General features: G+C 48.0%; 3 protein-coding genes across 3 annotated transcripts; 2 read left to right on the top strand and 1 right to left on the bottom strand.

The window, feature by feature from the left end:
* Window positions 1-25,360: 25,360 nt before the first annotated feature.
* LOC125516664 (uncharacterized protein K02A2.6-like) lies at window positions 25,361-42,889 on the top strand. Its single transcript, XM_048682018.1, has 2 exons — window positions 25,361-26,128; window positions 42,878-42,889. Exons 1-2 carry the CDS (start codon window positions 25,361-25,363, stop codon window positions 42,887-42,889), a joined length of 780 nt encoding a protein of 259 aa, XP_048537975.1.
* Window positions 42,890-43,753: 864 nt separating this feature from the next.
* LOC125517382 lies at window positions 43,754-53,271 on the top strand. Its single transcript, XM_048682576.1, has 5 exons — window positions 43,754-43,946; window positions 51,653-51,906; window positions 51,998-52,209; window positions 52,297-52,558; window positions 52,680-53,271. Exons 1-5 carry the CDS (start codon window positions 43,856-43,858, stop codon window positions 52,974-52,976), a joined length of 1,116 nt encoding a protein of 371 aa, XP_048538533.1. The 5' UTR covers window positions 43,754-43,855; the 3' UTR covers window positions 52,977-53,271.
* A 2,558-nt stretch (window positions 53,272-55,829) lies between these two features.
* On the bottom strand, window positions 55,830-62,984 carry LOC125517381. The gene is made up of 14 exons (XM_048682575.1): window positions 62,506-62,984; window positions 61,362-61,443; window positions 61,143-61,246; window positions 60,767-60,893; window positions 60,589-60,683; window positions 60,245-60,368; window positions 59,314-59,394; window positions 57,863-57,961; window positions 57,431-57,595; window positions 57,244-57,331; window positions 57,084-57,154; window positions 56,942-57,010; window positions 56,495-56,626; window positions 55,830-56,317 (listed from the first exon to the last, which is right to left on the bottom strand). Exons 1-14 carry the CDS (start codon window positions 62,544-62,546, stop codon window positions 56,093-56,095), a joined length of 1,503 nt encoding a protein of 500 aa, XP_048538532.1. The 5' UTR covers window positions 62,547-62,984; the 3' UTR covers window positions 55,830-56,092.
* Between the last annotated feature and the right edge of the window lie 8,515 nt (window positions 62,985-71,499).

The raw sequence follows: 71,499 nt of genomic DNA, 5'->3' as shown, positions 1-71,499 counted from the left end.
GTAATTTATCTATTAATCATCTGCAAAAAGAATTAACTAAATATCACTCTCAAAATAAAATTTGCAGCAGTTCTCGTGAGCGCTAAATTTTCTGTTTTTTACAGCAAGATTAACAAGACTTTCCCCAAGTCTTCCCAATGGTTCTACTTGGCACAAACACTAATCGAAACATAAAAAACTCAATCATAACAGAGGCTGGATAAATTATTTATTACTAAACAGGAGCAAAAAGCAAGGAACAAAAATAAAATTGGGTTGCCCCCCAACAAGCGCTATCGTTTAACGCCCCTAGCTAGGCATGATGATTTCAGTGATGCTCACATAAAAGATAAGAATTGTAACATAAAGAGAGCATCTTAAAGAATATGACTGGCACATTTAATTCTAACCCTCTTCCTGTGCATAGGGATTTTGTGAGCAAACAACTTATGAGAACAATAATCAACTTTCATAGGAAGGTAAAACAAGCATAACTTCAAAACTTTAAGCACATAGAGAAGAAACTTAATATTATTGCAATTCCTACAAGCATATGTTCCTCCCTCATAATAATTTTCAGTAGCATCATGAATAAATTCAACAATATAACCATCACATAAAGAATTCTTTTCATGATCTACAAGCATGGAAAATTTACTACTCTCCACATAAGCAAAATTCTTCTCGTGAATAATAGTGGGAGCAAACTCAACAAAATAACTATCATGTGATTGAAAATTAAGATCAAGATGACAAGTTTCATGGATATCATTATTCTTTAAAGTATATGTGTCATCACAATAATCATCATAGATAGGAGGCATGCTTTCATCATAATAAATTTGCTCATCAAAACTTGGGGGACAAAAAATATCATCTTCATCAAACATAGCTTCCCCAAGCTTGTGGCTTTGCATATCATTAGCATCATGGATATTCATGGAATTCATACTAACAACATTGCAATCATGCTCATCATTCAAATATTTAGTTCCAAACATTTTAGGGTTTCCTTTTCTTCGAAACCCTAAAACAAGGTAAAAACAGAAACTGGCACTGGGCTCTGGGTTAATAGGTTAGTCCCAAAAATGATATAAAATGTATAATAAAGCCCATAAACATCCAAAACAGTAGATAATATAGCATGGAGCAATCAAAAATTATAGATACGTTGGAGACGTATCACTCCTCCTCCTTGGCGGCAAGGTGCTCCATGAGCTCCCAGTGCTTGCCCAGGAGATGATTGTAGGCGGCGACCCGGAAGGCGTCGAGATGTTGAAGAAAGCAGAAGTCAGAACAAGGCCAACACTCTAAATATTCGACCCAACTACTACGTAGTTGGCCCGAACCTCGGGGGCTACACCCAGTGGGTGCGCTGGCGCGCCCCCACAAAGAAGAAATTACAAGAAGACTTACCAGAACAGCGCACTCCAGGTCGCGTGTCCGCTCCACCTCAGCCTGGGCGAAGGCCTCGAGCAGTTCCGTCCAACCTCGCAGGCGGCGACTGACTGCGTCCAGCGCAGCCTCCTCCTGGGTCTGAAGCCCGAAGACAACGGCGCTCCCGCTCCGCGCCGGCTGCGGCACGGCAGCTCGGCGCCCTCCCTGCCGGGGCACCAAGGCGTACTCCCCGCTAGCCGCTCGCGACGCGGCCAGCACCTCCTCCGACGCCCCTCCCAGCACCGACGACGATCCGCACGCCGGGACGCCCTGCGTCGCCGTCTCTGGCCCAGCTGCCGGGGTGGCCTCCGGCACCGCCGCCCGCGGTGCCTCCTCAAAAACCGGCGGCGCCTCCAACACCGCCGCCCGTGGTGTCTCTTCCGAAACAACAACGCCTCCACCACCATCAGTCTCCGCTCACTCGACCACGTCGGCCCGCGGCGGGGTGTCATTCGCCACCTCCACGACCTCCCGGTCGGGGATCACCACCTCAGCCCGGCCTCCACGGCCGCGCTCCCTCACCAACGACGGCTCAAAGACCGTCTGTAGGATCAAAAGTATGTCTAGAGGGGGGGTGATTAGACTACTTGACCAAATAAAAACTTAACCTTTTCCCAATTTTAGTTCTTGGCAGATTTTAGCTATTTTAGGACAAGTCAAGCAATCATCACACAATTCAAGCAAGCATGCAAAGAGTTTATGGGCAGCGGAAAGTAAAGCATGCAACTTGCAAGAATATAAAGGGAAGGGTTTGGAGAATTCAAACGCTATTGGAGACACGGATGTTTTTCCCGTGGTTCGGATAGGTGGTGCTATCCTACATCCACGTTGATGGAGACTTCAACCCACGAAGGGTAACGGTTGCGCGAGTCCACACAGGGCTCCACCCAAGGGCAACGGTTGCGCGAGTCCACGAAGGGCTCCACCCACGAAGGGTCCATGAAGAAGCAACCACCCACAAAGGGTCCACGAGGAAGCAACCTTGTCTATCCCACCATGGCCATCGCCCACGAAGGACTTGCCTCACTAGTGGTAGATCTTCACGAAGTAGGCGATCTCCTTGCCCTTACAAACTCCTTGGTTCAACTCCACAATCTTGTCGGAGGCTCCCAAGTGACACCTAGCCAATCTAGGAGACACCACTCTCCAAGAAGTAACAAATGGTGTGTAGGTAATGAACTCCTTGCTCTTGTGCTTCAAATGATAGTCTCCCCAACACTCAACTCTCTCTCATAGGATTTGGATTTGGTGGAAAGAAGATTTGAGTGGAAAGCAACTTGGGAAGGCTAGAGATCAAGATTCATATGGTAGGAATGGAATGTCTTGATCTCAACACATGAGTAGGTGGTTCTCTCTCAGAACAAATGAGTTGGAATGATGTGTGTGTTCTGATGGCTCTCTCACTCAATGAGAAAGAGGTGGAGGGGTATATATAGCCTCCACACAAAATCCAACCGTTACACAAACTCGGTGGGACCGAATTAATAAACTCGGTCAGACCAAAAATGTAAACCTAGTGACCGTTAGTGATTTTGGTGGGACCGACATGCAACTCGGTAGGACCGATTCGGTTAGGGTTTGGGCATAACGTAATCTCGGTGAGACCGATTACACAAACTCGGTGAGACCGAATTTGGTAATTAGCTAACCAGAGAGTTGGTCAGGCAAACTCGGTGGGACCGATTTGCTCTTTCGGTGAGACCGAGTGGAACTCGGTGAGACCGAAAAGTTACAAAGGGGAAACACTGAGTTTACATTGCAATCTCGGTGGGACCGATTCGCTCTTTCGGTGGGACCGAAAAGTTACAAAAGGGAAACAGAGAGTTTGCAACCCCATCTCGGTGGGACCGAGATCCTTATCGGTAGAACCGAATTGCTAGGGTTTGGCAGTGGCTAATGACAAGTGAAACTCGGTGGCGCCGGATAGGAAGAATCGGTAGGACCGAGTTTGGCTTAGAGTTTAGGTCATATGTGGATATGGGAAAGTAGTTGAGGGTTTTGGAGCATATCACTAAGCACATGAAGCAAGAGGCTCATTAAGCAACACCTCATCCCTCCTTGATAGTATTGGCTTTTCCTATGGACTCAATGTGATCTTGGATCACTAAAATGTAAAAGTGAAGGGTCTTGAGCTTGAAGCTTTAGCCAATCTCTTGTCCTTAGCATCTTGAAGGTTCCACTTTCACATCCATGCCATGCCAATCATTGAGCTTTCCTGAAATAATTATCTTGGAATAGTATTAGCTCAATGAGCTATATGTTGTTATGAATTACCAAAACCACCTAGGGATAGTTGCACTTTCAATCTCCCCCTTTTTGGTAATTGATGACAACATATAGATCAAAGCTTCGACAAAAGATAATAAGCATGAAATATATCGTCGCTTTGAGAAGTATGTGATAAGTAAGAGCTCCCCCTAAATTTGTGCATATTTAAAATTTGCTTTGGACTGCAAATGCACAAAGAGTTAGAGTCATGGGTTACTCTTTCATGTCACATACATCTTGGTGGAGCGCTCAAAATGATAAGATTGAAATACATGCACTCATCACCAAGAATAGTGAATGATCACAAACAATAGATAGAATGATAATATTTAAGCAAGCATTAAGCAAACATTAAGTGTAGCTTATGATCAAACACATGATCATCGATGTCTCACAGGCATAAGGACCTAGTATCTCACACACAAGCAAACAAGGTTCGAAAAACCACCAAATAAAGCAAGAGAGAAAAGCAACACTCTCTCTCTTGAAGCCTATGATCTATACATCTTCTCCCCCTTTGGCAACAAGTTACCAAAAAGTTCCTAGAAAATGCATAGTGCTAAGTCGTCGCTCAGGCTTGATCTTCAGGTGGTGGTGGAGTCCGGAGCACTCCAAGGACAAAGCCTTCGGTAGACGTGGTCGGAGTCGAGGCTGAAGTGGATGTTGGAGCTGGTGGAACGGAGGCTGTGGCTGGTGCAGACGTTGTAGCTCTGGTGTCAGCAACTGGCAGTGCAGACGACCTCGGACCTCGTGGCACCCTCGCAAACGCATGAGTCGTGGTCCTGCCTCTCCTCTCATTCATGTCCTCCTGGAGCTGCTCCACTGCAGACTGAACTTCTGTTACCTTGATGTCCAAGTCATAGAACCTCTGTTCCATGATCCTCTCTAAACTCGCCTAGTTCTGAGTCAGGGTGGCTATACTCTGCTCAATCCGCAGGGTGGACGCAATCAAGTAACTGAGCTGCTCTTGTTTGGTCTTCAAGAAATAATCAGATGCCTCCGCTTGAGTAGGCATCATGGCAGCTTTCTCCTTCTTCACCTTCTCCTTCTGAGCTTGTGCATGGGCAGATGATGGTTCATTCTCAGTCATAACAACTTCATTGTTCTCAAAAGCTGGACGGATGGGCAGGTGTTCCTTATCCAACAAATATACGCCCGTGTCCATCTTGGAGTTGATGAGCTCCTGAATCTGAGGGGCATATCCACAGCTCCTCTTCTGATCTGCCGCAGTCCTTTTGATCGTTTCCACTATAAGGCTCATGACTTTGAATTTCTGAGGCACGTCAAAGACATGAAGCAAGTTGATCGCATGACCTCTGATCATCTTGTGATCTCCAGACTTGGGCAGAAGGGTGTGCCTAAGGATCCAGTTGATCGTAGGCAATCCTGAGAGCAGATAATGCACTGAGCCAAAATTGAACGTGTCAAGTGCTTCATTCGGAATCTCCTTGTACATGTTGGACATGGAGTTGTGGTCCATCTTTTTCTTGGCATAAATGTCCAAGTCATCTGCTTGCTCCTATGGGGCATTGATCAGCTTCGCCCATTCCTCAACAGTAGAGTGGTACCTCGTACCCTCAGACATCCATGTAATCCTCCCATCTGGATAAAAGTGAGCTATGGAGTAGAACTGCATGATGAGTTCCTCGTTCCACTTTGTGAGCTTTTGCCCAACAAAGTCCTCTACTCCACACGCCTTAAAGCTGTCCTGAACTCCTGGGTAGTACTCTTCATTGTCCTTGATATAGGTCCAGTCGACCCATCTCATGTCACATACGATTGGCTTCTTGTCAAGTAGCACTGTCTCATAGAAATCTTGCTGCTCCTTGGTATGAAATCTGTAGTCCACTGTAGTCCTTCTCCTAGAAGCATATGGATCTGCTTCTCTCCACTTCCTGAGCCCTGAGTCTCTCCTTAGCTTCATATCCTCAGCCACAGGATGAGCATCGTTGTGGTCTGGGATCTTGGGCTTGAGCTTCCGAAGGACACTCTCTTCCTCTTCCTCTGCAACAGTCTCAGGCACTGGGGCCTTGTTCTTCTCAGTGGCTGGGATGCTTCTTGTGTTTCTCTTTGGTGCACTCTTAGGCTTAGATGCAGCCTTAGGTGCTTCCTTGGGCTTGGATGTAGCTCCCCCTGACCTTATGGCATCTCCCATAAGTTTGGTTGCCTTGGGCGCTGGTGCAGCTACCTCTTCTTCCTCCTCCTCTTCTACCATGATGGAGGCCTTCCCAAGCACTCTAGCCACAGTCTTCTTTACTCTCTCTTTCCTTTTCTTGCCCTCAGCTGCAACGGGCTCAATGGGAGCAGGCTTCTCAGTTGAGGCTCTAGCCTTTGACATGGGTTGCCTGCCTGCTGGCCTCTTGATTTTCAGGCCTGGCTTTGAGCCTTGAGCTAGCTCAACTCTCTTGGAGGTGGCCTCTTCCTCTGCCACATAGTCCACATCTTCAGAATCTGAGGTTTTCTTTTTCCTTTGTCTCGTGGCAGCTTTAGGAAGGTTGTTGGGTGTGCTCCTGCTGCCATCATCTGAGGAACTTGAGGGGCTAGTGCCCTCGCTCAACTGCACTTGCTGCTCTGACAAGTTTTGGCTGTCACTCTGGTCTGACATGTTGCAAACTGACTGTTGACCCTGTGAATAGATTATAGAGGAGATAGAGTGGATGAGCATCACAAAATGCAGAGATTTTTGCAAAAAGAATGATCCAAAAACTTAGTTTTAGTTTCCCACTGAAATCATCTCGGATCTACCGATTTTCAAACTCGGTGGTACCGAAGCAGTTTTGGAACCTAAACTAGTGAACTCGGTAGGACCGAGTCACAGTTCGGTGGCACCGAGACTGCTAGGGTTTCACTGAGTTCAAAAATCAGTCACACCGATAAGTAATTCTCGGTCAGACCGAGTTTTACTTGTGCAATGGCATAAGCCAAATCGGTGGGACCGATTTTTTCAACTCGGTGGGTCCGAGATGGTTTCGGCGGAAACCTAAACCTAGAATTTTCGAATCAAACCTAATCTATGAGCGTTTTGACTGGATAGAAGTTTATCAAACGTGGCCAGAAACAATGTGATCACAATGTGCTAGGAATCAGATTGAGGAATAGCACAAAGATCAAGTCCATACCCTAGTTCAGCAGGGACTTGCTATGGCGGCAACGGCGGGGCAGAAATCCCGTTGACGGCGACGGAGACCAGCGACTGGAGGCTGCTGGCGGCGAGAAGACGATCCGGAGACCTCGGGGGCAGAGCAGGCTATCGCGCGGGCGAAGGGGTTCGGAGAAATTTCCAAATTTTGCCCGTGACTATATATAGCCCGACCCTGTCGGTGTGACCGAGTTGAACAACTCGGTGGCACCGAGATTCATAACTGCATGCAGTTACTGAAACTCGGTGAGACCGAAAGGTTCAAATCGGTTGCACCGAGATCGAAAACCTAGATCAACTAAATGATCTCGGTAGGACCGAAAGTGGAGTATCGGTCAGACCGAGAATCATAAAGAGGTTTTGGAAGTTTAAGTCTATGACGAATCGGGGACTCTGAGCGCTCCTCACACAGAGTGGTTCGAATCTGACTTGATCAAATTTTGTGATGCAGCATGAATAGAGTTTGAGAAGAGAAAAGCATAGATAGCTAGAGGAGGTTCTTAGGCATTCTTGTCCATCCACTTGGCAAAAAGAAATAAAACCGAACAATCAAAGCAACAAGTGGATGTCCTCGAATGAGTAAAATATGCAATCAGCATGCTCACACAATAAGATGGCAAATGAAATATGTGGCAGGGCATGCACAACCAATTCTAGCATCTATCAAGCAATTTGCGATGACTAGGTCATCTATATATGAGTATATTGACTTAGGAGTCAAGTGAGAACACTTGATCGTAGGTCATACTCATCGTTTAAGCTCAAGTGGGGTTAGCACTTTTACATAAAGCATTGATATGTTCACATCTTTAGAGTTGCTTTAGCTCAAGTCTTAGAGTAAAGCTCCCCCTAGATGTGATATCCCCCCTAAGAGGGATGAACTAACCTTGGGTTTTGTCGATGATGACTTCATGTAGACATTGAAGATGTGGATGCTCAATGTTGATGTAGATCTCTTGGAGCTATCCATTTGAGTGAATTGCACTTTCAATACCTACATGGGTTAGTCCCACAAGGAACAAACAAGGATATCCATAGACATAGAGTGATGCACACAAAAGATGATGTCCATGAAAACTTTTAGGTTACCTTGTCCCTTGTCTTACCAACAAGAGGGTTTGTGACTCCTTGAACTAGTGCAAGATGTGGAAGTTGATTGCACTTATTCTTGCCAAAATGATAAGAGTGAAGTATGTTGGCGGAGTCACCCTCAAGAACTCTCTAGTTCTTCTTCTTTTGGATCCACATCATCTTGATGGGAATCCTTGGAGTTGTAGTCGTACTTGATGAAGTGGAACTTGAAGAAGTCTTGGGAATCCACTTGACTAAGGTCTTAGGAGCTTCTTCAAATGTATCAATTTCCTCTTGAAGCTTGTCCTTGCCTTTTTGCTCGTAGTCTTGTGGTGGAAGCTCATCTTGAGCTTGTGTCCCCTTGAAAGAAGTATACTTCTCTTGTTGAGGGACAAACTTTGTCTTGGGGTATTGATCTTCTTCCCATTCAACTCCATTGTCATTGAACTTTCGTTCAAAACCAACACCTTGATTCTTCCGGTGCATTCCTTGCTTGCGCACAATTTCCTCGAATTGCTTACTCCCGGCAAGGCTTTTGTACACTCCTTTCTCTATAATTCCCTTCAATAAGCTATTTTCTTGCTCAAGTGTAACTTGGCTAAGAGAATCATTAGTGGAATCAAGAGAACTACTAGAAGCAACAATATTGGATTTAGCATGATCATTGTTACTACTAGAGGAAGAATCTTTCTTGTTAGACTTAACTTGAGGCATGTAAGTGGATAAGAGTAAACGCTTGGCAATGTAAGAAGAACTTTTCTTGCGGAGATCATCATTGTAAGAAGAACCATGAAGCATCTCCCAATTCCTTCATTTGGTGAGTCAAATATGTCGTAGGAGTTGGTTGACACAAGTGCTAGACCGGCAACACCTTCATCTTGAGTATCTTCGGAGTCGGAGTGATAACTTCTCTCGGAGTGGCTGTCGGAGTCGGAGCCGGATACCCATTCACCAACATGAGCTTGATGTCTTCGTCTTGTGTAGCTCCTTGATGATTTTTCCTTCCTTTCCGAATCCTTGCTTCTCCGTGAGTATCTTCGTTCATAACGATCATCTCTACTCCTTCTCTCTCTTGGTGGTGATCCTTTGCTTCTTCTTTTTGGAGAATCTTCTCTTCTCTTGTAGGGAGCCATACACTCATTGGAGTAGTGTCCGGGTCTTCCACAATTGTAACAGTTTCACTCTCGACTAGAAGATCTTTTGTCATTGTAGGACCTTGACTTGGAGCTTCTATCTTTGCTTCTACTCTTGTAGAACTTGTTGAAGTTCTTCACCGTTAAGCTCAATTCTTCATTGAAGTCTTGTTTCTCACTTGATGATGTAGGGGCTTCACATGAGGCTTTATAGGCACCACTTGATTTGTTGTGAAGTTCCTCTTTATCCTTAAGTGACATCTCATGAGCAACAATTCTTCCAATCACCTCCGTTGGCTTGAGATCTTTGTAATTGGGCATCATTTGGATCAATGTCCACACGGTATCATATTTTCCATCCAAGGCTCTTAGGATCATCTTGATGATGAATTTATCGGTCATCTCTTCACTTCCTAAGCCGGCAATCTCATTTGTGATGAGAGCAAGCCTAGAGTACATTTCAGCGACACCTTCACCATCCTTCATCTTGAACTTGTCAAGTTGGCTTTGAAGCACATCCAACTTGGATTCCTTGACGGAGTCGGTACCTTTGTGCATATCAATCAAAGTGTCCCAAATTTCCTTTGCATTCTCAAGGCGGCTGATTTTGTTGAATTCTTCGGGGCATAATCTGTTGAAGAGAATATCACAAGCTTGAGCATTGTATTGCAACATCTTCAGCTCATCCGCGGTAGCTTCACGGTTTGGTTCTCTCCCATCAAAGAAGTCACCTTGCAAACCAACACACACAATAGCCCAAACAGCGGGGTTATGTCCAAGAATATGCATTTTCATTTTATGCTTCCAACTAGCAGAATTAGTACCATCAAAGTAAGGACCTCTACGGTGATAATTTCCCTCGCTAGACGCCATACTCTCCTAGGTTGTGAAACCAAGGCTATGACCACCAAAAGCTATGGAGATCAAGCAAATGGAGACCAAAGCTCTGATACCACTTGTAGGATCGAAAGTATGTCTAGAGGGGGGTGATTAGACTACTTGACCAAATAAAAACTTAACCTTTTCCCAATTTTAGTTCTTGGCAGATTTTAGCTATTTTAGGACAAGTCAAGCAATCATCACACAATTCAAGCAAGCATGCAAAGAGTTTATGGGCAGCGGAAAGTAAAGCATGCAACTTGCAAGAATATAAAGGGAAGGGTTTGGAGAATTCAAACGCTATTGGAGACACGGATGTTTTTCCCGTGGTTCGGATAGGTGGTGCTATCCTACATCCACGTTGATGGAGACTTCAACCCACGAAGGGTAACGGTTGCGCGAGTCCACACAGGGCTCCACCCAAGGGCAACAGTTGCGTGAGTCCACGAAGGGCTCCACCCACGAAGGGTCCACGAAGAAGCAACCACCCACAAAGGGTCCACGAAGAAGCAACCTTGTCTATCCCACCATGGTCATCGCCCACGAAGGACTTGCCTCACTAGCGGTAGATCTTCACGAAGTAGGCGATCTCCTTGTCCTTACAAACTCCTTGGTTCAACTCCACAATCTTGTCGGAGGCTCCCAAGTGACACCTAGCCAATCTAGGAGACACCACTCTCCAAGAAGTAACAAATGGTGTGTAGGTAATGAACTCCTTGCTCTTGTGCTTCAAATGATAGTCTCCCCAACACTCAACTCTCTCTCATAGGATTTGGATTTGGTGGAAAGTAGATTTGAGTGGAAAGCAACTTGGGAAGGCTAGAGATCAAGATTCATATGGTAGGAATGGAATGTCTTGATATCAACACATGAGTAGGTGGTTCTCTCTCAGAACAAATGAGTTGGAATGATGTGTGTGTTCTGATGGCTCTCTCACTCAATGAGAAAGAGGTGGAGGGGTATATATAGCCTCCACACAAAATCCAACCGTTACACATTTTTCCAATCTCGGTGGGACCGAATTAATAAACTCGGTCGGACCGAAAATGTAAACCTAGTGACCGTTAGTGATTTTGGTGGGACCGACATGCAACTCGGTAGGACCGATTCGGTTAGGGTTTGGGCATAACGTAATCTCGGTGAGACCGATTACACAAACTCGGTGAGACCGAATTTGGTAATTAGCTAACCAGAGAGTTGGTCAGGCAAACTCGGTGGGACCGATTTGCTCTTTCGGTGAGACCGAGTGGAACTCGGTGAGACCGAAAAGTTACAAAGGGGAAACACTGAGTTTACATTGCAATCTCGGTGGGACCAATTCGCTCTTTCGGTGGGACCGAAAAGTTAAGAAAGGGAAACAAAGAGTTTGCAACCCCATCTCGGTGGGACCGAGATCCTTATCGGTAGAACCGAATTGCTAGGGTTTGGCGGTGGCTAATGACAAGTGAAACTCGGTGGCGCCGGATAGGAAGAATCGGTAGGACTGAGTTTGGCTTAGAGTTTAGGTCATATGTGGATATGGGAAAGTAGTTGAGGGTTTTGGAGCATATCACTAAGCACATGAAGCAAGAGGCTCATTAAGCAACACCTCATCCCTCCTTGATAGTATTGGCTTTTCCTATGGACTCAATGTGATCTTGGATCACTAAAATGTAAAAGTGAAGGGTCTTGAGCTTGAAGCTTTAGCCAATCTCTTGTCCTTAGCATCTTGAAGGTTCCACTTTCACATCCATGCCATGCCAATCATTGAGCTTTCCTGAAATAATTATCTTGGAATAGTATTAGCTCAATGAGCTATATGTTGTTATGAATTACCTAAACCACCTAGGGATAGTTGCACTTTCACCGTCGCCGCCACCACCGTGCCCTCCAGCATCTCGCACCAGGCCGGCTCTGCCTCGGCTCGCGCCCATGCCGCTGCCGCGTCGGTCCAAGCATGGACCGACGCCGCCTCCAGCTCCGCCTCGGCCCGGTTCCTGTCCCGCCAGGCCAAGGCTTCGGTGTCGTTCGGATCCAGGCCAAGGTCTGAGTCGGCCCGTCCCTCCACCTTGCCCTGGTCGACGAGGTCGGACCAGCTCCTGCGGAACGCGGCCCCTTCGGCGGCCGCGGCTTCCGCCGCCACCCTCGCCAGCGCGATTGGCGACCTGAAGAAGAAGACAGAATGAGCAGAAAAGAAACAAGACTAGCTCAAGAAAAAAATCTGAGCGCAAACGAGAGATGAAGCTTACCCCGCCAAGACCAGGACCGGGGTTGGCCCCCCGTGCCCGCCGCCGCGCTTCCTCTTGGCCGGCCTCCCGGCCCCGGGCGGGTCCATCGTGCGCTTCAGGGCCCGGGGTCGCGGCGCAACGCTATCTTTCCCATGCGGGCGGCTCAGCGCCACCCCATGCGAGGACCCGGCTCCGCTCGCGTCGCCGCCTCCCCCGCCCAACGCCACAACACCGACAACTGGCGTCAGCACCGACCGTTCCGTGCCGCGGTCAGCAATTCAAGACACATGAAGAAAAACACGAGACTTACCCGCACGACGCCCAGCGCCGGCGTCGAACTCGGCCTCCTCCTCCCCACCATGAGCCGCGGGCTCCTCTGGCGCCACCGGCGTCACCTGCGACGGGGCCCGGGCGTAAGGATGCCGAATCGCGTTCAGAAGTACCCAACGCGTCGCGTCAGGACGGATGAGAAGGTGCGCGGCAGCAAAGTAAGAAGACTAGACACTCACCTGCGGCGTCGGGTTCGACTGGTTGTGCGGCACCTTGCCGAACCGCCAGTCCTCCCCAAGGTTGGCCTTGGAAATGTCATTCACGCCGTGCGCGATCTACTCCGCGGACAGCCGCGTCGACCCCATGCGGTTGGGGTCTTGAAAGCCGACCATTTTGCCGATGAAGTAGGAGCGCCACTGAAGCGGAAGGACCCGGCGCATGATGAACGCGACAAGGAGGTCGGTGCCGGTGAGCCCCTCATGTGTCCTCATCACCGTCACCCGCTCGCAGAGATTGACGATCTCCTACGACGAGCACCTGGGTGAGTAGCCCCAGTTCGTCTTCGCCCGTAGCGGTGCGATGGCGAAGGCCGGAAGGTTGATGCAATCCGCACCAAGGTTGCGGACTTAGAAGAAGGAGTTCTGCCACTTCTTGGTAGAATCCTCCAACGGGATCTTGGGGAAATCCACCCCCGACCGCTTCAACATGATGGCGGCGCCGCAATCGGCGAACTCCCCGGCCAACTGGCCCTGCTGCTTCAAGGAGAAGAAGCGCGCCCATAGGTCGATCATAGGCTCGACCCCCAGGTACCCCTCGCAGAGGGTGACGAAGCCGGAGAGCTGGACGATGGAGCCGGTGCCTAGATGATGCGGCTGGAGCCTGAAGAACTCCAGGAACGCGCAGAAGAAGGTGCTTGCCGGCAGCCCGAACCCACGCTCGAAGTGCGTGAGGAAGACCACGCGCTCCTGCCCCTCGGGCCGAGGCCTCTGCTCGCCGCGCGGCAGGCGGACACCGATGTCCGTCTCCCGCGGTAGGCGCCGCGTCGCCCGGAGTTGGGTGATGTCCTCGGAGGTGATATTCGAACCCATCCAGGAGCCCGATGGCAGCAACATGATCAAAGGAAGAAGAAGGAAGATGGACGGCGAAGGAGTTCTGCTCGGAGCAGCGGGCGCCGTAGTGCGTCAGTTGCAAAGAGCGTAGCGAGAGCAAAGGGACAGGAGGGCGCGCGAGAATAATGTCCACCGCCCCCCTACTGCCCGATTTATAACCCTCGGTTTGAACATGGGGAAGTGGGGAAGTGGGATCGTCTGCACGCGCCCGTTCCACTACCCCGCAATAAGTGCGCACGTACACGCGCAGTAACTGCCTGGGGAAGAGCAACCGGCCCCCGGATGCCGCAATAAATCCGCGCGCTTGGGCTGAGGGCACGTGGTGGTGGGCCCCAGCCCGTCGCCCAGTCCCGTCACGTGCGTGGCCTGTCAGGCCCCTCCGGCTTCCAGGCACCATGTGGCGCCCGCGCAAAGCCCGAGGGATTTCCCCAAGATTCGGCGGACTTCTCGGTCCCCGCCACGGCCGGGATGCCACGATCTGGTTTCCGAGAAAACCGGCACACAGTGGGTGTTGCCGGACCCGGCGCTCGCAGAATCCACCTTGCTTAAGGGGGAAACAGCGAAGGCCCACTCATCCGAAGACGGCGGACCTTCACAGCTTCGGGGACTACTGCCGGGGGGATGGACCCCGGGCAGGCAACGGAACCCGGATCCTCTTCAAAAAACAACGGGGTTGGCACCGCCCCTCAATACCGGCACGCACTTGGCCGGGTCGCTCAACACGGCCAAGCCCCGCAAGCCGGCCAGACTAGCCGACCCGGCAAGACACGTCAACTCGGCCCCCAACAACTAGCACAAGACAGCCATACTCGGCACGACCAAAGCCTCCTCAACAAGCCAGCGCCACCCGTGGCGTGCTACGCAATCCAGCCGCGGGTCAACTCCCGTCCCATCCAGGCCGTATGATGGGGACGAGTCTTCAATCAACGATGACCGAGGCAACAGTGCCCGGCCCATGCCTCTGGTCAGCAGGAACGTAGCAATAGTGCCCCTCACCTACCCGCTGACCAGGGCCGGCATGGCTATAGTGCCCCCGCCTTCACCGCTGACGACAGCAAGCGGCAACCTGATGGAGAGCACTGTACGCGACTCGACTTGGCCACACCCTGATGATCGACAAGACGGCGCACAGTCCCCCTAGGCATGCGGGGCCCGCACCTAGGGGAACCCGGCGAACCACAAGCCCTCAGCGGGACCCAGCCCGGGTCCCCGGACACCGACAATACGGACCCATCGACTTGTAATAGTACCATTGTACCCCCAGGGGTTGGACTATAAAACCCCCCGGGAGCCCGCGATCATAGGAGGGGAGAGAGGGGACGAGCGAAGGGCAAGCAGAAAACACATACGAGAGAAAAGCAAGTAAGCATAGGACTAGCCACAAAACAGCAACACCGGAGAGAAGGAGCAGCCCAAGCCTTGGCCAGCTTCCTTCCTCCTCCATACAGCTCCAGGAGCAACATTGTACTATCGATCATCCAACTACACTCGGCAGGACTAGGGGTATTGTAACGCCCCGAGGCCGTTGCGCCAGGTGTCTTCCTGTTATTTGCTGTTGTTGTCTTGTCATTTGTTTGCGTGTCATGCATTTCATATCATGTCATCATGTGCATCGCATTCGCATACGTGTTCGTCTCATGCATCCGAGCATTTTCCCCGTTGTCCGCTTTGCAATCCGGCACTCCTATGTCATCCGGCGCCCTCTTTTGTCTCTTTTCGTGTGCGGGTGTTAAACATTCTCGGATTGGACCGAGATTTGCCAAGCGGCCTTGGTTCACCACCGGTAGACCGCCTGTCAAGTTTCGTGCCATTTGGACTTCGTTTGATACTCCAACGGTTAACCGGGGAACCGGAAAGGCCTCGTGTGTGTTGCAGCCCAACACCCCTCCAAAGTGGCCCAAAACCTATCCAAACCCCCTCCATCATCTCGGTCATTCGATCACGATCGCGTGGCTGAAAACCGCTCCAAATTTGGACTCTCCTAGCTCCCTCTAGCTATATATATGCCCTCCCCCGTCCAAATCCGGGTCGAAACCCTAGCTTCCAACTCCCCGCGCCGCCGGACATGTCCGCCCGGCGGCCGGACGCGTCCAGCCGCCGCCCCGCACCAACCAGATCGCGCCACGTCGCCACTGCCGGCCCTCTCTCTCTCCTCCGCGCCGCCGGCCCGCGGAGCCCATCGCGGGCCAGCACGGGCCCGAACTGCCGCCGCCGAAGCCCGCGCGCCGCCGCCCGTTTCCCCGCCGCCTTGCGCCGCCGCTCGCCGGGCTCCGCGCCTCGTTGGACCCCGCGCGTCCTCTGCTGCCTCGCCGGCGCGTCTCCGCCTCCGCCGCCCCGCTTCTCCGCGTCCGCGCCGCCGCCCATCGCCGCTCTGCCCCGTGCCTCCTCCACCAAGCTCCGCCGCCACCGCCATGAAGCCGCCGCCTCACCGCCGCTGCCGACCACCTCCGCCGGCGCTGCTGCTCGCCGGAGCACGCGCCACCGCCCCCTCGCCGCGGATCCAGTTGGGCCGGACCGGATCCGGCCGTCCCTGATGTCCTCCTCCGCCATCCCGCGCCCCATCGGCCTCCTCCTTGTCGGAGCTCCTCGCCGGAGCCGTCCCGCCGTCGCCGGAGCCGGGGTGGACGAGATCCACCACGTCGGCAAACCAAACACCGCCCCGAGCCCCGGATCCCTCTGTCCCGGGTCCTCCCCGTCCCGTTTCCCGGAGGGTAAAATATCACTAAGTCCCTTTTTCTGCATTATTTTCAGCCCTGTTCATCATGCCATAACTCCTCATCCATAGCTCCGTTTTGCGCGTATGATATATCAAATTGTTCATCTGGTCATCCTCTTCATTTTGTTCGATTCCACCATGCTTGTTTGAGTCTATCTTGATGCCCTAATTACTGTTTCAAGAGTGCTTCATAATGTTAGTTCCTGATTCTTATCAGTTTATGAGCATTTGTCATTTTTGTCATGATTAATGTGTGCCTCCTATGAACTTGAGCCCTACATGTGTTTTGGGCTATGCCATGCCATCTTTACAGGGGTGTACACCATGTATTTTTGTGATCAATGTGGTGACTAGCACAAGCATGCAAAGTAGCTCTCGTGATGTTGCTGATTTCAGGGACTTAGAATTCTTCCAAGTCATTTCCCTCATGTTATTTTTATGCCATGTATTCATGTTGCTACAGAGTGATCCATGCCTCTTTTAAGCATGTTCAGTAAGGATGATTTTGAGATATTGTTATGTTCTATCCATCCATGTCTTTGTTTGCATTTATGGTGTACCCTAGCATGACTCAATCTTGCTCTACTTTTGCTATAAAATGTTCCTGGCAGATTGTTTATGTGTTAATCAATTTTGCCAAGGTTGTTGTAGTTGATCCATGCATGTTATGAGTTTGTTCTTGCTTTTGTTAGCTTTATGATCATGTCTTCTTGCTGGTAGTATGCTTAGTTTGTCATGCAATACCTTGTGGTGAGTGCATCGAGCTCGCAAACATGCCTACATAACTCTGTTTATGCGATGTCCAGTTTTCTGCTAAGTCTGAATCTGTTAACGAAATTTGCTATGTTTACATGGGTGCCATCATATTTTCTGATCCCTTTTGGCTTATGGTCAGTAAGGGACTTTTGTTATATGCTTTGAGTAGTTTCATGCCATGCCTTGTTTTTCCATGATATGTTCATGTAGCATGTTGTTATCTTGCTCTAAACATTGCTTCCTGATGTTAATTCCTGACATGTTATTTTCACTAAGTCTGTGAACCTAATATCTTTTGCACTTTTGCCATGCTTGTTTGAACCTGCTATTTTGTGATTTAGCTGTAGCTCAGTGTTCATCTTTTGTCAAGCATCTTGAGTGGATCACTGCCATGTGATTTGTTGTTATGTTAGAGTGCAGTAGCTTAGTTTCTTGTTGCATTCTAGATGGCATCGTGTTGTTAATCGCAAGATTGTGCCATTATTGTTTTGCTTGCCATTTGCAAACTGTGCATCCGATTCCGGTGATCTTTATATCGATTTCGACCGAAATCAACTCATCTTTCCAGCGGCACACTTGGTTTGCCAAGTTGAGGCCTGATTCAATCTTTTCCTTCCGGAGCACGCATATGCATTGCATATTACATCCCGCATATCATGCCATGTTTTGCATCATGTTGCTTGCGCATTGCACCGTGGTTGATTGTGGTTCCCTTTGCTTGTGTTCTTGCCTTGGGTAGAGCCGGGAGACAAGTACGTGATCGAGGAACCCATTGAGTACGCTTACGAGGATCAAGCTTACGTCAACTCGGAGAACTTTGCAAGCAAGATGACCATACCCTCGAAATCACTTCTATCTTTGCTTGCTAGTTGCTCGCTCTATTGCTATTCCTATGCCGCGATACCTACCACATGCTTTTTCATGCCTTCCATATTGCCATGTCAAGCCTCTAACCCACCTTGTCCTAGCAAACCGTTGTTTGGCTATGTTACCGCTTTGCTCAGCCCCTCTTATAGCGTTGCTAGTTGCAGGTGAAGATGGAGTTTTTTCCTTGTTGGAACATGATTATTGTTTGGGATATCACAATATCTCTTATTTAATTAATGCATCTATATACTTGGTAAAGGGTGGAAGGCTCGGCCTTATGTCTGGTGTTTTGTTCCACTCTTGCCGCCCTAGTTTCCGTCATACCGATGTTATGTTCCTTGATTTTGCGTTCCTTACGCGGTGGGTTGTTATGGGAACCCCTTGACAGTTCGCTTTGAATAAAACTCCTCCGGCAAGGCCCGACCTTGGTTTTACCATTAGCCTACCTACCACCATATACCTTTCCTTAGGTTCTGCAGACTCAAGGGTCATCTTATTTTAACCCCCCCCCCCGGGCCAGTGCTCCTCTGAGTGTTGGTCTGAATCGAGCTGCCTGCGGGGCCACCTCGGGGAAACTTGAGGGTTGGTTTTACTCGTAGCTAGTCTCATTCGGTGTTGCCCTGAGAACAAGATACGTGCGACTCCTATCAGGATTTGTCGGCACATCGGGTGGCTTTGCTGGTCTTGTTCTACCATTGTCGAAATGTCTTGTAACCGGGATTCCGAGACTGATCGGGTCTTCCCGCTAGAAGGAATATCCTTCGTTGACCATGAGAGCTTATGATGGGCTAAGTTGGGACACCCCTATAGGGTTTTGAACTTTCGAAAACCGTGCCTGCGGTTATGGGCAGATGCGAATTTGTTAATATCCGGTTGTAGAGAACTTGACACTTAACTTAATTAAAACGCATCAACCGCGTCTGTAGCCGTGATGGTCTCTTCTCGGCGGACTCCGGGAAATGAACACGGTCTCGTGCTATGCTTGAACGTAAGTAGTTTCAGGATCACTTCTTGATCATGATAGTTTGTCGACCGTGCTTTGCTCCTCTTCTCGCTCTCATTTGCGTAAGTTAGCCACCATATATACTAGTGCTTGCTGCAGCTCCACCTCGCTACCTTTTCCTACCCATAAGCTTAAATAGTCTTGATCGCAAGGGTGTGAGATTGCTAAGTCCCCGTGACTCACAGATTACTTCCAAAACCAGTTTGCAGGTGCCGATGATACCGTGCAGTTGACGCAACTGAGCTCAAGTGGGAGCTCGATGAAGATCGTGTTCGTTGTGTTGTTTCGTTTCCTTTCGATCAGTAGTGGAGCCCAGTCGGGGCTATCGGGGATCTTTTGCATTAGGGGTTGTCTTTCTTTATTTGGTTCCGTAGTCAGACCTTGATTGTATCTAGATGATGTAATGCTATATTTATGTATTGTGTGAAGTGGCGATAGTAAGCCAACTCTTTATCCCTTTCATATTCAATACATGTGATGTGTAAAGATTACCCCTCTTGCGACATGCCTACTATGCAGTTATGCCTCTAAGTCGTGCTCCGACACGTGGGAGATATAGCCGCATCGTGGGTGTTACAGGTATTATCTCTTCGGAGAGCCCCGAACCTGGGTATGTCCGGCGTCCCGTGATGAAGCTATGTACCTAGGATAGGGGCATGGACCTGTCCTGAGTACCCTACCCAAGGACATCCCTAGAAGAAGTCACCTTTCAATCGACTTGGAGGTATCCCACTCGACAGATTCAAGACACTCGACCATGAAGCAATCACTCGACCAAATTCCAACCACTCGACTGCCAGGAGATCTAAAGTCACCCTGCACGCAAACAGTCGGTCATTAAGTAGCTTTTATGGTCATCATAGCACTTTATTAGGGGCATTACCAGTAACCCCCAATCTTAATGTACTTTAAACCTTGCATTACTGAGGGCTGGAGGGGCCTGGCGAACTCTATATAAGCCACCCCCTCCTCAGTATCAGGGGTTGGCACCCCTGTTATTCATACACACATAATTCAGTCGACCGCCTCCGGGCACCGAGGCGTAGGGCTGTTACTTCCTCCGAGAAGGGCCTGAACTCGTAATCCTCGTGTGCTTACAACTCCTCCATAGCTAAGATCTAGCCTCTCCATACATACCCCCCTACATCACTGTCAGAGTTAGAACCACGACAGTTGGCGCCCACCGTGGGGCTAGGAGTCTTAGCGCCTAGTTTGAGAAGTTGCGATTTTTCCGATCTCCTTGATCATGGTTTCAGGCGGAGCTTTGGTGGAGGGCCGCGAGATCCGCCTCGGCGCGCTCACATTCATCGCCGACGACTCCGCTTGGCTTCAGGAGGCTCCACTCGACGTCGACGCGCTCCCCGTCCGCGGGGCGACGCACTTTCGCGCATGCGTCCGTGGTGTCCTCCTGCGGCAGCCGTCGACCCAATATCGGTCGGCTCCCGTGGAATCTCCCCGCCCTGTTTCTCGCCGGCGCAAGCGCTCCGGTCGGTCAAGGCTTCAGAGGTGGGTGAGGCATGCGGTGGCCCGCCAGTCGGCCACCCCACAAGTCGCGGCAATCGAGCCCGACGAATCCCTCTACGGCCTGTTCGACCTGTCGACTGGCTCCGCAGAGACCGCATCCGAATGCGACAGCAGTGACCCAGCTGCAGAGGTTCTGGTGATCGATGGGCCACAGAGTCCTCCCGGTTCCCCCGCGCTGACGGAGGCGCGGATGGGGGCGACCCATCGCGTCCTCACGAGGAGTATCTCCCCGAGCCTCTCACGTCGTTGTAGCGGGAGGAGCTTCGCCGCCGGAACATGGATGCACTCCACACTCCTATCGTTGGAGAAACCCCCGAGGCCCGAGCCTTGGAGGACGCGCGCTTGGCTAACTTGGCCGAGCGCACTCGACTGGAGAATCTCCAGCGAATACTCGACGAGCGAGCGCGTCAACGGGCTCCAGAATCCAGTCGACGTCAACTCTTTCCGCCCCCGCAGGTATATCGTACTCTGATTCAGAATTTGGCGGCTGCGGCCTGTATAGCAGAGTCGATTCATCCCTCCCAGTCAGAGGCTGGCAGAGGCTTGTTGCAAATCAGAGCATTGCTCCGGGCAGCGGGAGACCAGAATTCTGTTGTTTCTCAGTTGCGGGATAGGATCCACAGTCGATCCGTTGCAGCGGATACAGTCCAGTCGGCTCACAGCCCTAGATCGCCTCCGAGGCGTGAGGGACGTGGAGACCGGCGTGATCAGTATAGAAGGAATGAGCAGTATGATCACCGATTCGATCATGATGATCGACGTCGAGTCCCAACCCCTTCCCCGAGGAGTGGATCATATGTGCCTCGACAGCAGGTCGACAGACGCCCTCATAGTGTTGGGCGGAGAATTCCAGTCAACCCCAGGGAACCAGGATTTGATGCGAGATCTGTTCTCGTTCAAGGTTTGGTCGACAGGAATAGAGCTCACCGAGAAGGCCACGACAGAGATGCGCCTACCAGTAGCAGAGTACATGTTTCAGGGCCGTAGTGTTTCAGTCGAGCCATCAGAGCCGCTGTAATTCCTCCCAACTTCAGGTTGGCGACTGGAGTTAGTAAGTTCACCGGTGAGTCCAAGCCCGATACTTGGCTCGAAGATTACTGAGTGGCTGTCCAGATTGGCGGTGGGAACGATGAGGTAGCCATGAAGCACCTGCCTCTCATGTTAGAAGGCTCGGCCAGAGCGTGGCTGAATCAGTTAGCACCCAGCAGCATTTACACTTGGGAGGATCTCTCCCGAGTGTTTGTCACCACATTTGAAGGAACATGCAAGCGACCTGCAGGCCTTACAGAATTGCGGTCTTGCGTGCAGAAACCGAATGAAACTCTGAGGGATTACATCCAGAGGTGGATCACATTGCATCACACAGTTGAAAATGTACCAGATCATCAAGCAGTGTGTGCCTTTAAAGAAGGCGTTAAGTATAAAGAATTGAATCTAAAGTTCGGTCGAACCGGAGAGATGTCTCTGAATCGGATGATGGAGATTGCCACCAAATACGCTAATGGTGAAGATGAGGATCGAATCCGGAGTGGCAAGCATAAAGCAGTCGCCCAGGAAACCGGAGTAAATTCCAGTCGGAAACAGAAGCGGAAAGCCGAGCCAGCCGCTCCTGGGGAGGCCCTGGCCGTAACCCAGGGAAAATTTAAGGGAAAACCCAAAGGACCTTGGAACCCCAAGAAAGTTAAATACCAAGATGGAAATGATGTTTTGGATCTACCGTGTCACATCCACACCAAGAAAGATGAAGAGGGTAAACTCATTTACCCAAAGCATACCACTCGACAGTGTCGGCTTCTGATCCAGCAGTTTCAGGGCAAGCAGTCCAAAGATAAGGAAAAGGAGTCGGACAAAGTTGAGGACAAGGAAGATAGTGACGATGGGTACCCCCAGGTCAATTCCACCCTGATGATTTTTGCTGATGTTGAGAGCAAAAGTCGACTGAAGGTTATTAACCGTGAGGTAAATATGGTTGCTTCGGCAACACCCAATTATCTGAAGTGGTCCTAGACTGCCATCACATTCGACCAGTCTGATCACCCTACGCACATTGCCACCCCTGGGAGGCAAGCTCTGGTGGTCGACCCAGTTGTCGAAGGCACTTGACTGACCAAAGTCCTGATGGATGGAGGCAGCGGTTTGAACATACTGTATGCAGAAACATTGAAAGGGATGGGCATTCCGATGTCCAGGATCAGCACCAGTAACATGAGTTTCCATGGAGTCATTCCTGGGAAGAAAGCCGAGTCACTCGGCCAAATTGCTCTTGATGTGGTTTTCGGTGATTCCAAGAATTACCGCAAGGAAAAGTTGACATTCGAAGTTGTGGATTTCCAAAGTGCTTATCACACTATTTTGGGCAGGCCAGCTTATGCACGCTTCATGGCTCGACCATGTTATGTGTATCTCAAATTGAAGATGCCTGGTCCCAAAGGTGTGATCACTGTTGCAGGCAATCGGAAGAAAGCAGAAGAGTGTTTTCAGAAAGGCTCAAAGATTGTTGATGCTCAGATGGCGGTGGTCGAGCTGCAAGAGTACCAGAAGACTGCAGATCCGAGTGAGTTGCTACGAGCTAAGAAGCCTGCTTCAGAATCAGCTTTTCAATCGTCCGGTGAAACGAAGGCAGTTCACATTCACCCGACCGATCCAAACGCTGCTCCGACTCACATCTCAACGACGGTCGACTCCAAATAGGAAGAAGCGCTCATCCAGTTCCTCCGTGAGAACTGGGACATCTTCGCATGGAAGCCTGCTGACATGCCTGGAGTTCCCAGGGGGCTGGCTGAGCACCGTCTACGAGTCGACCCAAAATTTAAACCTGTGAAAGAACATCTTCGACGGTCCGCCATCCAGAAGAGGAAGGCCATTGGCGAGGAGGTGGCTCGGCTCTTAGCAGCGGAGTTCATCCGAGAAATTTACCACTCCGAGTGGCTCGCCAATGTTGTCATGGTCCCCAAGAAGGACAAGTCACTTCGCATGTGCATTGATTTCAAGCATATCAATCGGGCCTGCCCGAAAGATCATTTTCCTCTCCCCCGCATCGACCAGATAGTCGACTCGACTGCGGGATGTGAGCGTTTGTCTTTCCTAGACGCCTACTCCGGGTGCCATCAGATCCGTCTGTACGGGCCCGACGAGATCAAAACAGCTTTCATCACTCCATTCGGGTGCTTCTGTTATGTCACCATGCCGTTCGGCCTCAAGAATGCCGGAGGCACGTTCACGAGGATGATTCAGAAGTGTTTGCTCACTCAAATCAGTCGGAATGTGGAGGCATACATGGATGATATTGTGGTCAAGTCACGGAAGGGTTCCGACCTGCTGACTGACCTTGCTGAAACCTTTGCCAACCTCAGGAGGTACGATATCAAGCTCAATCCGTCAAAGTGCACGTTCGGAGTTCCAAGTGGGAAGTTACTCGGTTTTCTCGTTTCCGAACGGGGAATCGACGCCAATCCTGAAAAAAATTGGTACTATACTCCGGATGAAACGTCCTGTGCGTGTGCATGACGTCCAGAAGCTTACAGGATTCTTGGCCGCTTTAAGTTGATTCATCTCTCGCCTCGGTGAAAAGGCATTGCCTCTTTACTGACTGATGAAGAAGTCCGACAAGTTTGAGTGGACTCCAGAAGATGATGCAGCGTTTATAGAGCTCAAAGCTCTGCTCTCCACCCAGCCGGTGCTTGCTGCCCCAATCAGCAAGGAGCCTTTGCTGATTTACATTGCAGCCACAGGACAAGTTGTCAGTACAGTACTTACGGTCAAGCAGGAAGAAGAAGGAAAGGCCTTCAAAGTTCTGCGCCCAGTATATTATGTTTCTGAAGTTTTGACTCCTTCAAAGCAAATATATCCTCATTACCAGAAGCTTGTATACGGGATTTATATGACCACGAAGAAGGTTGCACATTACTTCTCTGATCATTCCATTATAGTCGTCAGCGACGCTCCACTATCAGAGATTTTGCACAACAGAGATGCAACTGGTCGAGTGGCCAAATGGGCGATTGAACTTCTTCCCCTAGATATCAAGTTTGAGGCAAAGAAAGCTATCAAGTCCCAAGCAATTGCAGATTTCGTCGCCGAGTGGATCGAACAGCAACTTCCGACTCAAGTTCACTCGGAGCACTGGACCATGTTCTTCGATGGATCTAAGATGTTGAATGGTTCCGGTGCTGGGGTAGTATTGGTTTCCCCCCGAGGAGATAAGCTCAGATATGTTCTCCAGATTCACTTTCATTCCTCTAATAACGAAGCAGAATATGAAGCACTTTTGTATGGGTTGCGCATGGCCATTTCACTCGGCGTCCGTCGCCTCATGGTCTATGGCGACTCAGATTTTGTGGTTAATCAGGTGATGAAAGAATGGGACGTCAGAAGTCCAGCTATGACTGGTTATTGCAATGCAGTGAGAAAGCTAGAGAAGAAATTCGAGGGGTTAGAGCTTCATCACATCCCCTGACTGAAAAATCAAGCGGGTGATGATTTGGCAAAGATAGGCTCCAAGAGAGAAGCCATCCCTAGCAATGTGTTTTTGGAACACATCCACTCGCCATCAGTCCAAGAAGATCCTTTTACAGATGAAGCCCTGCAGCCAAAGAGTGCCACAGATCCGACTGAAGTTGAAATTCCGGCAGTGGTCGACCTAATCATGGAAGTTTTGGCAATCACCCCTGACTGGACGATACCGTACATCGCGTATATCCTGAGAAAGGAACTCCCGGAGGACGAAGAAGAGGCTCGACAGATCGTCCATCGATCCAAGGCCTTTACAGTCATAAAGGGACAGTTGTATAGAGAAAGCGCGACTGGAGTCGGTCAGAAGTGTATAACACCAGAAGAAGGTCAGATAATCCTTGATGATATCCACTCGGGGACCTGTGGTCATCATGCGTCCTCTCGGACCATTGTGGCAAAAGCATACCGAGCGGGATTTTACTGGCCAAGAGCGAATGAAATGGCAAAAGAAATAGTCGTCAAGTGTGAAGGGTGCCAGTTCTACTCCAACATGTCGCACAAGCCTGCATCAGCCCTGAAGACCATTCCACTCATCTGGCCCTTCGCTGTTTGGGGACTGGACATGGTTGGCCCATTGAGAACAGGCAGGAGCGGTTTCACACATGTGCTTGTGGCAGTCGACAAGTTTACCAAATGGATTGAAGCTAAGCCTATCAAGAATCTTGATGCTTGCACTGCTATCAGTTTCGTCAGAGAGTTAACATTCAGATATGGAGTCCCGCATAGCATCATCACCGACAATGGGTCAAACTTTGATTCAGACAAGTTCAGAGCTTTTTGTGCCTCTCAAGGCACAGGAGCCGACTACGCATCGGTCGCCCACCCCCAGTCGAATGGACAAGCAGAAAGGGCAAATGGTCTGATTCTCAAAGGACTAAAGCCTCGGATGATGCGTGATCTCAAGCACGCAGCAGGCGCTTGGTTCGACGAGCTTCCGTCAATTATGTGGGGATTGAGGACCACCCCGAATCGGTTGACTGGAAGAACTCCGTTCTTTCTGGTTTACGGAGCGGAAGCAGTCCTACCGAGTGATCTACTTCACAATGCACCCCGAGTCGAGCTTTATACCGAAGATGAAGCAGAACAAGCCCGGCAAGACGCAGTCAACCTCCTGGAAGAAGAAAGAGAAATGGCTATGATCCGATCGACCATTTATCAGCAAGACTTGCGTCGATTACATGCCAGAAATGTGAAGAGTCGAGCCTTCCAAGAAGGAGATTTGGTCCTCCGAGTGGATCAACAGAAACCACACAAGCTCGCTCCTACTTGGGAAGGTCCCTTCATCGTCACCAGAGTCCTCCACAATGGAGCGTATCACCTTTACAATGTCGATCGCCAGATCGATGAGCCACGAGCTTGGAATGCAGAACTGCACCGCCCCTTTAACACTTGAATTCTCACTCGGATGAGATGTAATAAGAAAAACTTCTGTAGTCTATTTATCAAAGACAAGAGTGTTACAAATTTTCCTATAATTGTTGTTGCTTTTGTTTGCGTGTGAAATCCCCCAGTGGGTGGCTTAGCTGCGAATCCGTTTTGCCGAAGTTTGTAAAAAAAATCCTACCGAGTGGTGAGCCAGACTCCCACTCGGAGGCTTAGCTGCAGCTCAGTGCTCGCCTAAGTGTTTAAAAATCCTACCAAGTGGCGAGCCAGACTCCCACTCGGAGGTTTAGCTGCAGCCCAGTGCTCGCCTAAGTGTTTAAAATCCTACCGAGCGGTGAGCCAGACTCCCACTCGGAGGCTTAGCTGCAGCCTAGTGCTCACCTAAGTGTTTAAAAATCCTACCGAGTGGTGAGCCAGACTCCCACTCGGAGGCTTAGCTGCAGCCCAGTGCTCGCCTAAGTGTTTAAAAATCCTACCGAGTGGTGAGCCAGACTCCCACTCGGAGGCTTAGCTGCAGCCCAGTGCTCGCCTAAGTGTTTAAAAATCCTATCGAGTGGTGAGCCAGACTCCCACTTGGAGGCTTAGCTGCAGCCCAGTGCTCGCCTAAGTGTTCAAAAATCCTACCGAGTGGAGAGCAAACCTCCCACTCGGAGGCTTAGCTGCAGCCCAGTGCTCGCCTAAGTATTTAAAAATCCTACCGAGTGGTGAGCAGACCTCCCACTCGGGGGGCTTAGCTGCAGTCCAGTACTCGCCTAAGTTTGAAAAAATCCTACCGAGTGGAGAGCAGACCTCCCACTCGGGGGCTTAGCTGCAGTCCAGTACTCGCCTAAGTTTGAAAAAATCCTACCGAGTGGAGAGCAGACCTCCCACTCGGGGGCTTAGCTGCAGTCCAGTGCTCGCCTAAGTATTTAAAAATCCTACCGAGTGGTGAGTAGACCTCCCACTCAGGGGGGCTTAGCTGCAGTCCAGTACTCGCCTAAGTTTGAAAAAATCCTACCGAGTGGAGAGCAGACCTCCCACTCGGGGGCTTAGCTGCAGTCCAGTACTCGCCTAAGTTTGAAAAAATCCTACCGAGTGGAGAGCAGACCTCCCACTCGGGGGCTTAGCTACAGTCCAGTACTCGCCTAAGTTTGAAAAAATCCTACCGAGTGGAGAGCAGACCTCCCACTCGGGGGCTTAGCTGCAGTCCAGTACTCACCTAAGTTTTTAAAATCCTACCGAGTGGAGAGCAGACCTTCCACTCGGAGGCTTAGCTGCAGCCCAGTGCTCGCCTAAGTACGAAACACATCCCAATCCGCAAGGACGACGAGGTGCAAATCCACTGCTACCTTCTCCTTCGGAGTTGCACCACAAATACAAAGTTATTTCGAGTGAAGAACAAGTTCCACTCGATAGATAATTCATGAAGATATTCAACGATAAATCAAGTTCAGATAAGATCCAAAGGTTCTAGACCGCAGATCAAAGTACTTGAGCCTCTAGCTCGACAGAGTTTAACGGTTACAAAATCCAGTCGGCATTCCGAGGCAAATTTAAAGTGAAGCATAAAAGTTTTTATTCCTCATGCGGAGGACTGGAAGGGGCGACGAACTCGTCCAAGTCGATCCCGTCTGCAATGCGAGTGGCAGCAGCAATGAAAGTCTCCATGAAGTCTTGAAAGTTGTGCTTCCCGGTATTGGCAACTTGGATGGCGGCCAACTTTTCTTCTCGTGCCTCCTTGCAGTGGACGCGGACCAGAGACAGAGCGACGTCAGCGCCACATCTAGCAGAAGATTTCTTCCATTCCGCCACTCGACCTGGGACTTCATTCAGTCGAGTCATCAAGGACTCGAGGTCATTCTGAAGCGTCGTCCTAGGCCAGAGCGACGTGTCGATCCGTGACATCGCAACCTTCAACCGAGCAAGATAGTCAACAACGCCGGCAACATGAGATTCCAGTCGGAGCACGTTCATAGCAGTCTCGTCCTTCACTAGAGAATTGATGGGGTCCAAGTCTGTCTCCACTCCACTGGTCTCCTCTTCGAAGTTCTGGCAGAATTCTGTAAACACAATTCAAGGATAAGTCAGTGGCTCTACGCAGATTTGGTAACTGCAAGTCAGTCGGGCCGGAGTAATTACCCTCGAGCATGACGAACAGCTTCTTGGCGAGTCCACCGAGATAAGCCTCCAGATCGTTCCTCTTCCCCGCCAGTTGACTTTCCTTGTCATTCAGAGCTATATTGCCATTCTTCAGACGGCTGACCTCTCGATTAGCCGCGTCGAGAGCAGTTTTCAGCCTGGAGTTTTCCTTTTCAAGAGTACCGACTGAAGCAGTTTTTCTTCAGCAAGCTTCATTTTGTTCAGGGCCTCCTTCTGCGCTTCGGCAAGGTCTTGATCCTTCTTCTTCAGAGCCTCCTCCATTTTGTCTGCAAAACAGCAAGTGAGATCAACATCGAGGACGGCCAGAAAGAAAGGAAAGTCGACAAAAGCTCACTAGCCATACCTTTTGCTTCGTCCCTCGCCTTCTGCAAGTTCTCCTGAGCAAGCTTCAAGTCAAGGTTCAGATGGATCTGTTTGTTCTCCAACTCAGTGTAGCGAGCCACAAGTTCGCAGGATTTCTGCAAAAAATCAGTCGACAGACATCCAAGATAAGTTGCTTCCGAGTAACCAAGAGACAATGATGGCGTTTCTAAGACTACAGCCGAATCAAAAACATTCGATAGTAGTCTCGGGGACTACACCCAGTGGGTGCACTCAACGTGCCCCCACTGGTTCGACCCAAAAAAATCAAGGCCTGACCAGACCGAGTGAAGAAGTTCAGCTAAAGCAACACAATATAAAGACTACAGTCGACTGCCAGCAGTCCACCGTAGTCTCGGGGACTACACCCAGTGGGTGCACTTAGCGTGCCCCCACTCGTCAAAAAGATTAATAGACACACCCAGTGGGCGTACAGATATAAAGATCTTCAGAAAAGAGATTCTTCAGATAGCATATCCTAACAGAACAAGCGGTGAATCGACTGACCTGGACGTTGCTCTGAAGAGCTGAGCTCGCGTCATAAGCTGCTTGGCTGGCTTCCCGAACCACCGTCACTTGCTCCATCATGATCCCCGCCTGGCGTATAGCCTCTTTAGCGGCACCCACTTGGTCCTCAGGGACGTGGTGTGTGGCAAAAAGCAAAGGCGGATTTGCAGTCGACGTCGAAGGCCGGACACTCGTCAGAGGTTCAGCGAAGGTCATAGAAACCCGAGTGGTATCACCACCCTCCCGGACTACGGCCTCGGGCGCCGGAGTAGTTTGTGGGGTCTTGCCAGCCGGCGCCCTCCTGTTCCTTCGCACCCTCAGCGGCACTTCGTCGTCATCATCAGGAAGGTCAATGACATGAGGAGCTACAAGAAAAATCCAATCGATCGGAATTATAAGAAATCGTCAGTCGACTAAAAGCAGAGCATCAGTAATCGTACCGGGGTTGGAGGTAACAGCGTCTTCCATCTCTTGATCATCGTCCTTGGCAGAGATCTCCGAGGTGGCAGCACTGCAAATTTCGAAAGTCAGTCAGCTTATTCAATGAGTCAACCAAGAGTCCGTCACGTTCGACAAAGGAAAAAAAATTCTACTATTACCCAGAAATGGTGGGGACAGTCATCTTCATCTTGGGCAGAGCCTTGGGCGGCTTGGACGGCGTCACGCGTGGGTGCTTGGGAGCTTTTTCTGTCAGCGCTGGAGATGAGGTCCGAGGGCGCTTCGACGACTGCCCAACAGGGACAGTCGCCTTACCACGTTCTCGCGCAGGGTCGTGTGTAAGCTTGGATCGCCGTTCCGAGCGGGGAGGTTCGACTTCTTCCTCCTCCTCTTCACTGGAGTCGTCGTCGTCATCCCCCTCTCCTTCGCCGTCAGATTCCCACTCTTCTCCCTCGTCTCCACTTTCGCCTCCGCTCGCCTCTCCTTCCTCGGCCTGCTCCTGTGCTCCATTGGGTGTCGAGTACATCTCAGTAGTGGCCTAGAGGACAACAAATGAGACAAAAGTCAATCGACTGATCCAAAAAGAACAAATAAAGAAAGCAAGATCACAGTCGGAAATGCAAGGTCAGACCTTGTCCACTTCGTATGTTTGGTCGAGTGGAGGAATCCTCCTGGCTCCTCGGGGGTTGTCCTTGTTCCCTGTGATACTCGACAGCCACCCTTCCAACATCTCGTCAGTGACCTCCTCTGGGTGAATCCGAGTGGTGTCTTCGAGACCCGAGTACAGCCACATCGGGTGGTCACGAGCCTGAAGCAGTTGGATGCGCCTCTGAAGGAAGACTTCCAACAAGTCCATGCCAGTCACACCCTCGCGGACAAGCTGAACCACTCGACCGACCAGCACCTTGACTTGCGCCTTTTCCTCCAATGTCACTTTCAGAGAGGCAGGTTTTTGTGCTCGATTCAGAGAAAAAGGGGGAAGCCCAGTCAACTGTCCTGGGGTCACCTGGTCTTCACAGTAAAACCAAGTCGACTGCCACCCACGGACTGACTCGGGAAAAGTGATAGACGGAAAGGAACTTTTTCCCCTCATCTGGATCGCCAGGCCCCCGCACAGCTGGATCACCTGCGTCCGTTCGTCACTCGACTTGGCCTTCTTGACCGACTGAGAGCGGCAAGTGAAGATGTGCTTGAAGAGTCCCCAATGGGGGCGGCAACCCAAGAAGTTTTCACACAAGGAAACGAAAGCAGCAAGATACACAATAGAATTGGGAGTAAAGTGATGGAGCTGCGCTCCGAAGAAGTTCAAGAAGCTCCGGAAAAAAGGATGAGGAGGCTGTAACGCCCCAGATATACTTTCCATATTTGTATCCAACTCTTGCCGTTTCCGGCATTAACTTATATTTATTTCTCGGGTTCGGGTCTTTGTCTCCGTGTGTTGTTTTCTTTTCCGTGCATCTCTTATCATGTCATCACGTGCATTGCATTTGCATACATGTTCATCTCATGCATCCGAGCATTTTCCCCGTTGTCCATTTTGCATTCCGGCGCTTCGTTTTCCTCCGGTGGCCTTTTCTAGCGTTCTTTCGTGTGTGGGGATTAAACATTTCCGGATTGGACCGAGACTTGCCATGCGGCCTGGGTTTACTATCGGTAGACCGCCTGTCAAGTTTCGTATCATTTGGACTTCGTTTGATACTCCAACGGTTAACCGAGGGACCGAAAAGGCCTCGTGTGTGTTGCAGCCCAACACCCTCCAAATTTGGCCCAAAACCCACCAAACTCTACTCCATGTCCTAGAGCGTTCGATCACGATCGCGTGGGCGAAAACCGCACCTCATTTGGACTCTCCTAGCTCCCTCTATGCCTATATATACACCCCCCATTTCGGATCTTGTCTTCCTCCCCGTCCTCCTCGTTTTTAAAAAAAAACAGATCAAACCCCCCGCCGACGGACGTGTCCGGATCAGACGGACACCGTCCGCCCCGCCACCGCCAGCCAATCGCGCGCCGCCACGTGGGCGCGCGCCCACTTCGCCGCCGCCAGGCCCGGGAGGCCCGCAGCCGGCCCCCGAGGCCCGCGTCTCCCCGCCGCCGCCCTCGCGTCGCCTCGCCGCCTCTTCCCCGCGGTCGGCCGCCGGCGCCGCCGCGGCGGACCACCGCCGCCTCCGCGCCGCCGCCCGCGGCTCCCCTCGCCGCCCGGGAGCACCGGCGCCGCGCCGCCCGCCTCCACGCCGGCGCCGCCCCGGGCGAGCCCCTCCTCTCCTCCAGCGTCCTTCTCCGGCTGCTACAGTGTTTCCGGCGAGCCTCGGGATCCGTGCCGCCGAAACCCTAGATCTGAATCTGGATCTGACGGTTGACTTTCTCCTTCTCCCCCCAGATTTTTGTGCCTACTTTGATTGCTCGTATCTCCGCAACCGTAGCTCCGTTTTGGGCGTATAATATATCAAAATCTTCGTCTCGACATGTACATCATTTCATTCCATTGCATCATTTTCATTTGAGCTCATCTTGATGCCCTAAATACTGTTAGAAGGAGGCTTCGTGAGTTAAATTGCAGATCCGTTAGTTCATCATGCACTTTTGTCATTTTTGCCATGTTTAATCCGTGCATGATATGCCTGTGCCCCTTTGGGATGAATTGTTTAGCATTTTGTCTTCTTTCCAGAGGTGCCACCCATGAATTTTTAGGATGTGTGTATTGTCTTGTGCAAGCTTGCGAAGAGAGGTACCTGAGATTGCTGATTTCAGGGACTTAGTGATTTTCACCAAGTCTGGGATATTTTAGTTCATGATGCCATATGTCCAGCTTGTTTCCTAGTGATCCGTGCCTATTTTGAGGATGATCAGTAAGGGAGTTTTGATATTTATGTTATGCTCTATCCATCCATGTCTTTGTTTTCATATGTGGAGTGCCCTAGGTTGACTCAATCGAGCTCAACTTTTGCTTCGTTGTTAATCTGGGCAGATCGTCAACTTGTTTGCGATTTTGCCGATGCTACCGTTAGTGTTCCGTGCATGCTATGCCTTTGTTCTTGCCATGTGTAGCTAGAATATTGTGCCTTCTTGCCGGTTATATGCTTGCCTTGCTATGACTTGCACCATGGTGAGTGCATCGAGCTCGTTTACATGCCTTCGTGAGTTAAATTTCTGCATGTCTCAGTTTTCACTAAGTCTGAAAACTGATTGTGTTCGAGCTATGTTCGTGAGCTCGGTAGGGTATTTTGTGAACCCTTTTGACCCCAGGTCACTTTGGGTGTTTTGTTAAGCTTGTTGAGTAGCTCCATGCCATTTTCTTACTTGTCATGTTCAGGTCATTTATCATGTTGTTTTGCTGCTCCAAAGAGAGCATCGTGATCTGAAATTTCAGGCTAGTGTTAATTTCACTAAGTCTGGAATCTGTTTTGCATATTCATTTTTGCCATGCTTGTTTGAACCCCTTAATGGATGAATTTGCCTATGGCTCAGTGCTAGTGTTTTGTTAAGAATCTTGTGTACATCACTGCCATGTATTTTGTGTTCATGTTTGGTGGCTGTAGCATGTTCATTTCGTTGCATTTATATGCCTACTTGCTGTAAATCGCAGACCGGTGTCATATCTTAAAACGCTTGCCATTTCCAAACCGTAACTCCGATTCCATTGATCTTTATATCGTTTTCAAGCGATTTCATCCCCTCTATCCAGTGGCACCCTTGGAATTCCAAGTTGAGGCCAGGTTCATGCATTTCCTGTCATATCTTGCATTTTGCATCCCGCATCGCATCCCGCATAGCATATCATCATTTCATCATATTGCTTGGTCTTGCACGTGGTTGATTGTATCCTTGTTGCTTGTTTGTCTTGTTTGGGTAGAGCCGGGAGACGAGTTCGCTACCGAGGAGCCCGTTGAGTTTGCTTGTGAGGATCCAGTCAGCTTTGACAACTGTGCAGGCAAGATGATCATACCCTCGAAATCACTACTATCTTTGCTATGCTAGTTTGCTCGCTCTTTTGCTTTGCCACTGCTATGATGCCTACCACTTGCTTGTCAGCCTCCCAATTGCATGATTGAACCTCTAACCTACCATTGTCCTAGCAAACCGTTGATTGGCTATGTTACCGCTTTGCTCAGCCCCTCTTATAGCGTTGCTAGTTGCAGGTGAAGATTGGAGTCGTTCCTATTGGAACATCTTTTATTTGCTTGTTGGGATATCACTATATTGCTATGTTATCTTAATGCATCTATATACTTGGTAAAGGGTGGAAGGCTCGGCCTCTCGCCTAGTGTTTTGTTCCACTCTTGCCGCCCTAGTTTCCGTCATATCGGTGTTATGTTCCCGGATTTTGCGTTCCTTACGCGGTTGGGTTATAATGGGAACCCCTTGATATTTCGCCTTGATTAAAGTTTTTCCAGCAATGCCCAACCTTGGTTTTACCATTTGCCGCCTACCCCTTTTCTTTCCCTTGGGTTCTGCAGACTCAAGGGTCATCTTATTTTAACCCCCCCGGGCCAGTGCTCCTCTGAGTGTTGGTCCACCTGTCAGCTACCGGTGGCCACCAGGGGCAACTCTGGGCTGGCCTACCCGTACCTAAGACAATCTGAGTGTGCCCTGAGAAAGAGATATGTGCAGCTCCTATCGGGATTTGTCGGCACATTCGGGCGGTGTTGCTGGTCTTGTTTTAACCTGTCGAAGTGTCTTGAGTTACCGAGATACCGAGTCTGATCGGAACGTCTTGGGAGGAGGTCTATTCCTTCGTTGACCGTGAGAGCTTGTTATGGGCTAAGTTGGAACTCCCCTGCAGGGATTGAACTTTCGAAAGCCGTGCCCGCGGTTATGGGCAGATGGGAATTTGTTAATGTCCGGTTGTAGATAACTTGAATCTTAATTAATTAAAATGAATCAACTGAGTGTGTTGCCGTGATGGCCTCTTCTCGGCGGAGTCCGGGAAGTGGACACGGTGTTGGAGTAATGCTTGCGCAGGTTGTTCCTCTAGATTCTCACTCGCGCCTTGCCTCCTCTTCTCGCTCTCTTTTGCGTATAAGTTAGCCACCACATATGCTAGTCGCTTGCTGCAGCTCCACATACTTGCCTTATCCTTCCTATAAGCTTAAATAGTTTTGATCGCGAGGGTGCGAGATTGCTGAGTCCCTGTGGCTCACAGATACTATAATTCCAGATGCAGATCCAGGTGATTCCGCTCCAGGTGACGAGTACGAGCTCAAGTGGGAGTTCGACGAGGACTCTCAGCGTTATTATGTTTCCTTTCCCGACGATCAATAGTGGTGCCTAGTTGGGGTTATCGATTCAGGGCCTTGTCGCATGTTGGGGGTCTTTTCTATTTTGGCACCGTAGTCAGGCCATGAGTGATTTGTATGATGGATGTTATTTATGTACTTTGATGTGACGTGGCGAGTGTAAGCCAACTATGTACCTCCCCTTTATATTATTTATGTACATGGGATGTGTGATGATTTCCTGACTTGCGACATTGCTTTCAATGCGGTTATGCCTCTAAGTCGTGCCTCAACACGTGGGAGATATAGCCGCATCGAGGGCGTTATAGAGGCAGAGAGAATCCACGATCGATATGGGTGGCGAGGAGGACGCACTCACCATCAAGAGGCTGGGGTTCGACTTCTTTCCCCGGGAGGCGCGCAGATTCATGGGGAATGAATCCCCCCTCGACCAGATCATCGAGATCATCCTGCCGAATCACCGATGGCATCCAGTCGCCCTGGATCCAATCCTTGGGCAGAGCAGTCCTCGAGGAAGATCCGCCCCGAGCGGACTTCTTCCCCTTCCCCTGCACCGCCACCTTCTTCGCGCGCTCCAGAGCCGACGTCTTCTCCTTCACCATCGTCGCCGGCGAAGCTCGAACAGACCTACGGCACCAAGGTGGGAGCGGAGGTGGCGGAGGATCTTGTGAAGGAAGGGGGAAAAGTGAAGGCGCACTGTTCGGGGGTCCCGAGCCGGCAGCTTATAAGAGGTCGCTTCCGAGTGGCTGACTGGTAGGCCCAAGCAATCCCGTCAAATCCCGCAACAGGCGCGCGCGCAGTACGTGGCGAAAAAGGTTGCGTGGGGATCGAGGAGCTTCCATCCTATCCCATCTGATTACTGCGGCCGCCCCCGTCCCGCGCGCTTCCCGAAATTCAAATTCCGCAAAATCCGCGGGCCACAGAACAACTCGTCAAACAGAAGATCCCTTTCACACTGTCACTCGGAACTTCACAAGTAAAGAAATTCACTCGACAAGAGGCCAAGAATGGATCAAGGCGACTGAAAGAAGCTGACGACGTCATCCGTGACAATTGATCCAAAACAAGACGTTCATATAACATGAAGAACCAGTCGGAAAGATCCCCAACTCCTTCCCCACTCGAACCTCGATCCATTCGGGGGCTAATGATGAAGCTATGTACCTAGGATAGGGGCATGGACCTGTCCTAAGTACCCTACCCAAGGACATCCCTAGAAGAAGTCACCTTTCAATCGACTTGGAGGTATCCCACTCGACAGATTCAAGACACTCGACCACGAAGCAATCACTCGACCAAATTCCAACCACTCGACTGCCACGAGATCTAAAGTCACCCTGCACGCAAACGGTCGGTCATTAAGTAGCTTTTATGGTCATCATAGCACTTTATTGGGGGCGTTACCAGTAACCCCCAATCTTAATGTACTTTAAACCTTGCATTACTGAGGGCTGGAGGGGCCTGGCGAACTCTATATAAGCCACCCCCTCCTCAGTATCAGGGGTTGGCACCCCTGTTATTCATACACACATAATTCAGTCGACCGCCTCCGGGCACCGAGACATAGGGCTGTTACTTCCTCCGAGAAGGGCCTAAACTCGTAATCCTCGTGTGCTTACAACTCCTCCATAGCTAAGATCTAGCCTCTCCATACATACCCCCCTACATCACTGTCAGAGTTAGAACCACGACATCCCGTGCTCGCTCATGTCAACCTCGCCTCTGGAGTCCACCAGCGCCCTCGAGCATCCTCCTCTCTTTAGCCATCCCTTGGCATCTGTCGTGCGCCCACCACGACAGAGATGTTATAAGATCAGGGGTTGCTCCATCTAAGCCCAAAGAAGCTCCCAAGGCAGCTGCTCCAAAACCCAAAGCTGCACCCAAGAGGAGTACAAGAAATATTCCAGCTGCAGAGAAGAACAAGGCCCCAGTGCTTGAAGCTGCTATAGAAGAAGAAGATGATGAGTCACATGTCTTTAGGAAGTTGAAGCCCAAAATTCCAGATCACAATGATGCTCATCCAGTAGTTGAGGACATGAAGCTCAGGAAGGATGCAGGACTCGGACAGTGGAGATTGACTGATCCCTATGCAGTCAGGAGAAGAACTGATGTGGACTACATGTTACATGCAAAGGAACAATAGGACTTCTATGAGACAGTGTTGCTTGACAAGAAGCCTATAGTCTGTGATATGAGATGGGTGGACTGGGAGTACATCAGGGAAAATGAAGAACACTATCCTGGAGTCTATGATAGTTTCAAGTCTTGTGGAGTAGAGGACTTTTTTGGGCAGAAGCTCACAGAGTGGAATGATGAGCTTATTATGCAGTTCTACTCCACAGCTCATTTCTACCCAGATGGAAGGATTGTCTGGATGTCTGAAGGTACTAGGTACCAGTCAACGGTTGAAGAATGGGCAAAATTGATCAATGCTCCTAAGGAGAATGAATATGACTTGGATGTCTATGCCAAGAAGAAGAAGGATCACAACATCATGGCACATATGTACAGAGAGATCCTAGATGCTGCTCTTGAGACACACAAATTTGGATCAGTACATTACCTTTTGTCAGGTTTGCCAACAATCAATTGGATCCTCAGGCACACTCTATTGCCAAAGTCAGGTGATCACAAGATGATCAGAGGCCATGCAATTAACCTGCTTCACATATTTGATGTGCCTCAAAAGTTCAAAGTCATGAGCCTAATTGTGGAAACTATAAAGAGAACAGCTGCAGATCAGAAGAGAATTTGTGGGTATGCCCCACAGATCCAGGAGATAATCAACTCCAAGATGGGCACTGGCACATATCTCTTGGACAAGGATCATATGCCCATCTACCCAGACTTTGAGGAAAACATTGTGGTAATGGATGAGAATGAACCATCTTTTGTGAAAGCACAAGCAAAGAGGGAGAAGGCAAGGACTAAAAAGGCTGCAAAGATGCCAACCATTGATGAGGCATCTCAGTATCTTCTGAAGAGCAAGCAAGATCAGCTTGGCTACTTGATTGCCTCCACTCTGAGGATTGAGAAGGGATTGGCCACCCTGACTTAAAACCAGGAGAGCTTGGAGAGGATCATGGAGCAGAAGTTCTATGATTTAGATGTGAAGGTCACAGAGATACAGTCAGTTGTTGAGCAACTTCAGGATGAAGTGTAGGAGAAGAAGGGCAAGTCTACCACTGATGCTTTTTCTAGAGTGCCCAGAGGACAGAGATCTGCTGCAGTGCCAATTACAGACACCAGAGCAACTTCATCTGCACCAGCTACAGCTTCAGTGCCACCAGCTCCAGCACCCACTCCACCAGCTCCATCTACATCAACTGATGCCTTCGTCCTTGGAGTTTTATCTACACCACCACCTGAAGACCAAGCCTGAGAGTCGATCTAGCACTATGCATTTTTATGAACTTTTTGGTAACTTGTTGCCAAAGGGGGATAAAATGTATAGATCATAGGCTTCGAGAGAGAGTGTTGCTCTTTGTTCTCTCTTGTTGTTTGGTGGTTGAAATTTGTTATTTGTTTGTTTGAGATACTTTATGCTTTTGTGTGATACTTGGATGATCATGTGTTTGATCATATGCTACCTTAATGCTTGTTGGATGACATTATCCTTTTATATCCCCATATGATCATTCACTTTGCTTGGTGATGAGTGCATGTATTTAATTATTATCATTTTGAGCGCTCCACCAAGATGTATGTGACATGGAAGAGTAACCCATGATCCTAACTCATTGTGCATTTGCAGTCCAAAGCAAATCTTAAACTATGCACAAATTTAGGGGGAGCTCTTGCTTTTCACATACTTCTCAAAGCGACAATGTTTTTCACTCTTATTATCATTTGTCGAAGCTTTGATCTATATGTTGTCATCAATTACCAAAAAGGGGGAGATTGAAAGTACAACTATCCCTAGGTGGTTTTGGTAATTCCTAACAACATATAGCTCATTGAGCTAATACTATTTCAAGATTAATATTTCAGGAAAGCTCAATGATTGGCATGGCATGGATGAGAAAAGTGGACCCCTCAAAATGCTAAGGACAAAAGGATTGGCTCAAGCTCAAAGGTCAAGACTCTGCATTTTCTATTTTAGTGATCCAAGATCACATTGAGTCTATAGGAAAAGCCAATACTATCAAGGAGGGATGAGGTGTTGCATAATGAGGCTCTTGCTCAAAATGCTTAGTGATATGCTCCAAAGCCCTCAACTACTTTCTCACATCCACATATTAAAGGAAATATGCCCTAGAGGCAATAATAAAGTTATTATTTATTTCCTTATATCATGATAAATGTTTATTATTCATGCTAGAATTGTATTAACCGGAAACATAATACATGTGTGAATACATAGACAAACAGAGTGTCACTAGTATGCCTCTACTTGACTAGCTCGTTGATCAAAGATGGTTATGTTTCCTAACCATAGACATGAGTTGTCATTTGATTAACGGGATCACATCATTAGGAGAATGATGTGATTGACTTGACCCATTCCGTTAGCATAGCACTTCATCGTTTAGTTTGTTGCTATTGCTTTCTTCATGACTTATACATGTTCCTATGACTATGAGATTATGCAACTCCCGTTTACCAGAGGAACACTTTGTGTGCTACCAAACGTCACAACGTAACTGGGTGATTATAAAGGTGCTCTACAGGTGTCTACGAAGGTACTTATTGGGTTGGCGTATTTCGAGATTAGGATTTGTCACTCCGATTGTCGGAGAGGTATCTCTGGGCCCTCTCGGTAATGCACATCACTTAAGCCTTGCAAGCATTGCAACTAATGAGTTAGTTACGGGATGATGTATTACGGAACGAGTAAAGAGACTTGCCGGTAACGAGATTGAACTAGGTATTGAGATACCGACGATCAAATCTCGGGCAAGTAACATACCGATGACAAAGGGAACAACGTATGTTGTTATGCGTTCTGATTGATAAAGATCTTCGTAGAATATGTGGGAGCCAATATGAGCATCCAGGTTCCGCTATTGGTTATTGACCGGAGACATGTCTCAGTCATGTCTACATAGTTCTCGAACCCGTAGGGTCCGCACGCTTAAAGTTTCGGTGACGATTGTATTATGAGTTTATGTGATTTGATGTACCGAAGGTAGTTTGGAGTCCCTGATGAGATCGGGGACATGACGAGGAGTCTCGAAATGGTCGAGACGTAAAGATCGATATATTGGACGACTATATTCGGACATCGGAAAGGTTCCGAGTGATTCGGGTATTTTCGGGGGTACCGGGGAGTTACGGGAATACGAATTGGTGGAAGAGAGGAGGCAGGGCGCGCGGCCCCCTAGCCCAAACCGAATTGGACTAGGGGGCCGGCCCCCCTTTCCTCCTTTTCCTCCTTCTCCTTCCTTCTCCTTCTCCTCCTTCCTTTCCTCCTCCTAGTAGGAGTAGGAAAGGGGAGTCCTACTCCTACTAGGAGGAGGACTCCTCCTCCTGGCGCGCCCATAGAGGGCCGGCTGGCCTCCCCCCTTGCTCCTTTATATACAGGGGCAGGGGCACCTCTAGACACACAAGTTGATCAGTTGATCTCTCCCAGCCGTGTGCGGTGCCCCCCTCCACCATATTCCACCTCGGTCATATCGTAGCGGTGCTTAGGCGAAGCCCTGCGTCCGTAGCAACATCATCACCGTCACCACGCCGTCGTGTTGGCGGAACTCTCCCGTGAAGCTCTGCTAGATCGGAGTTCGCGGGACGTCATTGAGCTGAACGTGTGCTGAACTCGGAGGTGTCGTGCGTTCGGTACTTGGATCGTTCGGATCGTGAAGACGTACGACTACATCAACCGTGTTGTGCTAACGCTTCCGCTTTCGGTCTACGAGGGTACATGGACAACACTCTCCCCTCTCGTTGCTATGCATCACCATGATCTTGCGTGTGCGTAGGAAAATTTTGAAATTACTACGTTCCCCTACACATATGACCTAAACCAAAAGTCAAACTCGGCCCCACCGATTCTTTCTATCTGGCGCCACCGAGTTCAGATGTCATAGCCACTGCCACAAACCCTAGGCAAATCGGTCTCACCGAGATGGGATTGTAATCTCTCCGTTTCCCTTCGTAATGTTTCGGTCCCACCGAGATTGCAATGTAAACTCTCTATTTTCCTTTCGTAACATTTCGGTCTCACCGAAATGAGCGAATCGGTCCCACCGGGTTTACCTGACCAACTCTCTGGTTAGCTTATTACCAAAATCGGTCTCACCGAGTTTGTGTAATCGGTCTCACCGAGATTACGTTATGCCCTAACCCTGACCATATCGGTCCTACCGAGTTGCATGTCGGTCCCATCGAAAATCCTAACGGTCACTAGATTTGCTGAATCGGTCCGATCGAGTTTATCAATTCGGTCCCACTGAGATTGGCAAGTTGTGTGTAATGGTTAGATTTTGTGTGGAGGCTATATATACCCCTCCACCTCCTCTTTATTCGTGGAGAGAGCCATCAGAACGAACCTACACTTCCAACTTACCTTTTCTGAGAGAGAACCGCCTACACTTGTGTTGAGGCCAAGATATTCCATTCTTACCATATGAATCTTGATCTCTAGCCTTCCCAAGTTGCTTTCCACTCAAATCTTCTTTCCACCAAATCCATTGCCTGTGAGAGAGAGAGTTGAGTGTTGGGGAGACTATCTTTGAAGCACAAGAGCAAGGAGTTCATTATCAACACACCATTTGTTACTTCTTGAAGAGTGGTGTCTCCTAGATTGGCTAGGTGTCACTTGGGAGCCTCCGACAAGATTGTGGAGTTGAACCAAGGAGTTTGTAAGGGCAAGGAGATTGCCTACTTCATGAAGATCTACCCTAGTGAGGCAAGTCCTTCGTGGGCGACGGCCATGGTGGGATAGACAAGGTTGCTTCTTCGTGGACCCTTCGTGGGTAGAGCCCTCCGTGGACTCGCACAGCCATTATCCTTCGTGGGTTGAAGTCTCCATCAACGTGGATGTACGATAGCACCACCTATCGGAACCATGACAAAAACATCCGTGTCTCCTATTGCGTTTGAATCCTCCAAACCCTTCTCTTTACATTCTTGCAAGTTGCACGCTTTACTTTCCGCTGCTCATATACTCTTTGCATGTTCGCTTGAATTGTGTTAAGATTGCTTGACTTGTCCAAAGTTGCTAAAATCTGCCAAGAACTAAAATTGCAAAAAGGATAAGTTTTATTTGGTCAAGTAGTCTAATCACCCCCCTTCTAGACATACTTTCGATCCTACACAGACCCTTCTAAGCCGGGCCTAGGAACCAACCAGACGTCCCGAGAAATTCGACGACATGTAGAGAGCGAGGGTTTGGGCAGTCGGCACTATTCAGGCAGATCCATCAGACCACATCGTAATAAGCTTCTCCTTTACACTACAAGCATCACTGAGCATTCTTCAAACCGTTCAAGCCATTTTTCCTAAGTCCCTGTGTCAGACAAACCCATTGTCATCCATTTCCATGACTGACTACGACGAATAATTGCTTCATGGCGGGAAGGGGCTGATGCCTTCCCACCCACCCAGGTTCAAGGCATGGTACTTGCAAGTTGGGTTTGTTGCACCAATTATACTATAGGGGGTTCCCCTACAGTCTTTCTTTCAAAAAAATTGCTTTGTATGTCACATAGTATATAAGATGGTCTCAAGAACTTAACTAACACATAGATTCATACATTAATTTTTCCACCTCCGCGTCCATCGCAACAATACCTCTCTGGCCGTCAAGGCATTGTCAGACGTCTGCTGTCCCCGTCCACGGTCCTGCCCGCCTTGGACTACGCCGCCATTCATCTAGGATTCGTCTGCAGCCAGGTACTCTCCGCCCCCTGTTGACGCCATCCATGGTAGACACCACGCCCGGCCAACAGGTATTCGGTCAGATGTCATTGAGCTTTTTTTAATACATTTTTGTTGTTTTCTAGAGTAAAACATGATGGTAGGGTACTTGGTGATGGAGGATGAGCTGATGTGTGACGTGTGGAAGGTCTACGGACTTTGTGGGCATGAGGCAAGGGGGCTCTACGTTTTGGCATAACGTGCATGCTTTGTTTCATGAGCCAAATCACTTCGCGCGCTACGACTTGCAAATGATTCATGATCGCAATGTGAAGTCGCTAACCCATCGATGGTACACGATCTTCAACTCGGTCATGAAGTTTTACGATGCAATTGCACAAATGAAGAGAAGGTGGCCACCTGGCTTGCACACCATTGACATCATGAGTTTTGCTTCCTGTTGCTCTACATGTTGATCAATTCTTTTATTGAGTCAATGTTGCAACTTGATAATCATCACATTGTATAGTCTGGATGTGCTTGAATTGTGTTATTTTCTATAATTATTTTGAGAGTTGTGGGCTTAATAAAAATTAAGGACCGGTGCTTAAGCGGTGATGCCCTAAGTTGTGTGTTCATATGTGTGAATTATATACTCTGAAAAAGAAAACTGCGGAGCTATTGTCAATAGCAGCGGCAGCTAGTCCGGACGTGTCCGCCGGGCATGGCTGGCCGTTGAACACGCGGGCGCGGCTGATGCTAATCCCGTGAACCGGTCCTGTCCAAGTAGTACTTCAACATGCACGTCGCACTTTTCACCGTTCCACGGCGTCGACCCGTAGGAGCCTGGCTGCGAATTGGTCCATCGAGGGCGAATCACCACCGTCAGAAGGGGAAAAAAGAACACCGGTCGAAGACAGCGGCACGTGTGACTTGCGCGCCAACGGGACATCAGCCACGCGCCCATGCCGGCGGCTAAGGGCGACTTCGACACAGCTCTATATAATAGCACGCACGCCGCTCTCGTGCATCAGCTGCACACATCCGATCCAGCGCCCAGCCGTCATCGTGCTAGCTGATTCGCTCTGCTCCACCTGCGCGCACTTGGCGCGCCTGATCCGGCCATGGCAGGGCCAGGCGAGAAGCCGTCGTCCACCTCCGCCAACGGCAACGGCACGCAAGCCCCGCCGCCTCCGGCCGCTCCCGGCGGCTCCGGTATGTGCCGCCTCCTCTCTTCTCTCGCTCGCGTCTGGATCGTGAGTTCGTGACGGTCCTGCGTGTGGTGATCGGTTTTCCTTCTCATAAATTTGACGCCTGAGTACCACGGTCGCGACGCCATTCCCGATTCTTTCGCTTGTTTACTTGTTTGCTTCTTGTCGATGTTGCACTTGGCTGTAGAAGAGGCCCTTGCCAGTTGCCACACCGCGTGGTTCTTTGCTGTGTTCCTACTTCCTGCCGTTCGCGCCTCGAGATCGACCCTCCGAGAGACAGGAGACATGGGGGTATTATTACTAAGGGTATGTATAATGGTTGATAAGATAGTTTTATCTTAAGTTTTGCATGTAATTTAGAGATGATAAAGAAAAATGTTTATAATGGGTCATCTCTTAATCTTATCTTCAATAATTAGCAATTCCTAAAAATATGGTGAGACATATTATGCTAAGAGATCATCTCTTGTTTTATCTTAAATAAGAAAAGATAAGCCTTCTCTTATGAGTTCTCTCTTCTCCACCTCATCATTTATCCTACGTGGCACTCTTAAGATAGCACCATTGTATATGCCCTAACGGAGCTCCGCTGATGAAGACGATTTGTCTGCCTGCACGCGGTGTAATGCCGGATTACCGGCGCCCATGCTTTCTTTAGACTGTAGCCAAGTTGTCCTTTTGTTGACTCATGGCGACGATCTCGATGCTTTGCGTACTCTCAAATCTTGCGTGATTTGCGTCAGGCACGAAATACACTTGTCGGAGTAACTTCACAAGACACGGATGCCACGCGGGTGCATTCGGACCATGAATGTTTTCTTTGTGTGGATTAGAGCAACTCCAACGGGCCGACCCAAACGGACGGCGATTTTATCCGTTTTTTGTTCGTTTGGATCGGTCAGACGGACACAGATGCCCGCTTCGGCATTTGGGTCGGCGCCTGCGCCCAACGCTGGCCGATACCTATTTTAACGGCGTCAAAAAAATGAATGCATGCATATTTAAAAAAAAGAGAAACAATATTAATTAAACATTAAAGCCGGCCACGAAGGCCGGCGAGAGTCCACGCGTCCACATATTTGCATTTAAAAAAACAGCCTAAACTACGAGGCGGCGTGTTGCCCTAGGCGTCGTCGTTGTCGTCCTCGGGGTCCGTGAGGTCGATGAGCGTCGGCACCGGCCCGACCCAGGCGAACGCCGTGTTCCAGAGCGCCGCCATGTCGGGTTGTGCCGGCGCAGGCAGTGCCGGGGCGGGGGGAGGGGGGGTGCGGCCGCCTGTGCAGCCCGGCCTGGCGCGCCTCCTCCTCGGCCTCGCGCTACTCCTCCTCGAGGTCGCGCTCGAGCATCTCCTCGTACTCGCCGCGACGCCCCGCCGCTTCGCCTCCTCGCGCATGCCCCATCGCCTCGCCTCCTCGTGCTCGAAGGCGAACCACCTTGGCCAGTTGGGCGAGTCGGCTGCGTAGGCCTTGTCGAGGCGCTGCTCCGGTGTCAGGTGTCAGCAGCGCCCGCCGGCGCCGCACCTCCTCCGCGTGAGCACGAGCCGTCCGCGGCGCCGCCGGCACTGGGATCCTATCTGGATCCAGATGCCAGTCGTGCGGCAGCGTCACGTTCGGATACGGCAGAGGCCGGCGGTTCTGCCAGTGCCACTCTGCCTGGTGCACTGGCACGCTGACGCTCTGCCTCTGCCGGCGAGGCGCCGGCGGAGGTGGGAGGAACTCGGAGGGGAAAGGGGTGGCAGGGGACTTGCCCTTGGCCTTGCTGCCGCTGGCACCGGAGAAGAGGCCCATCTCGCTGTGGTTGTGGTGGCTAGGGTTTGCCGGCGACGAGGGAGCAAAGGTGGGCAGATGTGGACGGCGAGTATGGATGAGGACGACCCCGCCGCACGGTCGACTTAAAAAAGGACGAGCGCCGTCACTGACGCGTGGGCCCGTCGTTATAAATTAAGCTGACTGCGTGGGCAGCGGGTAGTTGGACGGCTGCCATATGAGGACGCGGTGGATAGCGAGAAGGCGCGCGAAGCGTCCGTTCGGCGTCCGTGCCAACGCATTTGGGGCGCAAATTTGGGCCGTAAATGCGTCGGCGCGGACGCGACGCCGACGTGATTTGGGTTTGGCTCGGCGCGTTGGGCCGCCACTTTTGTCCGCGCCGACCAAAACGGACGCAGGCGGACGAAATGGGTCGGCCCTTTGGAGTTGCTCTTAGAGCATGGTTAATAATATAGCCAACTGCTGACTGTAAAATGATGTCATACAGGAAACACATATATTCATTCATACAACAAGGTTAGATATAAGATTATTTTTTCTCAGTTTCTTCCAATCTCTTTCTTCACATTATATTGCATCTGTCTAGAAGCACGCATATAGCTAGGCTCTTGCCACTTCTCTTACTTTTTTATGTCTCTTTTCTTCACATAAGCAAAATTGCCATGTAAGAGGGCTATAAACCTGCTAGAGCAAGTACAATAGAATGACGTAGGTGGGTTCTAAACCTTTTTAAATAGTACTATATTTTTGATGAGTTGAAGAAGAGAGAAGGGAAACGAGCTACTGATTACATTGCAGCACGCGCTCCTAGGCATGTTGCGAGAGAATGAGATGGGCCATGTATCAAAAAAATAGTACATATTTATATGTAACTATTGAACTTGCCGGCTATAAGCTTGTCTATAGATAATGTTGCAAGACCATATAGCTAGCAGCTCGCTATATTATTAAGAGCAAGTATAATAGTGGGCTATAAGCCCGCTTACATGGCACTTTTGCCTATGTGAAGAAGAGAGATAAGGAAAAAAATGAAAAAATGGGCTCTCATGCAAGAGTCATGCTTTATGCATGCTTCTAGGCAAAAGTATTTAATGAGAGAAAAGAGATATTAAAGAGAAAGTGAAAAAAGATGTGAGCTTATAGCCAATATTATAGCCTGCTTTATTGTATGACCAATTAATAAGCTAACTCTTGATGACATGACATGTTCATACAACTAGCTATATTATTAATCATGCTCTAATCATGCTTTTATTGTATGCACAACAAGACTTTTTGCAAAACTGAAGCTCCATTAATTAACCTTGGTCATTACAATCCTGTTTGCACAAGGAATCAACAAGACTATGGACGAATCAATGGTTAGAGCATGATTAAATTATGTGGAGGGGGTATGTTGTCATTGTATCAGTGTCAAAACTGCAACATGATAATTTTAATAACAACCCAGTGGCAACTTTGACACGAATACAATGACAACTTCATTTACTGTGTAGTGGCAATTTTAGAGTAAAAAAAGAAGTTTGTCAATACATATCCAAGTGGTTTCTAAGTAAATGGTGAAAATGGATTGTGAATCAGGCAGGCAGTTTAGTGCGTAGAACATTCTTTTATCTTGTTGTTCTCGTTATCCTAAACTTCGTACAATTAGCTGCCCATGCAGTTGATTCTCTGATCATATGGTCGGGAGGACGTCGGAAGACGACGTGCACAGTGAGAAATGAGGAAAAGTTCTCTCTGTATATTTTCCGTAGTTATATATCCAAGTATTATTTAGTTGTCATATTCAAGTATTAATTATATAAAAATTCTCTAATAAAACGGACACTATAAATATTCCACCCGTCCTAAACATATTGTATATATCCAGGTGTTCATATCAGCTAGCTATTTCCCGGTGTTTCTGAAAAAAAAACATTTTCTAAGCTTTCTATATCTATAAAAAATAATGTAAGGAGCTTTTTCAAAGTGTTCCCAAATCAACAAAAGGGCTATGTTCTTTTCTTGAGAATCTCCACAAAACCTAGGAATGTGTCAAATAGGTGCCTTTTGCACAGGGCAGCACTCTGGACGGGTCAGCCCATTTTAGCAACTTAGTGTAACTGGCTATTTGATTTACTAATGGCTTTAGGAACATTCTAGAATCTTTCATTTTGAAAGAAAAACTGTTTTTTCAGGTTTTACTTTTATTATTATTAGTCTTTCATTTTTCAGGTTTATTATTTTTTCAAAAAAAGTTCCAAAAAATCAAATTTGTTCAGAAATGTTTTGGGATTTTCAAATTCTGTTAAAAATTGGTAAATTTTATTGTTTTCGAAAATTATGCAGGATTTTGAAAAGTTGTTCAAGAAATTTCAAAAAATGTTTTAGAGTTTGAAAATTTATTTGGAAATTCAAAATTTGTTCAGAATTTCCAAAAACGTTTTTGAAAATATATTTTTTGAAAATTTCGTAATATTTTACCAATTTTCAAAATATATTAATATTTTAATAAAATAATAGAAAAAATCAAATCGCTACGGTGTAGTCACTACAAGGCCTTGCTGCTGGGCTGGCCCACTTGGCGACGCCCTACGCGAGTGGCCAACAACTTAACGCACAGGGATTCATATAGGGAGTTCCTAAAACCTATGTTGTTGTGACGGAAATGAACCGTCTGTCTATCTGATTTCCGGCAGGCATGTGGCCCGTTTTTATTCTAGGCCCGACTTATGTGAAAAAACTATTGGATCGATACTCACCCATAAAAGGCTATTTGGTCGAGGCCTTCCAAGATTATAGTGATTCTAAGAACTCCTGGTCATAAGTTCTTTTTTCGAAAAGGCCAAAGGTCATATATTAAGTGCACAAATGCTTAAAAAACATGCATATAGAAAATTTAAAGATACATCAAAAAATTTGGAAGTGCCGAAGTCTTCTTCCTCCTGCATCCATCAATAACGTGTTGTGAGCAAAGCTTGTTGCCGCCACCGAACCTCCATCTCAGCGAATCAATGTTGATTAAACACTGGTGCTTGGAGCAGCAATGGTCCGGAACTCGTTGATATAGACTAGAAGACGTCAACGACCACGATCTATATAGCAAATGTCATGCATATAATGCTACTATATGATGCTAACTTCATACTCCCTTCGTCCGGTAAAGAATGTACATCTAGCTTCAAAATTTGTTCATAAAAGAGTGTGCTTCCATCTTTGCAATGCACTTTAAAGTACTCAAGACCAATAGCAATACACACATGGTCTTCTTAATTTCTACATGCACTTAGCTCATTGGGGGTTGGGTGATTAAATAGAAGAGAGACGGTGACTTGCACATTTTCAATGCATTTTTTACTTAACTTCATAATTTGTCCTAAAATTTCTAGATGTACACTCTTCACCGGACGGAGTGAGTAGTACATAGTATCGTAGATTGATATTTTAGATGACTCAATTTATTACTCCTACTTTGTATGCCTCATAATAACAACTATTTATTAGAAATGGTGTAATAATGTGATATTACTACCTTCTCTTTCTCACCTAGTATTATGACATGTCATCGATATGCCTAATTGCCATTGCATATGGTTGCATGAAACTACTCTATAATATCCCACTATGGGAGGTATTATGGTCAAGCTGAGTCTACAGTAGATTCCTATAAGGTTGGCCATAGTGAGAAGTAACTCGACTATCAACATGCATATGTTATCGGTCTATTTTATTACCTTTATAGTGGATTGTGACCTATCACTACAACACGGCTGACAATAGGAGGCATTTTGATGACGGCGTTTCTATAAGTGCCTCCAAAACTGTATATAAGAAGGCGTATCTGAAAAATGCCTCCGATTGACGAAGCTTTCAGGGCATCTTCTGAAATTGCTACAAAACAGACAAACTGAGGCGTTTCTGAAAATGCCTCCAGCTAGATTTCGAGGCATTTCTGAAAAATGCCTCCTGATCAATACCCTATCGAGGCGTTTTCTTCAAATCGCCTCAACGCCGGCCACGCGTACAGAGTCGGTGCGGCAGATTGGGCGAGCAGATGCAAGCTGGTTGTATTGCCGAGCTGCTGTGGCGCATGCTTTCACGGTTGGCTGCAGGACTGTCCGCCGCGCAAAAGGGACTCGACGGCGAGAGTAGGCGACGAGCAGCTGCATGCGGCCATATATGAGAAATGCACTGACGAGCGTGGCTCAAACTCTAGTTCCCGTCGCCGTCTTAGCGATGCGTAGCTGATTGATGTGCTTACCGGCCGCCGGCGATGCGTAGGTAATGTGATTACCGAGCCAGCGATGGCCGATGCATGAGTTGCATGGCTTTTAGCATACAGTCGATTCCGTGGTGTATATTGTGTTTAAGTCCTGCTCGTCCGCGGACTTCAACCAGTTTAGTCCCATACCGCTTAACGAATGAAAGTTGGACCAACTTATAATAGGAAACATGTCCCCTGTTTCGAATATCACTGCGACTCACTAATGGGCTTAGATTAGTATCTAAGTTGGATTAGATTAGATTAGAAATTAGAATAGATAGATAGACAGATTTCATTGGGCAGGCTTTCCTGCAAACGGCCCTATTATACATGTCGAATACACATGACGCGTGGGCCAAGGAGAGGAGGGCTAGCGGGGGATACAGTAACATGACATTTAAAGGCATTCCTATGTCTTTTACAGGCAATTCAGAACGCCTCGCAATATTCAGGCCCTTTATTTGCTTAGATGTACACTTTTTTGGATGCATTATGCTACAGTAACATATTATTTTTACCACAAACACCACTCTTCTCATTAATTACTTGCCACAAGCAAATTTATCTTAGGGTGCGTTATGTTACTAGTTAAATTACTCCCACTATGGCCAGATTGCCACCTGGAGCGCTTGTGCTCTAAGATCAGCCAAATTTTCTCTTTTTTCTTCTTTTTTTTCTCCTTTTCCTTTTCTGCCTTCTTTGTTTCTTTTATTCCTTTTGGTTTGATGTTCGTTTTTTGTTTTTCACTTTCATTTTTCTCCTCTTTCATAGGGGAAAATATGTAAATAAATTTAAAAAAATCTTATGAACATATATTAGAACACACATGAAGAACTTTTCAAATGTTTCTTACCACCAGTGGTAGTTGCCCTCACGTGAGTTTTCTATGTTGTATGTAGTATCTGTCAAAACCAAGAGTATGTACATACAATATATGTAGTATATAGGAATACTTGGGTAGTATATATCCCATTTTTTAGGTAGTGCGTACTACTTTTTTAGTGTATTGTTTTATACATACAAATATAAAGTTTTTTTATATAAAAAAACTATGGACTCACATGTAATTTTTTCGTATAGCTTGCTTTGAAATATCTCAGATATAGTATATGAACATATTTAGATTGACAAAGTAGTATATATACTACCACGTGATAGTATATGAGACATGTGGGTGATAGGATGTATTTTTTGGAGTATAAACAAAATAATGTTCGTACATTCGAAAAATGTGATCTCATATTTAAAAACAATTCAATACATACAAAAAGATTATATATGAGATGACCATTTTTTGAATGTACGAACATTATTTTGACGGACATGAACATTTTTAGTTTTCATATTCATATGTAACCTCTACACTATTGAATATTTTGATGATATTTTAAAATTTTACAATAAGATCTTATGTATATTATTTTTTAAAGCACGGTTGTTGTATAGGAGATTCGACTCTACACAGCTCACTTCATGTTCATTTTATTATACTCAACCTTTTTTTCTAAAAAATAGAGAAATTAACTCGCCTTAATATAATCGCTACATATAATTCTTTGTGGTTTTTTCTGTATATTGTAGACATGATTATCACAATTCTGTATATTGAACCAGATGCGTGTCTATTTCCTCGCGTGTTTGTGGCATTCTGCATCTGAAATGATTTCTAGAGTCTAACAAAATGATATTTTCCTCTCATAGGTATAGCCAAAAGGCTTCCCCGTCTTGCATTCATGTTCCTGCTTGCGGTTCTGTACCGTCAGCTTCAGGCTCCGCCTCCAAAAATCTGCGGATCCCCGGACGGCCCTCCGGTGACCGGGACAAGGATCAGGCTCAGTGACGGCAGGCACTTGGCTTACCATGAGTCCGGTGTCCCGAAGGAACAAGCCAACCATAAGATCATCTTCGTCCATGGATTCGACTCATGCAGATACGATGCCCTGCGAGTATCACCCGTACGTGACAATCATCAGTTGAACCTGAAATGTGTACACAGGGAAAAAAAATTAATCATAGTGGACTGTTGCTGGAAACTGTGACATGCAGGAGCTGGCGCAGGAGCTCGGGATCTACATTCTGTCCTTCGATCGACCTGGATACGGCGAGAGTGACCCGCATCCTGCGAGGACCGAGAAGAGCATCGCCCTCGACATCGCGGAGCTAGCTGACAGCCTGCATCTCGGGTCCAGGTTCTACCTCGTCGGGTTCTCCATGGGCGGCGAGATCATGTGGAGCTGCCTCAAGCACATCCCCCACCGGTACCATCCGCCGCACTTCTTCTCTACTTAACACCGCTGCAGAGTACTTAATTTGCAAGCTTAGTGACAACTACATTTTCTTGACAGGCTTGCTGGGGTGTCTATCCTCGGCCCCGTGGGCAACTACTGGTGGTCGGGCTTCCCATCGAACGTGTCGTGGGACGCGTGGTACCAGCAGACTCCTCAGGACCAATGGGCCGTCCGCGTTGCGCACCACGCGCCCTGGCTCGCCTACTGGTGGAACACCCAGAAGCTCTTCCCGGCCTCCAGCGTCATCTCCTTCAACCCCGCCATCTTCTCCACAGAAGACATGGCCATGATCCCCAAGTTCGCATCTCGACCTTGCTCGGTAATATTTACAGACCAGCGAACCAACCCCACCGTTTGCATCTCTGAGAGTCACAGTGTGTGCACCTCTATTTGTCTCAATGACTCACCCGTTGTTTGCATTTTATTGTGTGTGCGCACAGAGCAAGGCGAGGCAGCAGGGGGAGCACGAGAGCCTGCACCGGGACATGACCGTCGGGTTCGGGAAGTGGGGCTGGAGCCCGCTGGAGATGGAGAACCCGTTCCCGGGCGACGAGGCGGATGTGCACCTGTGGCACGGCGCGGAGGACCTCATCGTGCCCGTTAGCCTGTCGCGGCACATCGCGGAGAGGCTGCCATGGGTGCGCTACCACGAGCTGCCCACGGCCGGGCACCTCTTCCCCGTCGCCGACGGCATGGGGGATGTCATCCTCAGGACGATGCTGCTCGGGGAAAATTGAAGTGAGTGTTAGCTAGAGGGAGTGATCGGCGATGCTGTCTGCGTTTTCTTGTCTTCTTTGTACTACTACTGTTGTTGGTGTTTTTTCTACAAGGGGACTCTTTTTCATTGAACAACGAGGCTGCTCCTATGTACGTAGAAAGCTCATGACAATAACTCCACGCCTAGTTTTCCCCAGCAGCATTTTTTTTTCCGAAGGAAACAGCAGGACTCTGCTGAGCAGCATTACCCAATCTGAATGGCAAGTTAGCAACAAAATCTTTTGCAATGAACTATAAAAATATTTTACAATATAATTGATGTGTGTATCACTCAATGCAGAGGACAACAATTCTGTTGGAACCGCCACTCCCTAGCCCTAGCTCTCCTCTCCCTCTCGCTCTGCTCACTCTCTCCTGCCGTGGCTCGATCAGAAAACAGAAGAAGATCGTAACAGTGGTGGACACGGAGATTTTTTCAGCGCATGAACATTTTTTTCTTTCCTCGAGCATGAACTCGACCGTGTCAACAAGCTAAGGGGGGAACCAGGGTTTTATACCCGCGAGCACCGGCCTGCCAGGCATCGCCTTGCACCCACTCGCTCACCCACTTCCCCACATCCTCCGTGCTCTCGCCGCGTCCACGCACCACGCCCGTACGCGGTCGCCACGGGCTCCTAGCGCGCCCGACACAGTCTACCCCTCCTGATTGCTCGCTAACAGCACAGTGTGGCCCCGCGCACACACGTGCTGGCTCACGCACTCACACACACACACACACACCTACGCACACACACCCCGCGGACCCGGCGCGCTCGACGCGTCCGGTGCGCGCCCATACATGCACCAGCCGCGTCAGGTTCGACGCCGCGGCTTATTGCACCCAACACTCGCGCCCTAAGTCGCGGCTCAGAGCAACCCGGCGTCCTCGACGTCGCCGTCCACCAGCAGTGCTCGCCCGCCCGCCGGCGCCTTCTTCCACTGCGGGCAGTCACGTTTGAAGTGACCCCGCTCACCACACTTGTAGCACCGACCACGTCTGTTGCCGCCGAAGCCCGAGGCCTCGTTGCGCGCCCCGTCGTCGTCGTCGTCCCGAGCTCCGCCTCGCTGCCGCTCCCGCGCCCGCCATTGTGCAGCAGTGAACATCAACTGATCGCCGCCATGGCTGCCTCTGTCCTGCCCGCCCGACGCAGCCTCTCGTCGAAGGCCTTCAGCCGGCCCAACGCGTCCTCGAACGCCATCGTGTCGACATTGCAGAATTGCTCGATCCCGGCCACCGCCGCATACAGGCGGTCCGGCACCGAGTCGAGCAGTTTCTTGACCAGTGCCGCGTCCTCCAGGGTCGAGCCCAACGCCACGTAGCGCGCCGCCATGCCACCGAGCCTGTCGGCGAAGTCATCTAGGGTCTCGGCGTCCGCCATGCGCAGGAGCTCAAACTCCCCGCGCAACGTGCCCAGCCGAGCCGCCCGCACGCGATCAGCTCCGACATACCTGGCCTTGAGGCTCGCCCACACCTCCGCCGCGGTTTTCTTCGACACCACCTACAGCAGCAAGCTCTCCGCGAGGGCACTGAGGAGGTAGGCGCGTGCAGGCTTGTCCTTCTTCGTGATGACGGCCACCGCCGCGTCCTCCAGCATGACCACCGCCTCCCATAGCCCGGCCGCGTCGAGGTTCGCCTCGCCCTTGATGGCCCACGCCGTGTAGTTGTCGCTGGTGAGCTACGGCAGCGATTCGCCCGCTCCGCCGCTGTATGAGATGATCGACATCGCCAGCGCGCCCTGACCTGAACGTGGCTCTGATACCAATTGTTGGAACCGCCACTCCCTAGCCCTAGCTCTCCTCTCCCTCTCGCTCTGCTCACTCTCTTCTGTCGTGGCTCGATCAGAAGACAGAGGAAGAAGAAGATCAGAACAGTGGTGGACACAGAGATTTTTCCAGCGCACGAATGTTTTTTTCTTTCCTCGAGCACGAACTCGACCGTGTCAACAAGCTACAGGGGGAACCAGGGTTTTATACCGCGAGCACCGACCTGCCAGGCCTCGCCTTGCACCCACTCGCCCACCCACTTCCCCATGTCCTCCGCGCTCTGGCCGCGTCCACGCATCGCGCCCGTACGCGGTCGCCACGGCCTCCTAGCACGCCCGATGCGGTCTACCCCTTCTGATTACTCGCTAACAGCACGGCGTGGCCCCGCGCACACACGTGCTGGCTCACGCACTCACACACGCACACCTACACACACACACTCTGCAGACCCGACGCGTCCGGTGCGTGCTCATACACGCACTAGCCGCGCCAGGTTCGATGTCGCGGCTTATTGCACCCAACAAATTCCTCCTTTCCGGAACAATGATAATCTTGTAACATATCTTATGTTACCATCTTTTGCAATGAACTATAAGAATATTTTACAATATAATTGATGTGTGCATCACTCAATGCAGAGGACAACAATTCCTCCTTTCCGGAACAATGATAATCTTGTTTACCAGACTATATTTTATCTACTTCCATAAATAAATAACACGGGCCAATTTATTTTTTTTGTTTACAAGTGCATTTTGTACCAAAATAAATTCAGCATAACATGGTTCAACAACCAGTGTCCATCGCAGAGAAAAAGGTTCGACAACAATAGAGCCGCTGCCCAACGGGATTTGGTTCGATGGACGATGAATGGATTTTAATTGATCACATGAATCAAAAAATATAAAGCGCACGGAGTCAAATGGGACCTCCTTCACCCGCCCAAAAAACAATTCTCCTTTCATTGCATTTTTTTTGTTGGTAGCTTACCAAGACTCCAAGAGCGCTTGGTAAAAAGAAAAATCTCCCTTGAGACGACATAAAACGTCAGAACTGAGACGGGCAAATGATGAGCGTGGAAAACAATGCACCCTTTCATTTCGCCAAACAGGCACCGCAACTTACAACATCCACGGCAATATCTGGCCACCCAGAGACGACGGCGATGATCCATGGGCGTGCCCGCCCAATGCTCACAGCCCTTCCGTGCGGCCGGATCACACGACCGTGGCACTATAAATTACATACGTAATCACCTAGCGTTAGTTACAGCTCCCTGGGTCTTCGTCAGGATCTTTGCGTCAGTCGGAACGGGATCAGTGTGTAGTGTCAGCTATAGTTGCTGTCCAGATGACGATTGGGTTCGCCTGTGACGAGGAGACTGCCCGAGGCACATCCTCAGGCGCTGGGAGAGGCTGTCCCCCATCTCCTCCCTCTCGCGCTTGAGCTTCTTCCACAGGGCATGGATCTTCTTCTCCTTCGTTTTCGGGGGCGACGATTTGGCCAGTTTCCTCTGTTCGTGTCTCCGCGGCGTGGCCAGAGCATTTACCGTCATGTTCTGCGGAGCAAATTACCAGGTCAGTGAGTCTTCCTTTCTCTGAGTGAGTTAGCTAGTCGACATTATTGTGTGAAGTGGCTAACGGTTATGGAAATCTTGATTTCTTAGAACACCTCTTGTGTCTAACGTGGCTACTTTCGCCTTAGGTGATGAAGGCAAGAAACTGAAGAAATGTACCTCATGCTTATCACCAAGGCCGCGTGAGAATGATCCATCACTCGCAGCACCTAACGATGAACATCTGCCCCAACTTTCTCTGTTTGAGCTTGTGTATGAGCAGGACTCCTCGTTGTGCCTACTGGTTTTATCCTATTAGGAAATGCATTATTATTACCAGCAGGGCGCTTACAAAATGATATATTTTGCACAATGGAATCGATCATGATTCAGGAAATGCATGAAATTATGCACGGAGCAGACAATATGGTGTTGATGACCTGTGATGAGTACTGACCACCCATGTCAGTACTCTACTGATCCAAAATGCTCACAATTTAGTAACTTAATGCATTTCAAAGCCAATAAATAGAAGGATCACGACGGATGGTCAGAGGATGAGTGGGAGATATGACAATGAACTTGACCGCCAAAAAAGGAGCAGCTAAAGCAATGTATACACTTTACCTGCAAATGCAGTCCAACACTATCACCATCCGCACCAGATAGGTTATGATTCTCATCTAAGAGGAAATCCTGCATTTGATGGAATGTATCAGGAAAGTATCTTTCAAAATAGTAGATACTAACATATCGGCAACAAACCTACCAAGTCACTGTCATTCTTAATGGACAACTGATTCGCGCTCTCCGATAGTAATTCGACTACCGAAGTTGTGGCTGGAAGAAAAAAGTGAAGGAGTTAGTGAACATTGAACAACACCAAGTTAAAAACTTGCAAGGAAGATGAAAAGGGGCCTGTGCCAGACCATTTCGAAAGCCATGTGCATCTGTTGATGAACTGCCTGCATCGGTTCTAGCTGCCCTCAGACCATTGATGATCTCAAAGAACAAACTCTACGAAAAAAGCAACCAAAAACAAGAGTGATTTCCTTGGAAATACTTCATACCAGACGCTCCCAATTAGGTCACAGAGTGATATTTCATGAAAATTACCTCATTGGTCATGGTACCGATTTTTACATGTAGCTTATTTGAGCCTGATGCAGGCAACTGGGGAGGGCGCAGAGTGTTGTAGAAAAATATTGAAACCGAGTCATAGTATGATTGAGGTCTTGGGGAATTATGGTCACCCTCAAATTTTACCATACTTTTATCCCCCTGTACATAAAAACATGTGTTAAATCTTAAATGACTACCATGCTCTTCAGCAAGGAAGGTCAACCAGCACTCTATAAATTATTTTAGTTGTGATGCGACCTCTACTCCCTCTGTCCCGAATTAGTATGATTTGTCTAGATATGGATGTATCTAGACACGTTTTAGTGTTAGACACATCTGTATCTAGACAAATCTAAGACCACTAATTTGGGATGGAGGTAATATTTGCCAGTGAAACTTTATAAAGCAAGCCACATATGCATTTACCCCATATGCTTCATGAATACGATCACAGTGGTGAGGCTGAATAAACATGTCATTCAGACCATGTCCAAATAATGCAGGAATAAATGTCTTGGGAGCAAGCTGGTTAAAAAAAAGAGAACATTAAAGTTAGTTGCAGTTTGAAATATGCAGATAGTTTTGAAGTTGCTGAATGAAACATGTTTATAAATCCACAACACTTGAGATGTCAAGGTTGAATAATCTATGCAGGTAGAGGATCAAAGAAGGTATTGCCCTTCAAACCCCAGCAATAACAAGACAATCAGTGTTGGACGGAGGGAATATGTAATTATTGATTAACTTTGGCAAGGCCTGCCAGATGCACACAGCAGTTATAAAGGGCTGTTTGGTTGCCTACACGAGAAGCTCAAGCAAGGCCAGCAGGAACCCTAAAGCACCCACAGCCAGGCCATGAGGAAACAGAATTATTGATGTTGAGTATCTCCATGGCCAGGCTGAGCTGATGCAACTACCGTTGGTCATGTTCCTCCTCTATCTCCACACCCATGGTTGCCAAGGTGACAAGCAAATCCAAAATTCTTCCACCAATCCCAATGACAAAATTGGGATCGTCATTGCCGAGAAGACGCCATGCTCCCTCTGTTTCTCCTGTATGGCCACATCTGATCCTGCGGCTCGGCATACAGGAGTAGCTCAAGCTCACTACCGCATAAAGCTCCAGCCAGATCCTGGCAAGCCAGGCTACGGCAATACACCATATCAGGCTACACGCGCCACCTCCTAGACGTCCTATGACCATGCTCAAGCTCAATCCCGCTACCGCATAGGATGGCCATGTCCAAGTCCTCTCCAGTCACTGCGGCCACGTGAGCGGCATGACGCCCTCCCCAACACTCCACACAACCTCCTTGTCCATGACGAGCCGCACAAGCTGTGGCATGAGAGCACCGTGATGGTGAGCTAGGACAAGCCATACCGTGCCTTGGCAAAAGCGCATCAAGCTCAAGTCGAGTAGTGCGCGTGTCTAGCCAACGTGCTTCAGCTGTTTGACGAAAGGTAACCATACTCAATCCCATGCAGGCAAGTAGACAAGATCTCTCCAAATGAGCCTGTTCAACGAAACCATGTGCCTGGATCTCCAAATGAAGGCAACCGAATACTCACTTATGTATTGTCGTAGCCTGGCTTGCCAGGATCTGGCTGGAGCTCGCACCATGACAGCCTGGCTCACCAGGACCTAGCTCATGGGGCCTGGTAGCCAAAATGATGCAGGCAGCCAAACATGCCCGTATTTAATTGTCGTTTACCAGAACTTATCTAATCTGAGACATAATCCTTTACAAGTTTACAGTGAGTCATGGGCAATGTATTGCAAAGTGTACACCGTTGCAAAATGGTTCTTTTATGATCTTTCATGAGTTCAGTCATATCTGGCTATATGTTTGTGACAAGGTATAGTTTATGAAGTGCACCTTTACAACATTAAGGTCCATTATGTCAAACTTCGCTCTTTTCTGAATGGTTCGTCGCATGTACTGTACAGCCATCTTAACCTGAAAAGGCAGAAGACCTCGTTAACACTACGAAATTACGGCAACACTCATTTGAAAACTGTTTACATTAGCGAGAATGAAATAAGCCACCAAAATCTAAGTATCTAATAAACACATCGTCCTTCTATACATCATAGTGAGCAAACATATTCCTCTACTAACTCAATGATGGAAATGAAAGCTCAAAATGTAGGAGCCACTTGTGTGCTAACATTGAGGGTCTGCAAATTATATTTCAGTAGCAGAATAAGAGTGCAGTAAGATAAAACTTCACAAACTTTTGAAAGTTGCAACTAGAGGATGTGTGTCAAGCTAAATTCAGATGGTATACTCTGAAGGAAGTACTACTTGGCAAATTCTGTTAAAGGTATAACCTTTTGTCTCATACTTATTCCGGAACTAACATCACATCTAAGGAAACTTCAAAATGCAGTGCACATAGAAGTCGAGATGGCATCAGCCATTATTTCAGTTGTATCTGGATTAGATATGGGCTGCATATTTATATGTATTTTGAGTCTAAAAAACTGAACGAATTAGTCCCATAGTTTAAAGTTTCTATATAGTCCTAACGTGGTAAAGTAGCAAATGCTTGAATCATTGTGCAACCATTCATAATTGCAGGGAAGAACTAATTGACTGGATGCTTAGAAAAAACATGATTTCGATGGAGGCATGGGAAAATATGTGGGATTGCACCATGATATGGCAGTGTTGTGTTTGAAAGGGAACAAGAACCATAGTAACTATATCACGATTTTCTAAACTTAAGGTAATACATTATGCACTTTCTTCCACGATCATTTCACAATGGTGGGGAAGCAACAGACTCTGCAGTAGATGCACCTACCGTGAATTTAGGAACTCGAATTTTGTAAACATCCACAAGTTCCAACATCAAGCCATACAAGTTGGTGAAAGCACTATCCAATACCATGCCAGCAATTGAGGGATCTTCTGCTCCATATAGTAGGCTGTGTTACATTTATACAAAACATGAATTAAAGGCCTGAAGATGTACATAAACATCTCAATCCAAGAATTAAACGGAAGAACCAAGAACCACTTGAACACACACAGTTCTGTTCAGGAACCATCTAGTGCATTGTGATCTAAAAATATTGAATCGTATGAAATGAAATAGAGATGTCCCGGAGGAAATGGAGCACACATTGTATACAAACCAGAAAGTACCTTGTAACAGCACCCATCGATCGCCCCCAAAGGCCTATACGGGAAACTTGCTTGTTGGTGCGCAGGAATGATACTGCGCATTTGAGGTCCTCTTTCTAGAAGTAAATTACTGTAAATTTCAGAATACAGTGAACAGTGATATGAATGCAAAAGAACAAAATGTATACTGATTATATACCTCATGCCAACCAAGGCTGACATAATCTCCGTCCGATAGACCTGAACCGGAAAAGTCTAGTGTGAAAACTGTGATGTTTGAAGGAAGAAGTACTACAGCGGCTTCATTTGCGTCTGCTCTGCATCCGCTGCATTGAGTTAGAGCAAAATCCTGTTAAATATTCCAGAAGATATTGGTGATTGCTCGAGGTGATAAGCTAAATCATAAGTACTAAGTACATAGATTTATAAATTTGTGCTTTTAATCCAGTGCTACAGTTTCCAAAATCTACATGTATGTTATATAAAGCAAGTTACATTAAAAAAGAATGCCAAAACTAACAAGTGCCCAATGCATGAGCAAACATATGCTAGCAGTGATCACGCAGAGTAAGTACCTATTTCCATGGCAGTAGATCACACACGGGAGGGCAATATTTTCTGGAACAGAAGCAGGAAGATAGTGGCTGCATTTTAAGGTATGGCCCCTGGGATTTGTGAGCTGCCAGGTTAAGGTATACCAATAAGGTTATAAACAAACATGTCCCCAGTTGGCGTCACTTCTCATCAGCAAACTAAAGAAAGAAGAAACCTCGATAATTGGTCTCCGTACTTGCCTCCAAGTCTAGTCGTTTATACCTTCGCCCTGCAAGCATAAACTCTCTCTCCCATAAGTACTGATCTGGGTTATACTCTGACCTGCAAATTAGTCATTCAATCCCATCAGATCAGCTGCAGATGCTTGAAATATTTGAAGTTCAAAACCTTACCAACGGACATGTCATATACTCCCTCCGTTCCTAAATATTTGTCTTTTTAGAGATTTCAAATGGACTACCACATACGGATGTATATAGACATATTTTAGAGTGTAGATTCACTCATTTTGCTCCGTATGTAGTCACTTGTTGAAATCTCTAGAAAGACAGATATTTAGGAACAGAGGGAGTACATGACATTTCTGGTCTAATTAAACATCTATCATAAGACTCGGATTTTATAAGGCATGAAGAGACCTTAAAGCTAAGTTTATACATCATCCCATACTTGGTTCGAGTTGATACTGTAAAAAACTATATACATCATCCTATTAACAAAGCTAAACCTTAAAGCTAAGTTTGAAAAGGAAGCATGGGCCATAAACATGACAACTAAAACAGAGAAGTGCAACATCAGAGACGGTGCAACAGAGGAACAGCCTACCGTTTATCTCAGTCTCTCCTCCATAAGGATCTCAGTTCAAAATTTGAGCAGCATTAAGATTGCCACGATAGGTTAAAGTTACTTCTTAGCGCTATATGGACAGACATCACGTCTGAACAGATACAAGTACAGTTATTCTTAACATGTCAACCTTAATTACAATTGCATTGTGGCTAGCTTTAACTGCACATGATAGTACTGATCTGCAACGAGCGAACAACATAATCAAGTCCAAGTACTAACTGAAACAACTGCCCTCATCGTCCTCCCAGATTTTAAGTGGAACTTGCAATTTCCAAAGGTACGGTTAACAAGGCAGGCAAAATGACTCGGCGTTGTCAACCGTACCACACACAATGAACAGCTATATACACGAGCATTAAAGCAACATAGCTAATCCGGACCTGATGTCGCATGTGTACCGAACTATCGATTTGTCCCACCGACATTGTTCCAATTTATAACGACACGGGCACGGCCGCATGCCAATGCAACGTCGTGTCAATTAGCACCAAACAACAAAAGCAGCAGCACATCATGCGGGAGGTAGGAGGGTACCGAGGCGGCCGGATGACGAAATTGACGAACTGCTCGATCATGGCGTCGGCGGCGTGCCGCTACAACGCGACGCCCGTGCGTCGTATGGGACTGTGGGTGGGTGGGCTCCAAGCGCTCACGGTGAGCACGCCCGCGGCCCGCCCGACTCTCACGGCCCCAGCTCGTCCTCTCCGAATTCCACCCCGCCCACCCGCGAGAACGCACCGGAGCCCACCACAGCCGCAGCAGGAGTCTCCCGGCGAGCGTAGGCGCGCGCGTCGGATCTGCGCGAGACGCCGCGGGAGCTCGCTGCCGCGCCGAGTGCCCGCCGGATCCGGCACGGTTGCCGGCGACCCGAGGCTCGAGACTCTCGCCGCGAGCCGCGGAATCCGGCGGGGAGGGCGGCGAGCGGAAGGGGGGAGGTGGGTGGGCTCTGGTTGGCGGAGGTGGTGGGGGGTGGGAAGAGGGGACGAGCGAGAGGGAGGGAGCAATAGCCGTGGGAAATGGAGGACGGTAATGAAAGCCGTGGTAATCGGGAGAATAAAATTTAATATTCTTTAATTCTGAAAACAAATGATGAGAGATACACGTGGCCGTACAAGTTTTCATTTTTAGGCAGGTACTAGAAGGTGTAAGTACTTCGAATTATGATCTTGCTTCCCTTTTTGGGAAATAATCGTACATTTAAATATTGCAACATCAAAAAATACAATATATATCTTGTTTCTGGAAAAAGTGTGCAAAAATCGGATTGTTTGTGACAGCAAAGCGAAACAAATAGTCTGGTGGTTATCTTGTTTCTGGTCAAGGTCATGGGGATTGAATGTACAATCACGTAGGGATTTGATCTAAAAGGTTATATATATATATATATATATATATATATATATATATAACACAAACGTGTTTATGTTACACATTATATCCATGATTGTTCATAAATGTGAAACACTATACTCTCATGACTTTACGTGAGTTCACTCTAGCTTATCCTTGATTCCTCAAAAATGAATTCACTCTAGTTTCCTTGATTCCTCAAAAATTGACTGTGAATTTGATTAGGTTTTATAGACAACAAGGCAATAGCAACAAGAGCAGGAGTAGGCTGTTACCTCCATCGTGAGGGGCCGAACCTGGATAAACTTGTGTCATTCGTCCCGTTCAACCCCTTCAAGCTAATCACCGTAGCAATGGCCTTGCACCTAAGTCCTTTCACTAGGGCATCTGTCATGTTAACACCATGATACGTCCATTTTGCATCATGCTTTTATATCAATATTTATTGCATTATGGGTTGTTATTTCACATTATGTCACAATACTTATGGCTATTCTCTCTTATTTTACAAGGTTTACATAAGGAGGGAGAATGTCGGCAGGTGAAATTCTGGGTTGGAAAAGGAGCAAATATTAGAGACCTATTCTGCACAACTCCAAAAGTCCTGAAACTCCACGGAACACCTTATAATAAATAATGAAAATTCCTCGCCAAAGATGAAGACCAGGGGGCCCGCACCCTTCTCACGAGGGTGGGGGACGCCCCCCCTAGGGCGCGCCCCCTACCTCATGGGGGCCCTGGTGGCTCTCCGATGACCATCTTCTCATATATGAAGTCTTTCGTCGAGAAAAAAAATAAGAAACAACCTTTCGGGACGAAACTCCGCCGCCACGAGTCGGAACCTTGGCGGATCCAATCTAGAGCTCCGGCAGAGCTATTCTGCCGGGGAAACTTCCCTCCCGGAGGGGGAAATCATCGCCATCATCATCACCAACGCTCCTCTCATCGGGAGAGGGCAATCTCCATCAACATCTTCATCAGCACCATCTCATCTCAAAACCCTAGTTCATCTCTTGTATCCGATTCTTGTCTTCAAGTCCGGGATTAGTGCTAGTAGGTTGCTAGTAGTGTTAATTACTCCTTGTAGTTGATGCTAGTTGGTTTAATTGGTGGAAGATCATATGTTCAGATCATTTATGCATATTAATACCCCTCTGATTATGAACATGTTTATGCTTTGTGAGTAGTTACGTTTGTTCCTGAGGACAAGGGAGAAGTCTTGCTATTAGTAGTCATGTGAATTTGGTATTCGTTCGATATTTTGATGAGATGTATGTTGTCTAGCCTCTAGTGGTGTTATGTGAACGTCGACTACATAACACTTCACCATTATTTGGGCCTAGAGGAAGGCATTGGGAAGTAATAAGTAGATGATGGGTTGCTAGTGTGACAGAAACTTAAACCCTAGTTTATGCGTTGCTTCGTAAGGGGCTGATTTGGATCCATATGTTTCATGCTATGGTTAGGTTTACCTTAATACTTTTGTTGTAGTTGCGGATGCTTGCAATAGAGGTTAATCATAAGTGGGATGATTGTTCAAGTAAGAACAGCACCCAAGCACCGGTCCATCCACATATCAAATTATCAAAGTACCAAACGCGAATCATATGAGCGTGATGAAAACTAGCTTGACAATATTCCCATGTGTCCTCGGGAGCGCTTTTCCTTATATAAGAGTTTGTCCAGGCTTGTCCTTTGCTACAAAAAGGATTGGGCCACCTTGCTGCACTTTATTTACTGTTGTTACTTGTTGCTCGTTACAAATTATCTTATCACAAAACTATCTGTTACCACTTATTTCAGTACTTGTAGAGAATACCTTGCTGAAAACCGTTTATCATTTCCTTCTGCTCCTCGTTGGGTTCGACACTCTTACTTATCGAAAGGACTACGATAGATCCCCTATACTTGTGGGTCATCAAGACTCTTTTCTGGCGCCTTTGTCGGGGAGTGAAGCGCCTTTGGTAGGTGGAATTTGGTAAGGAAAAATTTATATAGTGTGCTGAAATTTACTGTCACTTGTTACTATGGAAAGTAATCCTCTGAGGGGCTTGTTCGGGGTATCTTCACCCCGACCAGTAGAGCAAAGAGTTGCTCCTCAACCTACTGAACCTATTGAAAATGAAATTCCTTATGAGTATCCTTCGAGTATAATAGAAAAACTGCTAGCTAATCCTTTCACAGGAGATGGAACAAAGCATCCTGATGAACACCTAATATATGCGGATGAAGTTTGTGGATTATTTAAGCTTGCAGGTATTCCCGAGGATGTTGCCAAGAAGAAGGTCTTCCCTTTATCTTTGAAGGGAGACACATTGACATGGTATATGCTATGTGATGATATGGTGTAACACCCCGGATGTAACTTTCCCAATATGTACTCCAACTCTTGCCGTTTCCTGCGTTAAGTTATATTTATTTCTCGGGTTCGGGTCTTTGTCTCCGTGTGTTGTTTTCGTTGTCATGCATCTCATATCATGTCATCATGTGCATTGCATTTGCATACGTGTTCATCTCATGCATTCGAGCATTTTCCCCGTTGTCCGTTTTGCATTCCGGCGCTTCGTTCTCCTCCGGTGGTCATTTTTAGCTTTCTTTAGTGTGTGGGGATTAAACATTTCCGGATTGGACTGAGACTTGCCAAGCGGCCTTGGTTTACTACCGGTAGACTGCCTGTTAAGTTTCGTACCATTTGGATTTCGATTGATACTCCAACAGTTAACCGAGGGACCGAAAAGGCCTCATGTGTTGCAGCCCAACACCCCTCCAATTTGGCCCAAAACCCACCAAACTCTACTCCATGTCCTAGAGCGTTCGATCACGATCGCGTGACCGAAAACCGCACCTCATTTGGACTCTCCTAACTCCACTTATGCCTATAAATAGCCCCCCCCGTTTTCGGATCTCTCTCCCTCTCTGAAACCCTAGAAAAAAAAGATCTCCCCCACGCGCCGAACAACGTTCGCCGGCGTCGGACGTGTCCGTCCCGCTCCCCCCGCGAATCACGCGCTGCCACCTGTCCCCGGCGCGGGACCGCTTCGCCGCCGACCGCGAGGGCCCGCCCGACCCGAGGCCGGCCCCCGCGGCCCATCCGCCGCGCGCCGCCAGGTCCCCTCGCCCGCACCTTCGTCCTCGACGCCGCTCGCCGCGCCGCCGCCTGCTTCGCCTCTCCGCCGCCGCGGGCCGCCTCCCCGCCGCCCGGCCGGCCGCCCCTCGCCGCCTCCTCGCCGCCCCGGGCCGGCGCCGCCCCGCCGCCGCCAACCACGCCGCCGCCCCGGCCCGGCCTCTCCTCCCAAGCCCCGACCTCTTCTCCATCTCCGGCAAGGATTCCGGTGAACAGTGCTCGAAGTCCAGCGAACCTCGTAATCCGCGCCGCCTGATCCAGATCTGAGATCCTGTTGATTTTTCTTCCCCTAACCCTAATTTTTGTGCCTACTTTGACCTGTGATATCTCCGCATCCGTAGCTCCGTTTTGGACATATAGTATATCAAAATGTTCGTCTCGACGAGTACATCATTTCATTCCATTGCATCATTTTCATTTGAGTTCATATTAATGCCCGAAATGCTGTTAGAAGGAGGCTTCGTGAGTTAATTGTCAGATCTGCTAGTTCATCTTAGACTTTTGTCATTTTTGCCATGATTATTGTGTGCATGATATGCCTATGAGTCCTTCACATGTTTTGTTAAGCATCTTGTTGTCTTTCCAGAGGTGCAACCCATGCATTTTTAGGATGTGTGTGGTGACTTGTGCAAGCTTGCAAAGTGAGGACCCGGTAAATCTGTTTTCAGGGACTTAGTAGTTTTCACTAAGTCTGGGATTATTTAGTTCATGATGCCATATGTTAGTGTTGTTTCCTAGTGATCCGTGCCTCTTTTGAGGATGATCGGTAAGGGAGTTTTGTTAATCTTGTTATGCCCTATCCATCCATGTCTTTTTTTGCAATTATGGAGCACCCTAGCTTGAGTCAATCGAGCTCTACTTTTGCTTCGTTGCGAATCTGGGCAGATCGTCAACTTGTTTGCGATTTTGCCAATGCTATTGTAGTTGATCCATGCATGCTATGCCATTGTTCTTGCCATTTCTAGCTTGCATTTTGTGCCTTATTAAGGGATGTATGCTTGTCTTGCCATGACTTGCACCGTAGTGAGTGCATCGAGCTCGTAAACATGCCTTCGTGAGTTATGTTTCAGCATGTCCCAGTTTTCACTAAGTCTGAAAACGGATTATGTTTTTGCTATGTTCGTGTGCTTGTTAGTATATTTTGTGATCCCTTTTGGCTCAAGGTCACTAAGGGACTTTTGTTAAGCTTGTTGAGTAGATCCATGCCATGTCTTTCTTTGTCATGTTCAGGTCCTGTAGCATGATGTTTTGTTGCTCCGAAGAGGGCTATATGATCTGAAATTTCAGACAAGTGTTAATTTCACTAAGTCTGAAATCTGTTTTGCATTTGAGTTTTTGCCAGGCTTGTTTGAACCTCATAATGGATGAATTGGCCGTAGCCCAGTGCTAGACTTTTGTTAAGCATCTTGTGTGCATCCCTGCCATGTATTTTGTTGTCATGTTTGGTGGCTGTAGCATGTTCATCTCATTGCATTTAGATGCCTACTTGTTGTAAATCGCAGACCGGTGTCAATTTTGAATCGCTTGCCATTTCCAAACCGTAACTCCGATTCCGGCGTTCTTTATATCGTTTTCAAGCGATTTCATCTCATCTTTCCAGTGGCACCCTTGGAATTCCAAGTTGAGGCCAGGTTCATGCATTTCCTGTCATATCTTGCATTTTGCATCCCGCATCGCATCCCGCATATCATATCATCATTGCATCATATCGCTTGATCCTTGCACGTGGTTGATTGTGTCCTTGTTGCTTGTTTGTCTTGTTTGGGTAGAGCCGGGAGACGAGTTCACTACCGAGGAGCCCGTTGAGTGTGCTTGTGAGGATCCAGTCAACTCTGACAACTGTGCAGGCAAGATGATCATACCCTCGAAATCACTACTATCTTTGCTATGCTAGTTTGCTCGCTCTTTTGCTATGCCATTGCTACGATGCCTACCACTTGCTTGCAAGCCTCCTAAATTGCCATGTCAAACCTCTAACCCACCATTGTCCTAGCAAACCGTTGATTGGCTATGTTACCGCTTTGCTCAGCCCCTCTTATAGCGTTGCTAGTTGCAGGTGAAGATTGGAGGCCGTTCCTTATTGGAACATCTTTTGTTTACTTGTTGGGATATCACTATATTGCTATGTTATCTTAATACATCTATATACTTGGTAAAGGGTGGAAGGCCCGGCCTCTCGCCTAGTGTTTTGTTCCACACTTGCCGCCCTAGTTTCCGTCATATCGGTGTTATGTTCCCGGATTTTTGCGTTCCTTACGCGGTTGGGTTATAATGGGAACCCCCTTGATATTTCGCCTTGATTAAAGCTTTTCCAGCAATGCCCAACATTGGTTTTACCATTCGCCACCTAGCCTTTTCTTTCCCTTGTGTTCTGCAGACTCAAGGGTCATCTTATTTTACCCCCCCGGGCCAGTGCTCCTGTGAGTGTTGGTCCCACTGAGCGATGTCCGGGGGCTACCAGGGGCAACTCTGGGCTGGCCTACCTGACGTCTTGCTCATCTGAGTGTGCCCTGAGAAAGAGATATGTGCAGCTCCTATCGGGATTTGTCGGCACATTCGGGCGGTGTTGCTGGTCTTGTTTTAACCTGTCGAAGTGTCTTGTATTACCGAGATACCGAGTCTGATCGGAACGTCTTGGGAGGAGGTCTATTCCTTCGTTGACCGTGAGAGCTTGTCATGGGCTAAGTTGGGACTCCCCTGCAGGGATTGAACTTTCGAAAGCCGTGCCCGCGGTTATGGGCAGATGGGAATTTGTTAATGTCCGGTTGTAGATAACTTGAACCCTAATTAATTAAAATGAATCAACTGAGTGTGTTACCGTGATGGCCTCTTCTCGGCGGAGTCCGGGAAGTGGACACGGTGTTGGAGTAATGTTTGCGCAGGTTGTTCTCTAGCTTCTCGCTCGTGCTTTGCCTCCTCTTCTCGCTCTCTTTTGCGAATAAGTTAGCCACCATACTTGCTAGTCGCTTGCTGCAGCTCCACTTATATTTTACCTTGACATACCCATAAGCTTAAATAGTCTTGATCGCGAGGGTGCAAGATTTGCTGAGTCCCTGTGGCTCACAGATTACTATTACAACAGATGCAGGGCCTGATGATTCCGCTCCAGGAGACGCGTACGAGCTCAAGTGGGAGTTCGACAAAGACTCTCAATGATACTACGTTTCCTTTCCCGATGATCAGTAGTGGTGCCTAGTTGGGGGTGATTGGGACCGTGTCGCATGTTGGGTTCTCTTTCATTTTGGCGCCGTAGTCGGGCCTTGAGTGTATGGTTGATGTAATGTTATTTCTGTACTTGATTGACGTGGCGAGTGTAAGCCAACTATGTTCTCCCCTTTTATTATTTACATTACATGAGATGTTGTGAATATTTCCTAACTTGCGACATATGCCTTCAATGCGATTATGTCTCTAAGTCGTGCCTCGACACATGGGAGCTATAGTCGCACCGAGGGTGTGACATATGGGATCATGGAACTATAGAAGATTGAAATTGGAATTTCATCAAAAGTATTACCCTATGCATCTTGTTCATCGTGATCGCAATTATATATATAATTTTTGGCCTCGCGAAGGAGAAAGCATCGCTCAAGCTTGGGGGAGGCTTAAATCAATGTTATATTCATGCCCCAATCATGAGCTTCCAATAGAAACAATTCTTCAAAAAAATTTATGCTCGGCTTTCTGAAAATAATCGCACCATGCTCGATACTTCTTGTGTTGGCTCTTTTATGATGAAGACTATTGGATTTAGATGGGATTTATTGGATAGAATTAAACGCAACTCTGAAGATTGGGACCTCAACAATGGTAAGGAGTCAGGTATGACACCTAATTTTGATTGTGTTAAATCTTTTATGGATACCGATATTTTCCGTAAGTTTAGCACTAAATATGGACTTGATTCTGAGATAGTAGCTTCTTTCTGTGAATCTTTTGCTACTTATGTTGATCTCCCTAAGGAGAAGTGGTTTAAATATCATCCTCCCATAGAAGTAAAAGTAGCTGCACCTATTAAAGTTGAAGAAAAGACTGTCACTTATAATGATCCTATTGTTCCTACTTATTATGTTGAGAAACCACCTTTCCCTGTTAGGATAAAGGATCTGCTAAAGCTTCAACTGTGGTTCGTAAAAGCAATATTAAAACATATACACCTCCTGAGCAAGTTAAAGTTGAACCTAATATTGCTATTGTTAAAGAGCTCTTGTCTGATAATATTAATGGGCATGCTATTCGGTTTTGCGATGAAACTGCTAGAATTGCTAAACCTTGTGCTAAAGATAAACATAGACATGTGGTAGGCGTGCATGTTATTTCTGTTAAAATAGGAGATCATTGTTATCATGGCTTATGTGATATGGGTGCTAGTGCTAGTGTTATACCTTATGACTTGTATAAAGAAATCAAGCATGAAATTGCACCTGCTGAGTTAGAAGATATTGATGTCACAATTAAACGTGCTAATAGAGATACTATTTCAGCAATGAGAATTGTTAGAGATGTTGAAGTCTTGTGTGGAAAAACTAAATATCCTGCTAATTTTCTTGTTCTTGGTTCCCCACAAGATAGCTTTTGTCCCATTATATTTGGTAGACCCTTCTTGAATACAGTTAATGCTAGGATAGACTGTGAAAAGAATGTTGTTACTATTGGCTTGGATGATATGACTCATGAGTTTAATTTCTCTAAATTTAGTAAACAATACCGTGAAGAAGAATTTCCTAGTAAGGATGAAATTATTGGTCTTGCTTCTATTGTCGTACCTCCTAATAATCCTTTAGAACAATATTTGCTAGACCATGAGAATGATATGTTTATGAATGAAAGAAGAGAAATAGATGAAGTATTCTTTAAACAAGAACCTATGCTAAAACACAATTTGCCTGTTAAAATCCTAGGGGATCCTCCTCCACCTAAGGGTGATCCGTGTTTGAGCTTAAACTGTTGCCTGATAATCTTAAATATGCTTATCTTGATGAAAAGAAGATATATCCTATTATTATTAGTGCTAACCTTTCAGAGCATGAAGAAGAAAGATTATTGAAAACTCT

The sequence above is a fragment of the Triticum urartu genome, chromosome 6, assembly GCF_003073215.2.
Source record: "Triticum urartu cultivar G1812 chromosome 6, Tu2.1, whole genome shotgun sequence".
NCBI classification, from domain to species: domain Eukaryota; kingdom Viridiplantae; phylum Streptophyta; class Magnoliopsida; order Poales; family Poaceae; genus Triticum; species Triticum urartu.
Note: the sequence above shows the minus strand (reverse complement) of the source record. Positions and strands in the feature narration are given on the sequence as shown.

Excerpts from the sequence above, each read along its gene's own strand:
- LOC125517381 (XM_048682575.1), bottom strand. The coding sequence starts at position 62,546 with ATGATCGAGCAGTTCGTCAATTTCGTCATCCGGCCGCCTCG. Across the intron at positions 60,369-60,588 it reads TCGATGGGTGCTGTTACAAG|CCTACTATATGGAGCAGAAG; the intron begins GTACTTTCTGGT and ends AATGTAACACAG. Across the intron at positions 56,318-56,494 it reads GCCTTGGTGATAAGCATGAG|AACATGACGGTAAATGCTCT; the intron begins GTACATTTCTTC and ends TTTGCTCCGCAG.
- LOC125516664 (XM_048682018.1), top strand. The coding sequence starts at position 25,361 with ATGTCGCACAAGCCTGCATCAGCCCTGAAGACCATTCCACTCATCTGG.
- LOC125517382 (XM_048682576.1), top strand. The coding sequence starts at position 43,856 with ATGGCAGGGCCAGGCGAGAAGCCGTCGTCCACCTCCGCCAACGGCAAC. Across the intron at positions 43,947-51,652 it reads GGCCGCTCCCGGCGGCTCCG|GTATAGCCAAAAGGCTTCCC; the intron begins GTATGTGCCGCC and ends TTCCTCTCATAG. Across the intron at positions 51,907-51,997 it reads ATGCCCTGCGAGTATCACCC|GAGCTGGCGCAGGAGCTCGG; the intron begins GTACGTGACAAT and ends TGTGACATGCAG.